Source organism: Diplotaxodon limnothrissa, linkage group LG18 (assembly GCF_057381915.1).
Source record: "Diplotaxodon limnothrissa isolate DT_005_m linkage group LG18, D_limnothrissa_male_GT1.1, whole genome shotgun sequence".
In the NCBI taxonomy this organism is placed as follows: domain Eukaryota; kingdom Metazoa; phylum Chordata; class Actinopteri; order Cichliformes; family Cichlidae; genus Diplotaxodon; species Diplotaxodon limnothrissa.
In genome coordinates, this window is record NC_140613.1 from 8,794,330 (window position 1) to 8,865,390 (window position 71,061).

At 39.4% G+C, this 71,061-nt stretch overlaps 6 protein-coding genes across 6 annotated transcripts in view; 2 read left to right on the top strand and 4 right to left on the bottom strand.

Annotated features, from left to right (window-relative positions):
* Positions 1–783: 783 nt before the first annotated feature.
* LOC146613045 (uncharacterized) lies at positions 784–8,865 on the top strand. The gene is made up of 4 exons (XM_085378944.1): positions 784–832; positions 7,089–7,385; positions 7,473–7,754; positions 8,735–8,865. The coding sequence occupies exons 1-4, from the start codon at positions 784–786 to the stop codon at positions 8,863–8,865; spliced, it is 759 nt and encodes a 252-aa protein (XP_085235070.1).
* A 4,693-nt stretch (positions 8,866–13,558) lies between these two features.
* On the top strand, positions 13,559–15,954 carry LOC146613046 (uncharacterized). Its single transcript, XM_085378945.1, has 4 exons — positions 13,559–13,607; positions 14,772–15,071; positions 15,150–15,434; positions 15,836–15,954. The coding sequence occupies exons 1-4, from the start codon at positions 13,559–13,561 to the stop codon at positions 15,952–15,954; spliced, it is 753 nt and encodes a 250-aa protein (XP_085235071.1).
* A 3,362-nt stretch (positions 15,955–19,316) lies between these two features.
* LOC146613047 (uncharacterized) lies at positions 19,317–27,204 on the bottom strand. Its single transcript, XM_085378220.1, has 6 exons — positions 27,150–27,204; positions 22,949–23,248; positions 22,586–22,864; positions 21,734–21,820; positions 19,766–19,809; positions 19,317–19,550 (listed from the first exon to the last, which is right to left on the bottom strand). Exons 1-6 carry the CDS (start codon positions 27,202–27,204, stop codon positions 19,317–19,319), a joined length of 999 nt encoding a protein of 332 aa, XP_085234346.1.
* A 2,801-nt stretch (positions 27,205–30,005) lies between these two features.
* On the bottom strand, positions 30,006–34,876 carry LOC146613048 (uncharacterized). Its single transcript, XM_085377726.1, has 4 exons — positions 34,819–34,876; positions 33,055–33,354; positions 32,704–32,973; positions 30,006–30,133 (listed from the first exon to the last, which is right to left on the bottom strand). The coding sequence occupies exons 1-4, from the start codon at positions 34,874–34,876 to the stop codon at positions 30,006–30,008; spliced, it is 756 nt and encodes a 251-aa protein (XP_085233852.1).
* A 12,755-nt stretch (positions 34,877–47,631) lies between these two features.
* On the bottom strand, positions 47,632–53,716 carry LOC146613049 (SLAM family member 5-like). The gene is made up of 6 exons (XM_085378995.1): positions 53,659–53,716; positions 49,557–49,856; positions 49,194–49,469; positions 48,845–48,949; positions 48,009–48,052; positions 47,632–47,868 (listed from the first exon to the last, which is right to left on the bottom strand). Exons 1-6 carry the CDS (start codon positions 53,714–53,716, stop codon positions 47,632–47,634), a joined length of 1,020 nt encoding a protein of 339 aa, XP_085235121.1.
* A 12,075-nt stretch (positions 53,717–65,791) lies between these two features.
* LOC146613050 (uncharacterized) overlaps positions 65,792–71,061 on the bottom strand; it is a 7,202-nt gene continuing 1,932 nt past the window's right edge. Inside the window, exons 2-6 of the mRNA XM_085378994.1 lie at positions 70,138–70,437; positions 69,772–70,056; positions 69,321–69,407; positions 66,415–66,464; positions 65,792–66,013 (exon numbers count right to left, since the gene is read on the bottom strand). Coding sequence (XP_085235120.1) covers positions 65,792–66,013; positions 66,415–66,464; positions 69,321–69,407; positions 69,772–70,056; positions 70,138–70,437 — 944 coding nt within the window. The remainder of the gene's footprint in view (positions 66,014–66,414; positions 66,465–69,320; positions 69,408–69,771; positions 70,057–70,137; positions 70,438–71,061) is intronic.

A 71,061-nucleotide genomic window follows, 5' to 3' on the forward strand; every position in this document is an offset into this window, starting at 1 on the left:
TGTTATCATATTGTAGAGTCTTTTTAAAGATATATTTATGTTATCTGCATATTGAACAGTCATTAAGATATTTAGAAGGTTACTCCATCAAACAAGGAAACATGTCAAAGTTGATCTTCATGGTATTTCCTGTTATCAGTGTCGACCTCATAGTGAGGTCGACCTCATACCAAGCAAAGAAAAACAGTTTGTTGTCAAACAATTTTTCAAGTAACTCACAATTTATGTAGAAAAAGATCAAGTTAAAATGGGCTGGTTTTTTTTCTTGTGTGTTGATTTGTTTTGACCACTTGCAGCACATTTGCTTTCTGTAACCTGAAAGCAGTTTGAATGTGTAACCACATCTGTTTTGACAACTGCCGACAAATGCTTTCAGCAAATGTTTCTGTAGCAAGACTGTGCAGCTGTGAAACTGTGGTCAGCTCAGAGCTAAACTATAACGCCTTCATTTTCCAACTTTATGTAGCATTTATGTAACACAACCACCAGAAAATGGGACATAGACATATGAGAATTATTGTGGCTAACACTGGAAATTTAGCGAGCTACATATGTAAGTTCAAGTGCTTAAATCCAAAAGTAACCAAATTTAATAAAATACATTAACATTTTTAACATGACAGATTTTAAGTTGTGAAACATTGCTTTGAAAGGAAATTGGACTTGAAAAGTTTATGTGTTTACTTTTACACTGCTGTGAAAAGGGGCTGCCCGTGTAGGTCTGTCATAGGTATAAACCACTTCCCTGGTGTTGCATGTGTTTAGAAGGCTCAAGAGTCTGCAATGATTTTCTTTGTGATACTTGCACTGCTGTCCTGCACCGAGACAAGAGGTAAGAGAATAATAGCCAGTTAAGTGTAATTGAAAATACCAAGGTCAACTGCTTTATTTTCATCAAACAGATCATAACAGGCCAAAGGTACAAAACGCTAGTTTTTGATATTACTTTTTATTCTTTATTCTTTAAATAGACACAATCTTAATATATGTGTTATTTTGTTAGAACAAAATGCAGCGCGTCTACTTGCATGAATTTCCACTGATGTTTGTGTTAGTTGTAGTAAAGCAGGAAAACTAATGAAAACACTGCCCATCCTGTTTGATTACATATTAAAGTAGCACTTTAAAATAATGTCACATTAGTAACCATTAGTAAGGTGTTAGCAATTAGGTAATCATATATCATTACTAAGCCATTTATAAATACAGATATTATTATGACTGTGATTATAACTATGGTTATGATTGTTACTGGCAGTGATGTAGTAGCAGTCATAGCTGAGTATACATTGTCTGTATTTCTGTATCTATATTTGTATGGAATAATGATATACAATATAAAGGATGAATTAAGCACTTACTAATAACTTACTAGTACCTCACTAATGCTTAATGCAGTGGCATTATTATAAAGTGTTACAAAACACGTATAATAAACTAAAGTTTGCAGACGTTGGCAGCTATCAGCTATTTTGAAACAAAAAAAAAGACACTTTTTATCCATAACAGCAAATGAACTATACAACAGAAATGCACATGCTATTTATGGTCTCCTCACAACAATGATAAGAAAAATAAACTGAGCCAATATGCCATGTTTGTTAATACAGGGGTAGGGGAGACCGGGGATAGTTGTAACATTTTTGACATTTTTGTCTGTAATTTGGAGCTCGTTTAAGGTAGTGGATTCAAAATGTAATCCAAAGTATTTACATGTCTCGGCTATTAAATAGTGCAGCTATTTTCTTTGCAGCACAATTACCCATTGCATGGTATGGCCTCAAACACAAAGAGTGAAATGTTACAATTAACCCCATAGTCTGGGTTAGTTGTAACATATCCTGGGGTGAAATGTAACACAATGAAATAAGGGTACTGACAAAATATTAACATGTAATCTTTGTTTATTCAACACATGAATGCACTTAGAGCCATTTATGTAGCTATGTGTGTGTGTGACAGAATGCAGAAATCTAGCTTTTGAACATATACCAACCCCCCAAAAAAGACAAATTATGGAATTTTCTGCAACTGAATATTTCATTAATTTTCATTGGTCTTCCTTGAGTTTGGCCTCATTGGCTCAGTGGGCATTATAACCTACAGCTCTTGCACCAATTTTGAACATAACAATGAAGCTGAAAAAATGTAGTTGTTCACCAGCATCGCAATTCCATTACTTTTTATCATGGCTTACCTTGGTGTGGTTTGCAAAGTGCTTCAGAAAGATGAGGAAATCTGTTTCTTGCACCCATCCTGATTTATTTCCACCAATACTTCCTACTGGTCCATCTCTGACACAGTGGTCTGCATAATGTATGTGTGGGAACACAAACAGTGAAGTAATTGTGTTGCCAATGGCATTAACCGCATATACAAAAGCGACTAGTGAACCTCTCTCTGCTGATGTCGTTGCCCCAACTTGTTTAATATAAGTTAAAGTAATAGTGTGGCAAGTTGTAACATCTGCATTATTGTTACAACTAACCCAGACTGTTGCTGTTACAACTGACCCAGACTCCTATAGCCATGAACTAGCTAACATTACAGCCAACGGCTAAAACACTAGCACTAAAGACCTACACAGAATATATCCCCATAGGCATACAAATAACATAATTTAAGTTTGATGAGTTTAACTGCAAAGCAGATAATGCTATTAAACATTGAAATAAAGTAGAAAAACTTACTTTTTGGCATACAAATTACTTTTTTTCATGTTAAATTGTCTGTGTTTGACAAAATGTGCTGATTTTTCACATGTGATAGCAGAACTGAGTTGGGCATGCACAGGATGAGTCACATCATTTGAAACTTAGCCCTGATTGGAGAAATTGGAAGTGTTACAACTGACCCATGTTACAACTATCCCCGGTCTCCCCTGCACATGTTCAAGGTTCAAGGTTCAAGGTTCTTTATTTGTCACATGCATAGTTATACAAGTATAACACACAGTGAAATGTGGCCTGACACGCTCCTCGACATGTGCAAAAATTTGGGGGGGGGGGGGGGGTGGTGTAGAGGAAGAACATTATATATATATATATATGGTATATACACTGGGTGAATGTGCAGTAGTAGCAGCAAGCAGGTGAATTCTGTACATTAATATGAATAGACATCTGACTATTTTACAGGATAGACAATATAAACATATTTAAAATTAAAGGAATTTGGAATGTACATTGTGCCTTGGTTTAGTGTCTGGAAGAGTCCTGTCTCAGTCAATTATAGATGATGTGAGCGGGCGGGTGTGTGTGTTTAGGGCACGGATGGCTTGGGGATAGAAGCTCCTCTTGAGTCTCTCTGTCCTTGCCCGGAAGATGCGGAACCTTCTACCAGATTGCAGAAGTTGGAACAGTTTGTTGCCAGGATGGGACGGGTCCTTCAGTATCTGCGCTGCTCTAGTCCGGCATCTCCTGGTGTAGGTGTCCTGAAGCGGGGGGAGAGCAATCCTGCAGCAGCGTTCTGCTGTACGGATCACTCTCTGGAGAGCTTTTTGGTCCTTCACACAGCTGTTCCCAAACCACGATGTCATGTTCTGTGTGAGGATGCTCTCCACAGCGCCTGTATAGAAAATCCTGAGGATCTTTGGAGAGACCCTGAACTTCCTCAGTTGTCGAAGGTGATACAGGCGCTGCCTAGCCTTTTTGGTCTGGACCTGAATGTGGGCAGCCCATGTCAGGTCTGAGGAGATGTGGACACCAAGATACTTGAAGGACTGCACCCTCTCCACTGGAGCTCCATTGATGATAATGGGCTTGTAATGTTAATGTGATCTCTGGTCTCTCAGAGACACAGGTCTCCGAGTGTCCAGCATTCAGACAGCTACCCGAGGACACTCTTCGTGTGAGAGAAAATCTGCTCACACAGATATGTAGAGCCAAGTACAGTCAATAAGGCCTCTGCAATGTTCTGAAGACAGTTAAACTTGTCAGGTATGTCCAGCAGGTGAACATGCAAGCTCCATGAACACGCACAGCTGTGGATTCCAGCTGCTTCGATGTTGCATTAACTGGCATTAACTCAGCCAGTTAATGCGAGACAAATCTAGCTGCTCATTAAAGCTTTCTGGTTTGTTCAGAAAATAAAACATTGGTCCATACGCCTGAAAGTCCCAAAAACGCATTGTGTCTCGAGTCTACGGCTGTATCCATGTATTTCCGTGGTGCTGATGCTGTGCTGAGTGGAAAGCTCCTGAAGCTTTTGAAGTGTCGAAATGTGGAAAGCTAACTGTTAGAGTTTGTATTGTTGATTGTCATTTATGCTTAGAAATATTTACTTATATATGCTTAGAGTTTTGTAATTAGTTGTAGATTGGTAGAGGTTTTGATCCTTAATAGTCTGCAAACTTTGTGTGTATTAGAGAGCACACTGAGGGCACGAGAGAGCCCTCAGTGTGCTCAACCAGTTGATCTGATATCCTCGTGTTGGTGTTGTTCCCAGATCATCATACTAAATGTTGTTCCAGGATCAACATTGCAAGTGACCAATCAGAATGTTGTGACGTCATACTTTTGCGACTTCGGGAAAAACCGGCGTAAAACAAAAAACTGTACTTAAGCTGCGAGAAACCGCCTCTGTCCGCCGATCAACGGACCCTGACCCTAACCCTAACCGTAACCCTTTAATTAACAGTAAGCAGAATTGATATTGTCCTTGCAACATTGGAATTTCATAAATGCACGAATGGCTTGGCGCGCAAAAGAATAACGTCACAACATTCTGATTGGTCACTTGCAATGTTGAACCTGGAACAACATTTTCATGATGGTCTGGGAACAACACCAACACGAGGATATCAGATCATCCGGCACAACCAATGTGTCTATGCGAGCTAATATGCAATGTGCACCGCTGGCGCAGCCATTTATTTTTTAATGCACCTTCTCAGATTAATTCACTGCGTGTGGTGCCCAGGGCTGGACTGGGACAAAAAAATCGGCCCGGGCATTTTGACTAGAGACCGGCCCACCAGGTATTATATATGACTGTAAAAAGTCAGCACAACAAAAATAAACTCCACCTAAACTTGGTTTATATCTGACCCAGATAGACTGCAGGTAATAACTTCTTACTTGAAGTTCAGTTCACCTGACACTCGGACCGGCGGCCGCCTCGGGTCTCTCCTCCTGCCTCCCCTTTCCCTCATCCACCTGCCAGCCTCCACCACTTGCTAATGTTACTGAATCTGTGGAAGCTCCGCCATAGCCAATCCACCACCTTTCATTGTTTATACCGTTACAAAAAAAAAAAAAAAAGAATTAAAAAAAAGCATGTGCCCGGTATGCCTGATGGCCAGTCCATCTATGGTCGTGCCATCAGTTAACCCTGAGCCCAGGGTTGCCGACCCCTGTTCTAGATATTTTAATAACAGAAGTACTTGGAGAAAAATTGTTCCAACATGTCTCCAAGCACAGTGTGGAAAATATGTTAAAGAAATCTTAAATAACAGTACAGGTCAGCTGAGAGTGAACTCTTTTTCTGACAGCTGAGGCTGTGACCCGCAGTATGGTGAACTGGAAGCAGTACTATTGGATCTTAGTTTAGCATTTGGCAATATTTTTATGTAAGCATGGGCACGTTTTTTTTTTTATTTGTTTGTTTATCAAAGACAAAGCAAATGGAAGATCGTGAAGGACCTCAGCCATCCCAACAACAGACTGTTCTCTCTGTTGAGGTCAGGAAAGCGATTCCGCTCCCTGAAGACCAACACAGAGAGACTGAGGAGGAGCTTCTTCCCGCAGGCGATACGGTCTCTCAATCACAATCACACCACCACACAGTACTGACCCACACATATGGTTCTTACACACACACTGGACTTTCTGGACTTTGGTTTTGCACAACACTGGTCACTATATTCTTCATTTCCGGTTAATACTTGTACAGCTGCTGTTATTGTGTATATATTTATTTATATTTAGATTTCTTCATACATTCTTATATAGTTCTATATTGTGTATTGTGTATTTTGTTGTACAGTTATTTTATTTTCAACTTTAATTTATATATTTTATCTTATTCTTCCCAGTTAAATTTACCCTTCATTCTAATTTGTGTTGTACAGTTATTTCATTTTTAACCTTAATTTATATTTTATTCCTTCCTAGTTAAATTTACCCTTTTTAATTTTTCATATTTATTTCCTATCTTATTCATAGCCTTTTCCTTTTTTTTGTTCTCTTTAGGTCACGAGCAGTTGTCCAAGCATTTCACTACATATCGTACTGTGTATGACTGTGTACGTGACAAATAAAATTTGAATTTGATTTGAATTTGAATTTGGTATTAACTAAGTGATATTCCACCAAAGATGTCCAAAATGCTTTTAATTGGTTAGATGTTTCTGTCAAATTATAATTGATTCAATTCTGTAAATTTCTAGTTTGTTATAAAAACTGTTTGAATTAATAATTAACTTACTGTCTGTGAAGGTTCTTAGTCATCCAGGTCATGATAGTATAAGGAGCTCGGAAAGAAAAGTGTCCTGACTTCTTTAAGTTGCTTGAAGATGTTTCACGTCTCATCCGAGAAGTTTCTTAAGTTCACACGAGCCAAGGTGTGAAAACGGATGTAGGTCACAATCAGGCAAGGTTTCGGGTAAGCTCATTGTAAAACCTAGCCTCACCTATCATGCGATTTCCTGAGCTGAAATGACCCATGTACACTGTACAGCATACACTACATTGTTAAGTTTGTCTGAGGAATGCCCAGACCTCTCCACCATTTGACCCTAGAACTCAAGAAGATGAACTGATGTCCAGACACTTTTCTTTCCAAGCTCCTTAGACAATTAGCTTACTGCTAAAAAAAATAATTGCTGATCAATTCCCAACAAGCTGATTCTGTTCTTCTGCGTTTTGAGTGAAAGATGTTCAGAATTGACTTTCTGGGATGTTTTTAAAGGGTGATTGATTGATTGATTGATTGATTGATTGATTGATTGATTGATTGATTGATTTATCATGACATTTTTTTTTCAATCAACTTGTGATCATAACAAAAACACATGCAACCAACAGAAACAATAAACATGGATGTACTTGATTATGATATTATTATAATTATTATTTGTCTTTATTTAGGGCCTGAACATGTGTTCGTGGAGCATGGAAAAGACTTACTTCTGGATATAAAAGGCTCTGTTGCACTCACCGAAGGGGCAGATTTTTTCTGGAGATTTAATATCATTCACATAGTAGCTAAAAGTAATTATCTTAATTCAGTAGTGTTTAGCACATATAAAGGCAGGGCTAAGATTTTTGTACAAAATAATTCTTTGCTGTTGAAGAATGTGCAACACAGTGACAGCGGAGATTATATTGCAATAGTAAGTGGGGAACAAAACCAGAGGGTAGCTGAATACAAGGTCATAGTCCAAGGTAGGTTTCTATTTTTATTATAACTGTTAAATACTCATGCAGCATAGACCAGCTGTAACTCTCTTTGTGCCTGTTGTTGCTCCTCAGATCCAGTTTCTCCAGTTAACCTGACAGTGGACTCTGTGGACAGCGGTTCAAACTCCTGTAACCTCACTGTGACCTGCAGCACAGTGGATTCTCACATCAGCAGCAGGTTTAGATGTGACACCGAAAACTGCTCTCATGTAGAAAATAGAAAAAAAGCCAAGCCCTGTTCTTCCACTCTCATTATTTATTTGCAGCAAGACTTCATCATCTGTAATCACAGCAACCAAGTGAGCTGGAAACACAAGACAGAAAAGATAACATCTGACTACAAGACACTTTCAGGTAAGAATAAAAGACAATCTCACAAAGGGTAGCTGAATACAAGGTCATAGTCCAAGGTGCATGTTGAGTATTATATAAGCACAGAACCACAACAAGCATTGCAAAATTAATCATATGAAATCATTTGTCTGCTTCTATTTATCTGAAATAGAATTTAATAGCAAACTGATGTTAAAGACCTGGGTAGATAATGTTGATAATTAATTACTGTTCATTCATAAATTTCTTCCCATTAGTGCTGCTTTTTCAAATGGAATATACCCATTCATTTTTGGGAGAAGTATTTGCATAATATTTTTATCATGCATTGTATTTGATGTAGTGTTTTGTTTTATGTTCTCCACCACAGATATACCACCAAATTTGTCAGTAGCTTCCTAGTGATAAAAAAAAAGAAAGAAACTGAGAGACTAAACCCACATTAGCAGCACTTTTGAATGTGACACTGACTCTCAGACCTGCTGAGAATCAGCCAAGAAAGTCACAGCCTTTGGTGCTTGATTTCAATTTATAGGTTGGAATTAAACTTAAAGAGTGGGAGCAATTCTTTTTTTAAAATAAAAATTTAGTGTTTCCAATTAAATATGTTCACAAACTTAGAAAAATACAAATAAGTACATGTGGAACATTGGCTCATAAAAATAATAACATAAATCTTGAACCTTTTTGTTAGGCTTACAAGTAGTTTGTTGTTATGTTTGACATGACAAAAAGCAGAAAGAGTGAAAAATAATTGATTAAATATTTAAAATTTAAAACTTAAAACGTGGTATTGCATAAGGTCTTTCTTTGGAGCCTTTTATGCATGTACTTGCATGTATTTTGAATTAGAGTTCACTAAGTTACAAAGTAAAAAAAATTGCTATTAAATCTATTTAAATTCAAATTTAGACCTTAGTAGTTTTCTTTTGACCATCTTGTGCTTAATGTCACATTCTGGATCTGAGTTTGTGGTGAAGTCATGGTTTTCTGTGTTGCAGGTTCAGAGACTCCCTCTGATGGCATCTCCATCTGTCTGCTGAAGGCAGTCCTGCTCTCCGTCAGTCTGATCATCATGGTGTTGGCTGTAATCAGTGTCTACCTCATAGCAAAGCATAAGAAGAAAAGATAAAAATGGACCAAACTACAAACGTACATAAATACTTCACAAGAAAATTTCACAGGGCATGTATTAATAATTTTTAAAAAATCTTTTCACTTTGGAAAAATAATGCTTTACTCAATGTTGATTTTTTTTTTTTGAGGATTTGTTCTTTAAAAAAAACATCAGCAAAAACTGTATTTATGGGTCCGATTTCGCCTAACTGTGTGTGTTTCCAGAACACGACCAGAAGAGGGCAGTGGGTTACTGTTGTGTAACGTGGAGTAAGGAGAGATTCATGTCCTCTTGGCTGCACCGTGCCATCACAGCTGATACCCAGCCTTCAGTTCAGTTCAATTTTATTTATATAGCGCCAAGCCCACCAAAACAACTCCCTGATAACGACTGTGTGATGACTATTCTTCCCGCCCCATGAAGGACACCTGGATTGGCTGGAGGACTGTTTACTTAGCCTGATAGGCCGAAGGACACTGTCTCAGCTAAACTATGGACACGCACACACACACACTTACACTGATAAGCACTCACTCATCCCCCTCCCTTTCCAACGCCTTCGATGCTTGTGCCCTACCGGGGATGATAGCAGTCAACTGGACCAGCACAGATGCTGCAGGACCGGATGCGCTGTCTACGCCGGCTCTCTCTTACCCTTTACCCGCCCCTGTTGCTTGTCTCGTGTTTCTATGGTGTATTGATAGTCATGTGCTTTTGTGCTGAGGTGTTTTTTCTTTTATCAAACTGTTCTCCCACTAGGAGCTCAGTCTGAGTGGAGTTTTTTTTTTCTCCTCCTCTTACCTCATGTAGTGTATTTTCGTTGTTTTTTTCCTATCAGCCTACCTTCTGACATGCCTGCCCAATGTGATGTTTGTGTAAAGTTGGTCAGAAGGTTCCTTTGTGAGTGCGCATGCGCCATTAGCGTGCTGCCTGCTGTAACCCCTAATTTCCCTCGGGATGAATAAAGTATTCTGATTCTGATTCTGATTCTGAAATCACAACAGCAGTCGCCTCAAGGCGCTTCATATTGTAAGGTACACCCAACAATAATACATACAGAAAACCCCCCAACAATTATGACCCCCTACGAGCAAGCACTTTGGCAACAGAGGGAAGGAAAAACTCCCTTTTAACAGGATGAAACCTCCAGCAGAACCAGGCTCAGGGAGGGGCAGCCATCTGCCACGACCGTTTGGGGTGAGAGAAGGAAGACAGGATGCTGTGGAAGAGAGCCATATGAGGCTTATGTGTTGAAATGGTCACAATGCTAGAAAGACCTTTTCCCATTCTGATAGTAAGTAGATCATCTATAAGGTTTAAGATCAAAGATTGAAGTTTGATCTAAATGTTAACAGAGAGATGCAGTCTGAGTAGTGAAAATGCAAATTCTAATGTTTGTGTGTGTAAACGCGAATCCATCATCGACCTGTTTATTCATGTCGGAGTTTAAGAGGATAAGAACTATGTCACCAACCCATCATTATACTTTTGAACAAGAAAAATAGAGTTAAATGTTGTAAAGGTTAAACACAGAATTATTATTCATATGTGATTTTGCTGATAGTTAATTATGTGCAATACTGGTCAGAACATAATCTGTAAATTTAAAGATGTTTGAGGCTAAAATGATGAATAAGGAAAAGTAAGAAAAGAGAATAATGATTTTAGAGACAGGCCTAACTCAGGCCTAGCTGTAGAAACAGCCTTGAGAGATATGAGTGTGAGTGTGTGAATGAGAGCATGCTAAGAACACTGAATGTCTGACTTTTAAAGTGTATGATTTAGTGAAAAGGGGGATTGCATTGAATATATTGTATTTAATGAATATGAATGACAAACGCAAAAGTTTTAAAGAAACAAGTATCTGTATTAAAAGGAATTATGTGAAGTGAATGTGCTAATGAAATCTCAACTGAATGAAGTCATGAAATGAAATGGCCTTCGCCTTAGTTAAAGTGGGTGAAAGGTCATAAATGGAAAGAATATTGAGGTCTGGCTGAAGATCAGTGAAACTTGTGTAAACATCTGATTGGTTGGCTAGATATTAGAGAGAGATAGGTGGGGCGATTGGGCACTTGATAAAGCATAAATTGCCTGGAGGTCCACTGGGTCAGTCTGCAGCAGTTCAACTCTTTGAACTGCTCATCTCGCAGTTCAAAGGGATTCCAGAAGTTCACCGCTGAAAATTCTAGCAGAGGTCCCAGGGGGAGATTGGCCAGTGGACTGAAATTGCAGACTTGGGTTTGGCTCTATTTCTGCTCATCATCATCATCGTTCACATGTTGAATTATAATTCTGAGAAGGTTTGGACTTCCGTCATTTACCAGGTGGATCGCAGAGTCTCAAGACCAGGGTTTGCCCTGTGAATTATAACTTTGAGAAATCCTGCTTTCCTAAACATTTCCATTAACACAGAGCACTGAGGTGGAACACATCTATGGTGCTGGAACTGTCTCACCACCAACCTCTCTCACCCCAAAGATAAGAAAAAATCAACATTAGCTTAGAGTGGGTTAATTAAATGAGTAGAATTGATGTGATTTGATTATACTTCTCTTATTTATTTTGGCTTTTGCTTAGCTCCTGCCAAGCTGCTGTAATAAAATCTGCAATTCAAGTCTAAAATGTGGATATTCTGTTTTTAACCCCTTGTGAAACAATAAAGGCGTATATATGAGTATTAATCAATATTAGTCCAAATAGCATTCGGGACCTTTAGAGGCAAGTGCTGCAGAACAAATAAACGTTAATGGGTAAAGCAACCTTTATGTTTATGTTTTTCTTATCAAGTTGAAATCAGGGTAATTTATGCCTGAGGGACAGCTTCCTAAGTAAATAAGTGAGACCCCCCACATCTAGCTCATCTAAGGGAACACCTTGGTATTCCCAGGGCTACTAGACAGAGGGAATCTCTCTACTGCAACTAATGATTATTTTCATTTTCAACTAATCTGCCTGATTTTTCTTTAATTAGTCAATGATTATTTTAATAATTATTATCTCTGCTTCCTGTGGGCAAACCTCCTGTTCTAGGCTAAAGTACCTCACCTGTGAATCACCCTGTTGTCTCATCCCACAGCAAGTTAAAATTATGACCCAGGAAACATGAATTTGAAAATAATCAAATGTAATTTTAACATTACCATCAGGCTAAAAAATGAAATTAATCAAAATATTAGGTAATATAAATTAAAATGCTAGTAGTATTTAAACAAAAAAAAAATAATGTGAAAATAGGAAACTAAAAATGTGTGTGAATGTGTGTGTGAATGGGTGGATGACTGGATATGTAAAGCGCTTTGGGGTCCTTAGGGACTAGTAAAGCGCTATATAAATACAGACCATTTACCATTTAAAAATGGCTAAAATAAATAAAAATAAAGTGCTTAATGCCAATTAAACTGACGTCACAGCTCAAGGGTGTCGGTGCATTTTAGTTCTCGTGCACTGGAGTAATGCTCCGCTTTGCACAGTCTGCTTTTAATTTTGTGCGTTTTCTGTGAAATGCTTTTACATATTTTAAATTCCCCGCCTCCATTTTTTTCCCTCCTCCTGTTTTGCCGTTTGACTACGTTCTTCCTCGAGTGCAGTTTTGGCAGACGTTATTAGGCGGTACTGCTGCCCCCATAGCTTCCTGTAATGTATTGCAGTTAGAAAAGCGCATTTATTACGTGGTTTTACAATATGACGCATCTTTATAGTTGATGTCATTCATTATGGAGACGAATCTTTGCAGCCCTGCTCTCTTCCCCTGGGCCTGAGCATCCCCAGAACACGTGGCACAGGAGTTGCACACAGGGCTTTCTAGTCAGATGATTGAACTACTCAGTTGGCTCCCTAGGTGTGGAGGAGTAGGAGCTATACACTGAGTACCTCCCAAACTATCAAACCCCTCACCCAGTCTCTAAGGAAGAAGCCAACCACCTCTGCTTCCTCAGCGGGATCCTCCTAGTAATCCTTCCACCGCTCGATGTTGGCAGCACACCATCCACACTATGCACCACCAAAGTGCCACTTTCCCCTCTGGCAGTTTCCAGAATCACTTTGACGCTGATGAAAATCCTTTTTTTTCCATTTCCTCGCCAACTCAACTACAACATCAGGTGTTTAAAATAGTAATTCTGGGTAGTCTACAGGTCAATAGTACATCTGCTGCAAAATATTAAGTACTCAGTACAGTTTTTTCTTTAACCTATTCTCAAGTTTATACAGTTCATACACTAAATTCTTCGATAGTATAGGATACACTTTACTACTACACTTCTTTTTAAATGTTTTTTTAAGACAATCTGTTTGAATTCTTATTCAAAGTAAGGCCAACACGTTAAAACTGACAACAGAAGATATCACTTCTGCATGAACTTTTCCTGCTCTTTTGTGTGTTAGCGAGGCGAGACTCAGCTTTTCCTGTGAAAAAACATGCCCTTTTAGATGCATATTGAAGTACTAGTACTTTTTTGTGCACTTACATTTAAAACTGTTTCCTTAACAATTATTTCAGTTCTTTCCAACAATTATTAACTGGTGCCAAAGGGCTCTGAGAGGAAATTATAGAGGAGATGTTTTTGTGTTTGTTTTTGCGCTGACAGTCTGTGACAAGGAAACAAAGTTGTGAAAAGAGGTGGGCTTTGTGGGTTCCATCATTGCTGTAAACAGAAGTAACACACTGATGGCTTTGATGGTGTTGCATTAAGCTTAAGACTATACAATGTTTTTCTTGGTGGTACTGGCGCTGCTGTTCTGCACTGAGGCACAAGGTATGAAAAGATATCTGCCTGATCATTTACACACAAAGCAATGAGACATGTTTTGTTGCTGGTGTGTTATTTCCTGTTACGTTTTGTTTTATTGTGATCAGCAAACTGAACACCAGGAACAACAGTGGCAAACAGGAAAAGAGCAAACCTTTTATTTTATAGTAGTTGTTATTTTTTGATTAGTAATGAATATGTGTCATCTGTAATCGTGTACCATTCTATTAGAGCAGTATGGAAGAGGAGGTTAGTAGCACGAGTGGCTTTGTTTAATATTAAAGTCTTAAAGTACATCGTGATTGCATTCGATGTGCTTCTTTCGGAGTCTGAAGACGATTTGTCAAAGTAGTTAATGGAAGTAAAGGTTCTTACCTGTTACTGCCAACAATAATGCCAAAGTAGTGTGCTATGAAGCAAGATTAATAGGTCAGTGAGGTGACCCAGAATTTTCAGTTTTAAAAGGTGGTTGTATTTGTTCCTGGATATGTTCACTATGGTCACCTGCTCTCGAGCTCCTTATGTTCTAAGTTTTAGTTTGAAATCCTGGTGAAATGCCGTGTTTTCACTCATTCTAAAAATGTAATTTTCCGTATTCTCTTGGTGTGACGCAATATAGATTACAGATTCTCTACTGGAGTATGTTTTATTCGTGAAACCTCGAGAAACGTATCCTGTTAACGCCACAAAAACAAGCCCTACTATAGTTACCATAGCACAAACAAAAATAATTTATATTAATTTGGTCATAATGAAAATATACTGTATGCCTCTGTCATTTTACACTGTTGGAGCTGGAACCAATATAGCACAGATTATACAAAAGTGATTTAAACACCTCTCATTAGGCTATTGGACAGCTCAATGGATCAAAGTTTCAGAACTCATTGAAGATAAATGGTGCGGTAGAATATATAATATTACTAATAATAACTAATGAATTCTCAAGACTCTCAAATCACAAAGCAGCACTTTTAACAGACAATGTAGAAAAAGATCTTTATATTCTGAGACATCTCATTAAAAATTTTTGTGTATTCTCAATTCATTGTGCATGTATTATTTCAAGCCTTTGTTTTCATTTTCATTATTGTATCTGATAAAAGTAAGGAATCACAGGTGAACATGACATGATTCTGACAACACATTTTTGTTTTTCTGTTCTTTTAGGCCTCCAAAACGTGTTTCTCCTTCATGGAAGTGATTTACACCTAGATGTAAAGAAATCTGTTGTACTTGACAAAAAGACTGACTTTTTCTGGAAGTATAATATTACTAATTATGTTGGTAAAATTAGTTATAATAAAGAAGCAATATTGTTTGACAGTTATGAAGGAAGAGCTGAGGTCTTTGGACGGAATTTCTCTTTGGTATTAAAGAATGTAAAACACAGCGACAGTGGAGATTATACTGCAGTTGTGGTTGGAGGACAAGAGCAAAGTATAGCTGAATACAAGGTCATAGTCCAAGGTACGTTTCTCTTGCCAGTACAGTTTTTAAATGTTGATACATCAGAAACATCCATTCACAGTTTTTTTTATTCCCCAGATCCAGTATCTCGTGCTGAGCTGACAGTGGACCATCTTTCCAGCAGTTCAGACTCCTGTAACCTCACTGTGACCTGCAGCACAGTGGAGTTTAACATCAGCAGCATTTTTAGATGTGATGCCCAAAACTGCCTGCAAGTGGAAGAAAAGAGCTTAAACGTCTCAAAATATTTTTATTCTCTGATTGTTTACTTGCAGCAAGATACCATCTTTTGTAATCATAGCAACAAAGTGAGCTGGAAAGCGAACAAGAAGGTGATCAAGCCGTACTGTGAAAGAAAATCAGGTAAGACCATCAGTAAATTGTCCGCACCCGCAGATATGTCACCAAATGTGTTGGACTAACAACTTACTTTTGATGAACAAAAAGATATTTCTTCTGGTGAGATTATTATTGAAGTCAAAACAAAAATGTAACATCTCACAATAATTGTTGTTGGTCTGAGTAACTTATCTGTTTTCAAATCTGCTATTGCACAAGCTCAGTCACTGAAACTTTGCTATACATTTCCTGTATTTGGAAATAAAAAGTTTGGTCAGTTACAAAGTTCACAAACTGCTATTCACATTTTTTAGAGAAATTAGTGGTTTAGAACTTGGGCTCTGTTGTTGTTCAACGTTTGGATTAGCTGTTTGGATATGCTGTTTTCATTTTGTGAGAAATCTGTCTGTTTTCCTGTGTTGCAGGTTCAGATGGGATCTCCGTCTGTGTGGTGAAGACAGTCGTGTTCTCTGTCGGTCTGATTATCATGGTGATTGCTGTCATCAGTGTGCATCTCATGGAGAAGAAAAAGAAGCAAAAATAAACCTTTCTAATGTATATAAAGCTCAGTCTTATGTAGAAAACTTCTGTGCTTGTTTGTTTTTTCACTTGTAGCAGCTTTGGTTAAAAAATAAATCCCTGTTTCTTTATCTTATACAATGGAAACACAAAATTGTGCATAAGAAATGCAACAATGCACTCAAGCCAACATCATACGGTACATCTAAAGACAAGAAAACAGTCATGATTATTTATTAGTTAAACCCATCATGAAAATGTTTGAGGATTTGCTCCTGAGGCAAATGTGTTTCTTAAACCTCACCAGAAGAGGGCAGTGTGTTACTTTTGAGCTGGTCTGCCCACCTGTCCAACACGATTACCAAGTGATTGAATTCCTCTGTGCAATTTCACAATGCAAGAAATGAAGGCCATCACCTCCCCGTGCAAAGACCAAAACATTAACATATTACCAGCTGACGAAGGGAGGTGCACTGTTGTATTCAGCTCAGCTGATTATCTTCCCACGATTACTACACTCCTCAGTGACAATACCTATGAGACCCCACAAGCATTAACTTGCATAAGAAAGCCATTGACTGCTCTAAGTATAACCATCTGTACCCAGGGGATGCTATAGCCTGTGTATACGGACTTATAAAGATCCAGAAAGAAGGAGTCCTACTCAGACTCATCATTAGCAGTATAAACTCAGCCACCAACAACATTTCCTAGCACCGCGCCACTATCAGAGCTAGGATGTTTTCCCTCCAATCAGATTTGCTGTTAGAACTCTGCCTTTACACCACTTATTTTAAATACAACAAGGGTTTTCACTGACAAAAGTGCCACTCATTGTAAGTAGCCTTGACACGGAGGAAGTGAAAGTAAATCTTTGGGCTCTTTCACAGTGACAGCACCTAGCCACCGGTACAGATGTGGAGGAAACCTGGGTTAAAACCAAAACCCAAGAAGTAGAAGCCTTCGCTGTTCACATCAACTCAGTGGATAGAAACATGAAATTCACCAGGGAAAATAGAAGGGACAACTGTTTGCCTTTTGATCAGTATGTTAAATGAGTAGTAAAAGAGACTGTTCTAATGTCTGAACTTTGTGTGTCTCTGTGTACATGATCAGGAAAGGACTGAGGCAGCAAACTGAACCACAACTTCTTTGGGGTATACTGTAGTTCTTAACAGCCACAAACTAAACCTTGCGTGAAATGTGATAAATGTGATATATGCATTTAATATTTACTTTCTGAACTATAGTAATAATCTTTTATTCATCTCCTTCAGTTGTAAGGAGTTAACATGTAGATGTAACAACCAATGTTATGATATACTGCATATACTGTTTCATACAGCATGCAGGGTGTGTTGCATTTACGTTTTACAATCTGTCTTTAAAGGAAGTTCAGTCAAGCAGAGACTTCCTGTCTGCATAAAGTTGGGTTCAAATACACCTACACATCTCTCTGTTTGACGTTTCACTTTGTGCTTGCTGTTGTGCCTGTGTGTAGAGTGCAGTACAAATACTTGTTACTCCCGTAACAGTCATTATTGCACATGATTCTGCTTGAAGTCACTACTATGATTTTACAACAATATATCTGTGATAATTTATTGGGTCAAGGTTGCCCTCTCTCACAACGAGTCGATAAATACCAGCCGCAGTGCTAACTTTGTCAATTAATCAGAGAGTGCCAGAGGAGGGTTGCTGAGTAGAGTGCTTTTTGTTCTTGAGGAGGCGGAGGAAACAGACATAAAGAGAGTGAACGAAACTTAGTAGAAGGAATCAGCAACAGATACTGTGTTTGCAGAAAACAACGGTTCCATTTTTAGATCTGATTCTTGAAAATCAAAAAGCCAATCAGGTAAAAAGACTTGAAATGTTTATGAAAATATGAAGTTCTAACTTCACAACAGACAATGACAGAAATCCTTTAAATAAGATGAGTTTTTCTTGACTTTTTTTTTGGTACAAGTATATTCTTGTACAAGAGAAATAAAGAGAAACTCAGACTTCATGAAACAACTGACATCAGTATTGTAATATATCTCAGTTTGGCTGGTAAAAGGCCAAACATGTAATTCCAATATATTTGACAATAAAAACATTATCTTTAAATGATGAACATGGTATTTTTCACCACTAATCAGTTTCAAAATATTCTTCCGGATAAATTAATTGAAACATTTCTCATAATTTGTTCTTGTAAAACCTCTTCAAAAGCAAAACATGTTTTTTGTTAATGTCTACTTTACATTTGACTTTTACGAAAACAATTTAGTTCCCTGGTACAACAGCTAAATTAAAAAAACAAAAACATGAAGGCAATGAAAATCTTTTTTCTGTCTTATGTACTTTTAGCTTTGGGTGTATGTGTGTAATTCACTATGACCTTTGAGGACAAAGGCATTCAGTCTGAGTCGTAAAAAAGGAAGAGATCTGATCTTTTGGACATGTCATCTTTATCAAGAAACTAAATGTACCGACTGGCAGTAGCATGTACTCATGAGGGTAAATATGGGGAAACTCCATTAGACATGTGACATTTGGTCAGAACAACCAGACAGATTCTTATTATATACACTTATTTAGAATTTAATTTTGAAAATTCCAGTAGAAAAATGTTTAAGATTTCTTTGTATACCTCCAGACTTTATTCTTGTTTTGCTGACTTCCCATGCCTTTCTTTCTGTAATAAATATAAATTACAAAGAAAGTTTTTCTGTTGCAGCTGTTCCACAACAAACCTAAGGTGGCTGTTAACTAACAAAGTCTTCCTAATGAGGAATTGATTTAATACATTTCTCCATAAAGTTTAGATCAGGGATTTTGAACAGATCTTACAGTGTTGGCCACATCCAGCCCACTTTGATAAGTGTGCCAAACCAATTCATTTTAGTTCATATAACGCCAAGGCAAAACAACTGAAATATATTCGACAGTCCAAAATTTATGCCCTCCTTCACATTTTTAAAAGCTCCCAGTGGGCTGGATTGGAGTCTTATATTTCACACCCCTGGTTTAGATCTATAAAAAGAAAACTTGAAATGTATTAACTTTAAGTATTATTTATAGTCTGCAACACATAAAAAATAACAATAATTATTGATAAAGATTATATGCACTACATTATTCAGGAAAACTTCAAAAAACAAGAAAAAGAAAAAGAGATTCAAGCATATAGCTCTAAAAACAAAATATTGTACTTCACAGTAAGCCATCACCATCTAAAACACAAAAATATTACTACAAAAAAGGATAATGTTTGAAAACATTAAGAAAATATTCAGTTCATTTGTGTTTTAAACAGGTGATAAATGTGATCCAACATGTCCTCTGTGCCAACATTTTAGAAAAAAGAAAAGCAGAGTTCAAGTGTTCATAGTTCATATGTGTTTAGCCTTGTGAATTTATACTGCTGATGTTCTCCAGCTCTGTTTGTTGGGCAGTGACTCTGGGCCTGGTGGGTCTGGTAACCTGAGCATACACCGTCTCTGGCTGTGGAATTTTTTTGGACTTTGTGGATTCTGTTTTAGGGTGAAACTCCACGAGGGCATAAGTAGATGTTGGGGAAAGACTCGAGGCATCTCCTGGAACATTCTCATTTCGAGTTTGGCCTGGAGGATGCTCCTAGAAACAAATCCAAAGTGTTTTGTTAAAAAACAAACAAACTGGGTGGAGCAGTGAAGAAAGAAGATGGAGGTTGATTTTGGGCAGGCGCATAAAACTAGTGTGTTAGCTCATACGTAGACTCATTAAACTATTCTGAATTTGAAGTGAATTTAAAATAAAGCTGAATCACACATTTTCTTTCTTTTTTCTCTTAAGAAAAAGTGTTCACTTACTTGAGCAGCCTCATACAGTTGATTTTCCTGGTTCCTTCGTTTACCTGCAAGCCAGTCACAGTAAATACAGATTTACTTACAGCACATATCTTCCACCGGAACGTCTAAATTCCTCGCTGGAAATAACATTGACTCCAGATCAGTTCATGTTAGCTACAGAGAACTAATACACCACTGTCCTGTTATCATACAGTGAACTGATCAGTCTGTAAATAAATAAATAAAATCATCGATCTTTATTGGTCAAAATGAATTTCCATTTTTTTTTAAATAACTTTCATCCTTAGAAAATATATTTACTGTTAATGCTTGGTGCTATTCTAGATGCAACAGTCTTAATGTCATGTATCTCTCCTATAATATTGGTGAAGAGATGAGGTTTAGTGGGTTTTCATGTATTATAATATTACTCATTACTGTAGTCACGAACAACAAACTGGTTAAGGGCCTGTAGTAACTGTGGTCCCTTCTTTTTCCACAGTTATGTCTCGGACATGTTAATAGAAGGCAGCAATTAACAACCAACAATTAATTATTTAAAAATATTTAAACTATTTAATGCTATTTAACCAGGTGGGATTAGCACTTCACATTTAAAGAAGAAAGGGATGGGCAAACTCTGACTCTGTTTGCTATCAGCCAAGCTACTCTCAGCATCAAAAGAATATTAATGAAGGCTGCATTACAACCTGCTAGCTGCAAAAAAAGTGAAAAAGTGAAAAAAGTGCAGCCTTACCTAATGTCCACCCTAGTGTTACTCATTTTATATTAAGGTTTAAAAATCTAGTTGGCATTGCTTTCAGAACTGCACATGGTTATTTGCAGCTAGCAGGTTGTTAATGCTATCCATCAAACCTAACAGTCTGCGGTCTATGAACTAACCTCAGCTAACGCCAGCTAACAATGTTAGCTCGGTGGTGATTAACCTTCAGCGATAGTAATAAATCACACAGCTATAGTACATTCATGTAGTTGTAAAAAGCATGATAATATATCAAGTAATCCAAAGTATTCCGAATACGTTACTCTCATTGAGTAACTTAACAGAATACGTTACAAAATACATTTTTGGCCATGTATTCTGTAATCTATAGTGGAATACATTTTAAAAGTAATCTCCCCAGCACTGCCTGTGAATGTGCATTACTTACCTAACATTTTAAAGCAGTTGTATGTTTTAGTTCAAATGTAGCAGCAACTCGGTGCTTTATTTCTAATTTTATCTCCTCCAGCCTATATTGCCTTACTGAGGGACACCATTTTTTTAGACTCATTTTTGCTGTGAGGATCCACGAAGCTTTGAAGACAATTCATTCATGAAAGTAATCTAGACAGGATAATTTGGATACATAGATTTTAAACCTTACAGCTGATTTGATTGCTAATCTTTGCTCATTTGTTCATAAGTGTGAAATTGGGGGAAATTTGAGAACCAATGTGTCACCTAATTGAACACTTTTTGAAGAGGTGAGGTTAACTTAAACAGACATTCTGAATGAAAATTACATTCACATTTAAAACGCCTTACAAAGCAGATCCATACTATTGTACCAAATTTGGGCTTGACTTTCTTTGTTTTCATGGAGTATTTTTATGTATATTAAAATGGTAAATGGCCTGTACTTGTATAGCACCCTAAGGACCCTAAAGGCGCTTTACACAGCCAGTCATCCACCCATTCACACACTGGTGATGGGAGGCTACATTGTAGCCACAGCCACCCTGGGGCACACTGGCAGAGGCAAGGCTGCCGAGCACTGGCGCTGGTGAAGTGTCTTGCCCAAGGACACAACAACCGAGACCGGGGCTCAAACCGGCAACCTTCCGGTTACAAGGCGAACTCCCAACTCTTGAGCCACGATCGCCCCATTAAGTGCATACTTACATATTATATTAGATTTCAGTGTACTTAAAGTAACAACAATTCTTATTTGACTGTTTTTGCTGAAAAAACAAATTGCGACTCACGTTTTGCGACAATGCAAATGATGACAATGATGAAAATGAAACCACAGAGGCCACCAGCAGCTGCGATTATTATGTTTGCGCTTGAAACTGTAAAGAAAACAAAATATTACATCACAAACAATCTGACGAGAATCTGTCATTTTAAATTTGCAGTTATTTCAGTAATGGCAGAATCATCACACCAGAAGCACAAACACTTTGTGTTAAATCTCAAAAGGTTTTGGACTACCAATCAAAATTCACCAACCAAAGGTGATTAGATTTAGAAATTTTCATACACTTCTATGACTGTTAATGGAAAGCTGCAAATCCTTTTTAGATCTTCACCTTGGTTAACGGCATGTCTGTGGTGAGAATGACTGGACAGAAACCAGGAATTTACGAACTAGAATGGAACACAGGACACACGGTGAGTGAGAGAGACTGAAACAAGGAACAGAGGGACACTCAGCTGACATAATCACAGATGAATGAGACAAGGGGAGCAAAACTGAACATTTAGCACACAGGAAACAGGACACAGGCTATAAAACAGCAAATGACCAACACTGAGACATGGATTAAGATATACAATACAAAGAAAGGTAAACAAACACAGATTTGGCTGAACTAGACAAAAAAAATACATGGGAAGGAAGACAAATCAGGGATAAAGAAACCAGACTGGTGTTTTCTAGTGTTTTGAGAGTTTAATACCTTCTATTTCAACAGAAAAACATGAATAGATCAATATAAAGCGATGAAGTCTTTAAAGATCAAAAATTAGTTTTATTTCTTTGTTCTGCTGCATAAACTCTTTAAATTGGTATGATTTAAATCAGTCATTCATGTCTTTACGGCATTTAAACTTACCTGTCCTTGTATCACAGTAATGTTTAGTCTTACTGTCTGTCCAGCTGACTTTATTGCTGTGATTACAGATGATGAAGTCTCCATGCAGGTAAACAATTAAAGACGAATAATAATCTGGGGTTTTCAAACTGTTTTCTTCCACCTGAGAGCAGTTTTGGGCATCACATGTGAAAATGCTGCTGATTTGAGAATCCACTGTGCTGCAGTTCACAATGAGGCTACAGGAGTCTGAACTGCCAGACACAGAGTCCACTGTCAGGTTAACTGGAGAAACTGCATCTGAAGAGTAACAGGCATAAAGAGATTTAAAACAGGTCTATGTTGTATCACCATTTCAAAAAGATAATGAAAACAGAAACCTACCTTGGACTATGACCTTGTATTCAGCTACCTTTTGGTCTTCATTTCTAACCATGAATGCAGTATAATCTCCACTGTCATTGTGTTGCACATTCTTTAATAACAAAGAGTAATTTTGCCTGAAGAGCTCAGCCCTTCCTTCATATTTGTCAAACACAACTGGATCATTATTCAAACCACATTTAGCTATATTGTTAGTTTCATTAACTTTCCAGATCAAATCAGTTTTTTTGTCTAGTACAACAGATCTCTCTACATCCAGGTGTAAGTCCTTTCCACGGAGGAGAAACACATGTCGGAGCCCTAAAAGAAAAACAACAAACCTGATGTCAGAATCATCTTATTAACATGCAACTGGAACTCCTTAAATTAAATACAGTAGATATTTTTTCAGAATTTTTTTCTTAACTATTTTTATTATTGTTTAGTCAACATAGTTACATCATCTGTTTATATTTATATGTTTATAATTAAAATTGTATTCAGCTGTAATAAAACACCCTTACATCAAAGATCTCTCATATTAATATAGATTTGTGTGTAACTGCCAAAATGTTTGATTGTGGTTTTTCCTACTCCCTTCCCCAACCTGACTTGCGATCACATGCAGCACATGCTATGCCAAACATCGTCCTTCAGTCACTGGTTGTCTAGGTTTCAAAACATTTACAACAATAAAATGTGGGCTTTCTCGTGAAAATCCTATTGGAAATTATGGCTTCCACCCAACTTTAGATGGTGCACCTCTAATATCTAGAGTTGTCAACATTTATGAAACTAACCAAACTAACCAGATACTTTTTTGTTTCAGGAAGCTTCTCTGCTTCCCTCCATGAGAGGAAAAGGGAAGCTGCAACCCTCAAACCTGTACAGAATATGTCCAGCCAAATCAAAAATCACCAATGAAGGAATCAACCATTAAAAATGAAATGAAGACTGAGATAAAGTTATAAAACATTTTAAATCCTTACTCTTAGCCTTTCAGACCCTAAGTGTCTGCTTGAACATCAAACAGTATTTCTTGAAACGCTCTTATCTTTTTAAAAAATTATTATTTATCATTTGCATTTACAAAAATGAACTAGCGAGCACCAGGGACTTTTTTTCATTAAACTGGAAGTTTATCTGACAGTGCTGTGACTAAATTTAAAGAGGTGATTCAACTGTTATTTCCTTCAATAGACAAAAGCCCCACAGCTACTGAGCTGCTGATTTTCTTACATTTATCATTTGCTTATTTTTGTTTCAGTTCTTGCTGACATCCACAAATGTGTGCATTTTGGGCTTTTTTTTTGTAAGATACAACAAATACCTTTAATAGATTAAATAAAGATTAATGAAACTGAAATATTAGTAGAATTGCAAAATCTATCAATCATGTTCCTTAAGAAAAACAAAAAAGGCTGTGTTCATTCAGTTCACTCTTCTTTCACACTTTGATTCCAAACTTTGATCAAATTGTTCTCCCTTTTTTGTCATTTTGTCAACATATGTACTCAAACTGATCTAAATGAATAACAGATAATGATAACTAAACTAGTGATGACTTCACAACATGTTTGAAATGGAAACTGCTGTCAAACTTAAAACTGTTCCTGTAGGTATTCATCATTTTATGTTTACAGTTTTATACAGTTTTATACTGTATTACTGTAATATTGTTCACATTTTCTCATTTAGGATCTAAAATTGCAGACCATCCACTGCTTGCATATGTCTGCAGTGATATATATATATATATATAGTGTCCATCAATTGTTTGTGTGTGTTCTTCTAACTCTGTTTTTTTAAGTTGAATGTTCATCTAAAACATACTTCACTCTCAAAGCAAAAATGTTTGTACTCAGAAAGAGGAGGTAATAAAAATATTTTTCTCGGTAGAATAATTTTAGCATCCATGTAGTTCGTGACTGCTGACAGAATTAAATTAGAAAGTGAACACACTGGTGTTTATTTTTAGTTGGAGCTGAAGACATTGGAGTTTATCTCACAGCTATCAGAGTCTCATATGTGCTTCTTCATCTACTTGCAGTCTCACAGCTGTGACCACACACTTAACCACTTCTCAGTTGTAATATCAGCATTATATATTATTATGCAGCATTTCACATTTAACTTTGATCAGTAATCATGCTGTTTCTGTTGATTTTACTTTGTTGTAAGGAGTCATTCAGCATATGTGATCACTCATTTTATGACATACTGCTATATACTGTTGCTTCATACAGAAATAGTATTTTATCTGTTAGTTTTTGTCACAGTAAAACTAACTATAAGAGGAAGTTCAGTCAAGCTTGTACACAGATGACCAAAGAGAAACCCACAGTCTGTCTGCCTGATGTTTGCATTTGTGCTTGTAGCAGTTTGTAAAGCATTGTTGCAGGAGTGCAGTACAAAAACGTGGTACTCATGTAGCCGAGTTAATATTGTAGATGATTCTACTTGCTATGATTACCATAATTTCACAGCAATGAAGCTGCAGAAATGCATTGGTCTAATGTTTCCTTTTTTCAGAGGAAGTAAATAAATACAACTATCAATGTGAAGTTAAGTTCATCAGAGCATATCTGAGAGTACATGACCACTGGAAATTATAGAAACATTAAAGAGAAGACTTGCAAATGGTTTTAAAGCTCTGGGCCACCCCTGCTCCTGTCCTGCCTTTCTCTCTCTTGTCCTGCTCTTCCTGGGTCCCCTCTGCTGTCAGTTCTCACAGTTCTGGTGCTCCAGTTTCCTGCTAACTGTCCTCTTTTTGGCTTCCAGTTAAAAAAAAGAAAAAGCTTTGTGCCATGATGTCAGATTGTGGTAATCATGACACAGAATTGTATTGTCTTTTAACTTCTGGCTTTGAAATATATATTAAAAATATATATGTTTAATGAAATGTATAATTTGAATCATTTAAAAATATATACATTTGGTAGATTACGACACAGAGGTCTCTACACTGGCCCCTTTCTCCCTGCTCTCAAGCCAAGTAATTTCTTCTGAACTCAGCTGGGTATGGAGACTACAGTAGTTCCAAAGAAGTGGAACAAGCAGGCATTAGCCAGTTATAATGGGGAAGTATAAACAGAAAAGAGTGACGTGACCCTGACCTGGCACTCATGGAAATTTCCCTCTTACAGTCTTTTGTTCTTCAAAATCGTAATGAAAACATTGCATTTAAAAATAAACCTGTTGATCAGGGGTTCTGCCAAATGATGTCCAAATTATTCTAAAATGATTATATAATAAGTGGCTTATTCTAGTTCTAGCTCACAATTGCATATGGATAACACAAAGTTACGGGTGGAAACACAGACAGAGGGAGAGAAGTGATACTGACAAGAGGAAAGAAGAGGAAACCAAATTAAATAGATAGATGTCAGCAACTGACATCTGTGTGTGTGTGTGTGTGTGTGTGTGTGTGTGTGTGTGTGTGCGTGCGTGCGTGCGTGTGTGTGTGTTTGTGTGTGTGCGCATTCCTCTGTGTGTGTGTGTGTGTATGCCTATGTGACAGAGAGACACATTATCTTTTTACAACATGTGAACATGGCTGCTTCAGTTTTCGGTTTAATATCAGACACTTTTTGTGAATTTGTGTTCTACTGGTTTTGAGTGGAGTACAGTACTTCAGCGTTTATCAAAAAAAACATTAAGGGAATTTTGTTTATTTGCACTACATGGTTTGTTGAGTTACTGAAGAAGAAGTGGACTGATCCCTACCAAGACTAGCCTGGGACATGGAACGTCACCTCTCTGGTGAAAAAGGGGCCGGATAAAACTACATTTTAATTCAACTTCAGCCAAATTGATTTGGGAAAAGAATGTAAAAATAACACAAAGAAATCGAGCAGATAGTCAGCACTTACCAGCCCCATGTTACCATTATTCATAGTTCAGAAACATCGATGTTGAAAATCAGTCTGATTTTTCATTTGTTAATATGTCAAAAGCATACTTATTGCAATGTAATTATTGTAATTTCAATACCGATTTTCTTGCCTGGTATTCATTTTTCACTGTATTTATTTGACTTTCTTCCTCCCTGACAATTATTTATTATATGTCATTTGTTGTTTGCCTTTTACAAACAATTTAGTGCTATAGTACAAAACCAGATTCCAAAAAGCAAAGGAGACGAATCACTTTGACATATTAGTGTACAAAATAATACTAATAAAAATATAATAATAATCAGAGTGTAAAAATAAGTGTTTACCTTGTATTTCAAATGAAAGCAGCAAAAGAACTCCCCAAAATAAAATACGTGCCATCTTCACACCTTCTGTGAATATCAGGAAGTACAAACTTCCTCATTCAAGATTTTCAGCAGTGATGCACACAGCCTGTGTGGGTTGTCCCAAGACTAAAACCTCTATGTGACGACAGTGACATAAATACAAAGAATGACTCTCCTCTCTTCTGAGCTTTCTCTTTCATTGTCACTTTTTTGTTTTTTACATTGTATTCCTACTGTATAAATCTTTTACAGTAAAAGATTATAAATAAATGAAATGTTTCTACGTACCAAAATGTTCAACCTAATATTGGAAATGTTGAGTTTGATTCGGATCAACAGTAGTCTGCTTCACTTACACAGTTTCATATTTGTTAAATTAAGATATAGACTAAGCTGAAATTTGCTCCAGAAAGACTCAATCCCCATAGGTATGGTAAGAAATTTTAACAGTATTAGGATCACTTAAAGCAAAAACTTGAAATTGTGTGGATTATGGGGGGGAAGGAAAAAACATGATAAATTTCCAAGACAAAAATGTGCCAGACAGGCTGGTCTGAGCACTTCATAAACTGATGATCTACTAAGATTTTTCTACACACTTTGAGAAGTTTGATTAGACTGGTTAGTTAAATAGCCATCCTTTACGACCAAGATATGCAAAAGCACATGTCTGAACACACAACACATCAAAACTTGAAGCAGATGGCTTACAGCTGCAGACCACACTGTTTGCCCTTCCTGTCAGCTAAGAACAGGAAACAGAGGCTATAGTTTGCATGTGTTCACCAAAAAAAGATTAAAAATCATTCTAAGAACTGAGACAAAAGGGTCCAACACAGAAATGTCCAAGGTGTATTTAATAAATCGTGTGGTAAACTTGTGGTGACAGGATAATTTCTTTAGTGCATGTAACCATGTAAGTTTTAAAATGTTTTTTTTTTCACAGACTGTACATGAAATTCACCTTAGTCCACTGACATTACCTGATAAATGATACAAGAGTGTACTTACAGTACTTTTACTTTGAAGTTAAAATATACTGTTGTTGATTTGAGTATAAATAATAATACATTTGTTAGAACTGTAACCTTTTCAATAACAGTTGTTAGTGATAACGTAAAAAGTATTATTAGGTTTACACATGTCATTTCAATGCTACTACATAGGCTGCATTTTCCTGTCCTCCTCCTTTCTTGCTATCTAATGTGTATTCTTGTCCATCAACATCCCAGTGTTTATGACAAATCTATAAATATTTTATAGATATTGAACAAAGAATGTACAGTTTAAAAAAAACAAAGACCTCCCCCCCCCCCCCAAAGAACAAAACAAGGCAAACAAAACCCAAATAAATAAAAAAAACCCAATACATTTTGTTTTGTTTGAACTCATCCATCATCCTTCAGGGCACTCCTGAGAGAATCTGATTACAATATTTGTCCGGTGTGATTTTCTAGAAAAAAATCCAAAATATCATGTTAGATAAATATTATTGTCAAAATAATTTTATCATATATTGTACAATTATGCAAGAATTTTGTGGGCTCCTTTAGGTGGAATAGAATAAATACGAATTCTTGTAGTGGAAGTTACATAAAGTACAAATCAGCAGATGCTTCCGGGTAAGTGAGAAACTTAGTGAGTTACTGAGTGGCTGTATCTTATTATTAATATAGTTTACTTTATAAATAAAATCCATTGTGAACTACACATTACTGACTAAGAAGCCTACAGACACAACACTGTTGTGTCTGTAGGCTTCCGTCAGTCTTATATTTTAATTCACAGTTCTTTTCTAGCTGAACACCCTTCTTATCTGTGAACTGTCATATGACTTACAAACACTTAGTTTGTCTGTCACTCCTCTAGCTTGCTCCTCTACAAATAGTTTTTTCAGAATTTCGTAGAACACAGTTCTCCTATTTTGTGCATTGGTCCTTGAATAACCTTCAAAATGTAACAAAGATTTCTGCAATGGAATAATACAGTTACTTCTCTTAAAGTGGAGATGAAAAACTACATTTATAGAGTCTGTATAAAATGAATAAAGTGTTTAAAGTTTATAGAACATATTTAACGCCATCTTCTGTCAGTACAGAACATTACAGTACAGCATCAGGTTGGTTGGTTGTTTGCGGTCAATAGACTTACATTATTATATGTTACCTTACTAATAACACAACCAATAACTCAGGGCAACATAACGAGACTAAAAATAGAAATCAGTTTAAGGAGGTCATTTCTGTACTGCCCCGTGCTGCAACTATGACTTCTGTGTTTACAAATCAAGGATATATTGCTTCTTGATGCATGCTCAATCATCCAGGTAAGGAAAGTCTGAAATAAGTGGGCAGTCTCGTGAGAAACTGCAGATGTTACTTGGATGAATGACAAAACATTTCTCCCACATCCAGTTGAACAGAATCACCTTTTTGGGAAGGATATACTGCCCATTTTCACTCTTTGTCTCTTTACCGGGAAAACTTGGTGTAAACTAGCATTTATACATGTAGTCTTTCATGCCCACTTAAAGATGATCTTTGCATTATTTTCCTTGTTATTTTAATTCTTTTTTGATTTTTTTCGCAGAATTTTTCTATTTGCTTGTGTTTACTGAAGTTGCACTGCATTTGACTTTTCTGGGCCACCACTGTTTCAAGTGACAATTGAATCTGTAAAACCTTATACCAAACAAATTTATACTGCTTTACCAAAACATAATTTCAGCTGCACTATAATCATTCTTATGGCATTGCAGAATCATACAAGGAATGCTTTTGTGCATGAAGTGTATGCTTTAATACAATGCTAGATTTCTGTGTATTTAGTGTAGATTCACTGTTGTTGCTGCTTAAAAACAGACTGGGACTTACATTTTGTGACAATGCAAAGGGCAATGAAGACAGACAAGAGAAAGAGACCAACTGAAGTTGAAATCTGAATTAGGGTGGCTCTACTGTGAACTGTAAAGAAACCAAAACATTGGGTTAGAAACGGTTAGAAACATTGCAATAACTGTACAATTATTTGTTAGGGTAGACTTGCTCTAAAAGCCCAAGCACTCAACTTTTGCAAATGTTGGTTTAAAACCTTTTGAGCTCTGTTAGAGTTTTTCAGTGGCTATTTCAGTGATTGTGATTTTTTTCTAATAACAACTATTAAACAACATATCTACTGCTGTGCCAATTTACTACAACAAATTAGTGTCACAAACATTTGCATACACAAAATGGTATGTTTGCTTCTTCAGAGTGAGGGTAGACCATAATGGTAAATGCATGGTATTCAGGATCAGAACAGAATGTGAAAACTTTTTCAAATTCTTGAAAAATCGGTGGGTTATGGCTCGTGTAAAGGAAACACTATTTTAACTACACTACAGGGAGTGCAGAATTATTAGGCAAGTTGTATTTTTGAGGAATAATTTTATTATTGAACAACAACCATGTTCTCAATGAACCCAAAAAACTCATTAATATCAAAGCTGAATGTTTTTGGAAGTAGTTTTTAGTTTGTTGTTAGTTTTAGCTATTTTAGGGGGATATCTGTGTGTGCAGGTGACTATTACTGTACATAATTATTAGGCGACTTAACAAAAAACAAATATATACCCATTTCAATTATTTATTTTCACCAGTGAAACCAATATAACATCTCCACATTCACAAATATACATTTCTGACATTCAAAAACAAAACAAAAACAAATCAGCGACCAATATAGCCACCTTTCTTTGCAAGGACACTCAAAAGCCTGCCATCCATGGATTCTGTCAGTGTTTTGATCTGTTCACCATCAACATTGCGTGCAGCAGCAACCACAGCCTCCCAGACACTGTTCAGAGAGGTGTACTGTTTTCCCTCCTTGTAAATCTCACATTTGATGATGGACCACAGGTTCTCAATGGGGTTCAGATCAGGTGAACAAGGTGGTCATGTCATTAGTTTTTCTTCTTTTATACCCTTTCTTGCCAGCCACGCTGTGGAGTACTTGGACGCGTGTGATGGAGCATTGTCCTGCATGAAAATCATGTTTTTCTTGAAGGATGCAGACTTCTTCCTGTACCACTGCTTGAAGAAGGTGTCTTCCAGAAACTGGCAGTAGGACTGGGAGTTGAGCTTGACTCCATCCTCAACCCGAAAAGGCCCCACAAGCTCATCTTTGATGATACCAGCCCAAACCAGTACTCCACCTCCACCTTGCTGGCGTCTGAGTCGGACTGGAGCTCTCTGCCCTTTACCAATCCAGCCACGGGCCCATCCATCTGGCCCATCAAGACTCACTCTCATTTCATCAGTCCATAAAACCTTAGAAAAACCAGTCTCGAGATATTTCTTGGCCCAGTCTTGACGTTTCAGCTTGTGTGTCTTGTTCAGTGGTGGTCGTCTTTCAGCCTTTCTTACCTTGGCCATGTCTCTGAGTATTGCACACCTTGTGCTTTTGGGCACTCCAGTGATGTTGCAGCTCTGAAATATGGCCAAACTGGTGGCAAGTGGCATCTTGGCAGCTGCACGCTTGACTTTTCTCAGTTCCATCCATCCATTCGCTTCTGCTTATCCTTTTCAGGGTCGCGGGGGGCGCTGGAGCCCATCCCAGCTGTCATAGGGCGAGAGGCAGGGTACACCCTGGACAGGTCGCCAGTCTGTCGCAGGGCCAACACACAGGGACAGACAACCAATTCGCACTCACATTCATTCGCACATTCACACCTAGTGACAATTTGGATTATCCAATTAACCTATCCCCACAAGCTGCATGTCTTTGGACGGTGGGAGGAAGCCGGAGTACCCGGAGGGAATCCACGCAAACACGGGGAGAACATGCAAACTCCACACAGAAAGACCCCGGCCTGATGTTGGAATTGAACTCAGGACCTTCTTGCTGTGCGGCAACAGTGCTAACCACCGTGCCACCGTGCTGCCCTTTTCTCAGTTCATGGGCAGTTATTTTGCGCCTTGGTTTTTCCACACGCTTCTTGCGACCCTGCTGACTATTTTGAATGAAACGCTTGATTGTTCGATGATCACGCTTCAGAAGCTTTGCAATTTTGAGACTGCTGCATCCCTCTGCAAGATATCTCACTATTTTTGACTTTTATGAGCCTGTCAAGTCCTTCTTTTGACCCATTTTGCCAAAGGAAAGGACGTTGCCTAATAATTATCCACACCTGATATAGGGTGTTGATGTCATTAGACCACACCCCTTCTCATTACAGAGATGCACATCACCTAATATGCTTAATTGGTAGTAGGCTTTCGAGCCTATACAGCTTGGAGTAGGACAACATGCATGAAGAGGATGATGTGGACAAAATACTCATTTGCCTAATAATTCTGCACTCCCTGTAGAATTCTTCACCAAACCAAACATGGGAGGTTTTGAGAATTTAACAGAAACCTTTTGTTTCACCTGGAAACAGATAAAATCCTTAGGATAAAAAAAATGCTTTTAGGTTTACAATTCTTTGTTCACTGAGCTGAATAATATATTAAAGTGGATTTATCATTCATATCATCATTGCTCTTATACTTACCTGTAATTGCCTTGCAGTCAAACTTGATCTTATTGTATTCCCAGCTAACTTGGTTGCTGTGATTACACAGGATAAAGTCTTGGTGGCGGTAGACAATGAAAGAGGATGAATAGTTTGTGGGTTTTTCTTTGACCTGAGAGCAGTTTTTGTCATCACATCTAAAAGAATGGTGGATGGATGAATCCACTGTGCTGCAGGTCACAGCAAGGACACAGGACTCTGAGCTGCCAGACACAGAGTCCACTGTCAGGTGTACTGGAGAAACTGGATCTGAAGAGGAACAGACATGAAGAGATTTAAAACAGGTCTATGCCTGACCAATATTTCAAAAAGATTAAAAAAGAAACCTACCTTGGACTATGACCTTGTATTCAGCTACCTTTTGGTCTACATTGCTAACCATGAGTGCAGTATAATCTCCACTGTCACTGTGTTGTACATTCTTTAATAGCAAAGAGTAATTTTGCCTGAAGAGCTCAGCCCTTCCTTCATATTTGTCAAACACAACTGGATCATTATTAAAAGCACATTTAGCTACATTGTTAGTTTTATTAAATTTCCAGATCAAATCTGTTTTTTTGTCTAGTACAACAGATCTCCCTATATCCAGATGTAAGTCCTTTCCATGCCGCACAAACACATATTGGAACTCTAAAAGAACAGAAATATAAAAAAAAAAAACAGAATTAAAAAAAGAACAACAACACAAATATCAGAATTATGTGCATAAAGCTACATATGGTCAAATGTAATTTAATGACAGAAGGTGATGTCAACTTAATATCACTAAAATAATGTGAAATAGCATTTAATTCACCTAAAACTATATCAGATTCACTTCTCTATATTCTCCTGCCCAATCTGAGAAGTGAAACGTGGCAAATGCCTCCAGTCAGTTGAGGTGGTGCCAAGCAAATTATATGGGCTTCATAGATAGAAAACCTGCTCCCACTAAAAGGGATGGTTTCACTTTCACACTATTATACAGAGATGTGCTTAAATGTATTAAACTTCACAAAACATGACTATCCAGAGTTCTGAGCAGCAGGTAAGGATTTAATCTGTTTGCTATTAGTTATTTAATGTTACTTCCACAACTGTTCTGTCACATTGTCTCTCCAAAACCTTCAGTTGTGTTTTTGGGGAACTTCCTCATTATTTTAAATCAAACTTGTCCTGACATTTGGGATAGAAACAAAATATTTAAAATATTCCCAATTTTTATCTGATCACTTTTAAATAGTATTTAAATGTATAATAATGAACTATACAACACTGTGAGGAAAACAAATCTGTACGCGTCCATCTAAAAATACTGAAACTAAATTTAAGGAAGTGATCCCTCTTCTTTTATTTTCGTCTGCGTCATGTACCAACATAATACAGAGCAACTACCTAAACGTCACTCTCTGTCATTTATCTCACTAACAGCACAACAACCTCACTGCATATGATGGTGTGTACTGCAGATCCTCTGAAATGAGGATGAGACAAGGAAAATACAACTAAATTGAAGGCAAGCAAGTAACTTAATACTGGAACATCACAGGAACACTGACTTAACATACACACGGAACACAGAAAAGCAGGAAAACTGGGAATTAACTATAAGCAATAAGTGTTCTTGGGGAGACATGAACAAATTATGTCTTTTATGATTAAAACATTATGAAAGAAAAAAACACAACCTAAACAGAAATTAGCTTTATAATGCTGGGAAACAAAACATAAAATACATCTAGAAAACAAAACTCTTGACATATAATACTAAATTAAATTAAAATGTTGAACTTAAAACAAACGCACCCAGGACTGTGACAAAACCACTTTTGTAACGGTTAGCCCAAACTTCCTAGTAGCTTACAGCGCTCTGGAATTTTTTTTCAGAAATGCTCTCTCTCCATTTGATGTATTATGATGTGCCTGTCAGCTTATATAAAACATGTCAATACCTGTTTATTATTTATTTATATTACATTTACTTGACTTTCTTCCTCTCATTCCCTAATGACTTTATTTGCTGTACAAATTTTACAATATTCATTAGTGCTGAGGTAACACCTAGGTTTAAAGATAAATTGAGTTCATCCAGTTAGTATAAAAGTTGGTTCTTACCATTTACTTCACATGAACACAGCCATAAAAAAGCGCTAAAAAACACAATCCGCTCCATCTTGACACAGCTTCACAGCTTTGGTTTGAGAAAGCAGAAACACTCCCTGCACACGTGACAGTTTGATTCCAGTCAACTGAGTCATTTGCCAGAATGTACTTGTTAAGTTCCTTTTCTAATACCCTATTCCCACATCCTTCGCTCGCATCTCTGGTAAAAGGGACTGAGAGGAATCAAGTACGTGCAATTTCGGAAATTACAAAGCAGGTTTGTGTGTTGATGTGGAGAACGGTCGGATCGAGAGAGACTGAAGTTCGGTTCACCTCTCATTACATCTGAGAGAGGGTGAAAAGGCTTAAAGTGCTAAATCACTCTTTTCTTTGTGCGTTTTTGGTAATTGTAACTTTATTCTTTATAATATATAATTGGACATAAAATTGGAAATCAGCTCACAGTTGGAAATTCCAGCAGAGACACCAGAGGGATTGATGGCTGCCCAGAAGGTGGACTTACAGTGGGGCAAAAAAGTATTTAGTCAGCCACCGATTGTGCAAGTTCCCCCACTTAAAATGATGACAGAGGTCAGTAATTTGCACCAGAGGTACACGTCAACTGTGAGAGACAGAATGTGAAAAAATAATCCATGAATTCACATGGTAGGATTTGTAAAGAATTTATCCGTAAATCAGGGTGGCAAATAAGTATTTGGTCACCTCAAACATGGAAAATCTCTGGCTCTCACAGACCTGTAACGTCTTCTGTAAGACACTTTTCTGTCCCCCACTCGTTACCTGTATGAATGGCACCTGTTTGAACTCATCATCTGTATAAAAGACACCTGTCCACAGCCTCAAACAGTCAGACTCCAAACTCTGCCATGGCCAAGACCAAAGAGCTTTCGAAGGACACCAGGAAAAGTATTGTAGACCTGCACCAGACTGGGAAGAATGAATCTACAATAGGCAAGCAGCTTGGTGTGAAGAAATCAGCTGTGGGAGCAATCATCAGAAAATGGAAGACATACAAGACCACTGATAATCTCCCACGATCTGGGGCTCCACGCAAGATCTCATCCCGTGGGGTCAAAATGATCATGAGAACGGTGAGCAAAGATCCCAGAACCACACGGGGGGACCTGGTGAATGACCTGCAGAGAGCTGGGACCAAAGTAACAAAGGTCACCATCAGTAACACACTACAACGGCAGGGAATCAAATCCCGCAGTGCCAGACGTGTTCCGCTGCTGAAGCCAGTGCATGTCCAGGCCCGTCTGAAGTTTGCCAGAGAGCACATGGATGATACAGCAGAGGATTGGGAGAATGTCATGTGGTCAGATGAAACCAAAGTAGAACTTTTTGGTATAAACTCAACTCGTCGTGTTTGGAGGAAGAAGAATACTGAGTTGCATCCCAAGAACACCATACCTACTGTGAAGCATGGGGGTGGAAACCAGGGGCGGAGCGTGGGGGTGGCTTACTGGGCTTAAGCCCGGGTTGTTTTGTCAGAAGCCCGGGGTCTTTTGGAGTGTAATTTTTTCATAGTTAGATGCCTGGCTGACAACTGTATAAAACAAAAAGTACACACAATATTCGAAGCACATAGTGCACACTGTGGGAATTTACGACTGTGCGTGAATCCCCCCTGATATTGGTATGATCCGAGCTCAGGCACTAAGCGACTGAGTGAGGGGGCGGGGCAGCTGCTGCCTGTGAGTGCGCTGTTGGAGAAACAGAGCCAGCCATACTAAGGAGAGCTTAAGTTTGACCAGGTACCAAAGACAATCATTCATACCATACAAATAATGTAAATATGACGGTGCATCACGAAAGATTGATATCAAACTGATCACTTGACCAATAATACGTTACTTGCTCTTCAAGTGAATCAACAAATGGCGAAATGAAAAGCCGAACAAATGCTATTTTTTTTAGAGAGTCTTAGCTTACGTGTGTTTATTTCATATTTTCAGTTCTTACCCTCCCCGACTAAATCGGTTTCAGTTATGTACTGAAATATAAGAATGGACATTAGAGGGTTCTTTCAAAGAAAAAACTCAGGTAAATGTTGTTTTATATATTATGCTTTGTATGTTGTTCAGTATATTTCTATGCAAAACAAGAGGGATTTCAGTACACAGCAGGATATTCACATTTGTAACCAGATATTTACATACACTTTAGGGAGAAAACATAAAACATTTTTACTGTACAACATCAATTTAGAGTAAACTTTTGTTTTAGATAAATATTGAAATATATTTTGAATTAGTTAAATGTCAGAATAAAGAGAGACAGAGCTGTCTATTTTTTATCACTTTCATTAAATTTAGGAGTACATATACACTAAGTTTATTATTAATTAATAAGAAAACTCCAGAGGATTCCATTCTGAGCTGAAGAAGCTTCTGATAGGTTAGTAGAGTCCATGTGAGTAAATTGGTGGCACAGCTGTGGATGCATATAAGGCAAAACACAGAGCCTGTTTCTTTGACATGGGAAAATCAAGAGATGTCAACCAAAACACCAGGAAAAGAACTGTGGAGCTCCATAAATGTGGCTCAATTTTGAATACAATTTGGTGCCATTTGCAATTAAGAAATACAGATAGTTTCTCTCTTTACTCTTAAAGTTAACAAATATGTTTTTTATATTTATCAATCTAAAAAAATAAACATTTAGTCTGATTTGATCTTACAATTAAAAAAGTGTTTGTGTTTTGATCTGAAGAGTACATAAATATGTGGTTTCAACTGTATATTTGATGATTGTCAGCACAAAGAGGGAGAGAGAGGAACAGAGAGGGAGATGGAGAATGAGGACAGAACAGAGATGGAACAAGAGCAGGTGAGACACACATGTTAGTCAAATGGTTGTTTACCAAAAGTATCACCGTATCATAAGTACTCATGTATCTAGTACCTAGTGTTTCTTTTTAGGTTTGCTATTTTTCAAATTCTATATTTATTAAGTTATGCAGGCTTGTTTGCACAACAAGGCTAAACAATTATATTAACTTTTCTCAATCTAAATAGTGGACTTTGGTAGAATTTAAAAAATAAGTGTAGTGCAGGTCTATGATGATTTTTAGTGCTACTATCATCTAGTTCTGATTCTGGTTCTGTCTTGGTTAAGTCCTCAGTAGTCCTGAATTTGAACTCTTGTAGTCCTGTTTTAATTCCGGATCAGTTCTGGGTCTGGTTGAATCGGGGTTTAGTCCCTGTGTCTTGATACAGCCCCGATTTTGTTCTGCCTTGCTGCTTAATTAAAAAACTAGTTTAAGGTGTCCTGCATGTGATATATATTTTTCCCTATATGAAGTCATTCTTTTTTGAACAAAAGTCAAAACAGAGCCTATTAATCTTTCAGTCATTTCTACCCCCCCCCCCCCCCCCCCCCCCCCCCAAAAAAAAAAAAAAAAAATCCCACATGCATACTACCCTTTAGGGCTAAGCCCCGGGTGTTTCAAATGTCTGGCTCCGCCTCTGGTGGAAACATCATGCTATGGGACTGTTTTTCTGCCAAGGGGACAGGACGACTGATCCGTGTTAAGGACAGAATGAATGGGGCCATGTATCGTGAGATTTTGAGCCAAAACCTCCTTCCATCAGTGAGAACTTTGAAGATGAAACGCGGCTGGGTCTTCCAACATGACAATGATCCAAAACACACCGCCCGGGCAACAAAGGAGTGGCTCCGTAAGAAGCATTTGAAAGTCCTGGAGTGGCCTAGCCAGTCTCCAGACCTCAACCCCATAGAAAATCTGTGGCGGGAGTTGAAAGTCCGTGTTGCTCGGCGACAGCCCCAAAACATCACTGCTCTCGAGAAGATCTGCATGGAGGAATGGGCCAAAATACCAGCTACTGTGTGTGCAAACCTGGTAAAGACCTATAGTAAACGTTTGACCTCTGTTATTGCCAACAAAGGTTATGTTACAAAGTACTGAGTTGTATTTTTGTTATTGACCAAATACTTATTTTCCACCCTGATTTACAAATAAATTCTTTACAAATCCTACCATGTGAATTCATGGATTTTTTTTTCACATTCTGTCTCTCACAGTTGACGTGTACCTCTGGTGCAAATTACTGACCTCTGTCATCATTTTAGGTGGGGGAACTTGCACAATCGGTGGCTGACTAAATACTTTTTTGCCCCACTGTACAAAGTGGACTTGGATTCAGCTCCATCTCTGCTCATCATCAGCATTGCCATATTGTCTTATAATTCTGAGAAGGATTTGGACTTCCATGGTTTTCTTTAGTGGATTGCAGCTCACTTTGAGAAGATTTGGGGTCCCTTTGTATTTCAGGAGGACAAGAGTTGGCTACTAAACATAAAAGTGATGTTAAATCACCAACATATGCTCCTCTTCACAAAGCAGGAGTAAGCAGCCACAATGCACAGCTCACTAATTGCAGAGAAGAGTCAGCTACACAAAAAAAGGCCGCACCTACTGTAAGGCAGGAAGCAGACATACAGGGTCAAAATCACAGGAACACAGTCATATATGGGATAATGAAGACAGAATCATATTTACACCCAAAAAAATGTATCATTTTAACATCAACATTGCTCTATACTCGACTCAAAACCACCCAGTTACCCTCTGACATGTGTTTTTAGGTTTTACATATAGGTGTTGGCAGTAAAACTGGTGTATATTATTATAAATCATAAGCTCTCCCCAATGACAATAAACTCATTAGCTGAAATAGTGAAGCAGTGCTATCAGACTCTGTTACCTGTTACCTGTAACAAAGTAGTTTGTTCTTACATTGGCAGTAATAACACGGTGTCAAGCATGGCTCCGCTTTCCTGATCTAATTAACTCAGAACATAAAATATGAAACAGAGTTTTCACAAAACAAATGTACTTTCTATGAATGCAACATTAGTCCGCTTATAGTCCCTCAGATTTATGTTCTGCAACTACATCATCAGACTGAGCTCTTGATTATAGAGGCAGGGGGGACTGCTAAGCATTCTGATTGGCTAGTGGTTAATCGGAACTATTGGTCCCAGTGTAAATAATGATCAACCCATGCAGGTAATACAAGAGATGATAAGATGGAGTTTTTAAGAACTATGAATGCATAAAGGCATAATAGACATGCTGGTCCAGTGTATCCATTTCACACTTTGTCTCTCCAAAGAATGACATGACATGGACACACATGCAGAACTTCCTGAGCGAACAGGAAAGGGAAATGGATTTTGAAATGAGGAGTGGAATCGCCATTTTAAAAAGCATTTAGAAAATCACTTTATTAAATTGGAATTCAAAAAAAGTTTTTGAAATGAAGTTTTTAAAAAGCATTTTGAAAATCAGTTTATTAAACTGGAATTCAAAAAATGAATTTACAAATGCAGAATTCATTCCACAATTCATTATTTAAGCACAGAATTCTTTATTTCGATGCGTGTGACTCTTGTGGTTCTCCATAGAAACGTAAGGTCTGTAATCAGAAACACCCCACAATCTTATATATCCACTCCAAGCAGAGGGAAAGTGTTTCGGTGCAAACTAAAGGAGAAGAAGAACCACCAGATGAAGGTCCTTCGTGTGCTGTTCAAAGCAGTGGTGTTACTGGGGTCGGTGAGCAAAATAGTGCTCTGTTCATAATACCAGTTAGAATGAAGTCCGAGAATGGCAATCAGTCACTGATAACCTATGCTTTTCTGGATCCTGGGAGTTCAGCTTCATTTTGTACTGAAGGGCTCATGAATAAGCTGAATCTTTCAAGAAGGAAAACTGGGATTCTTTTGCATATAATGGGTCAGGAGAAAATGGTCAGCAGTTATGTTGTTTCAGATTTGGAAGTAGCTGGCTTGGATTTGGATCACTACTGTGAGTTGCCTGACTTATTTACACAGAAAAGCATGCTCCAGCACCCCCTGCGACCCTGAAAAGGATAAGCAGATGGATGTTTCAAATTTTACAATGACCCTGATGAAGGCCGCAAGCCGAAACGTATTGGTAACTGCTTTATTTGTCACTGCAATGTTACACGTACATGTTACATGCAGGTCCTTTGCCACATGACTTCCCCTCTCTCTGTATAGAGAGGACAAATGTATGGTTGGGATGAGCAGAGTAGTTTTTATATTAAATTTAAGGAAAGATTGTTGAAGTTTGATCCTGTAGCCTGAATCAAATCTACTGAGCTATAACTTCTGTGTTTATGCCTGTCTAGTCTGTACTATTATGAATATGAGTGAGACTTTCTGCTCCCAAGCACCAAAGCTGCTGTGAAACTGTGGTCAGCTCAGACCTAAACTATAACACCTTAATTTAGTAAGACCTGTCAAACATTCAGACTGAGCTGTTGATGCAAGAGGTGTTAAAACTTTAGATCTATGAAAAAGGAAGTGGTTATCAATGCATGAACAGGGAACTACTCAAAGGGTGTAGCCAGTTTTTTGTTTGTTTTTTGTTAAACTACGTAACACTGATTTGTGAATAATTCAAGGATAGAAAAGGCACCTAATTTGAGGGATGAATCATATCAGACAACATACACAGCAGAAACAGTCATTTGTGCATGTGAAGGCATCTGCTCAAATACATGTTTAAAGCAACCTTCAATCTTCATTAAAGAGGTGGAGGAGTAAGGATGTGGATGTGCAAGTAGAAGACAACAGATAAGGAAGATTTAGAGCAGTGCAGAGGGTAGAGGGTATGCAAAGAGTACAAACCAATTCTTCTCCCATTGCAATACAAAGTTGGTTACTATATGTACCAACAGAATTAGTGATTTCCAACATTATATTGCTCCTTTAGTATACTATCAAGTACACGCCAATGCTATTGTTTGGCCTGTTGATGCAAACTGATGTACTTAATTGTATTACTAGTCAACATGACAACTTTATGTATAACTGTGGCCAGAAGTACATACACACACACAGGGGCATGAATGTTACGGTAATTTGGGGTAACCAAAAGATGTGCATCCAATTCTGTCACTAAAGATTTATGCTATATATTCATTCAAAGAAAATGTTAATTACAATCCAACTTTGGTGGATATAATTTGACATGAAATTGAAATGACAGGTATCGGGATATGGTGTATGAGGACACAAGATGCAGAGGCTGTTGGAGGTTTAACAAAAGGCATGCTCTATATTGAGCTGATATATAAGAAAAAAATAACACATGAGGTAAAACTAGACAGAAAAACAAATCCTATACAAAAACTTTAAAACTCACTAAGGAACACATAGGGGGCGAAGACCAGGAGACAAGAATAACACTGGGGAACTGAACGGTACACTCTGATGTAGGACAAAAGGAGGCCTGAGACAAGACATACACAGGAGGGTGATGAGGGGAAGTGGAGTATAGAGGAGGAATCATGAGACAAGGAAGTAAACCTGACACAAAACACACAACACAATAGACTGTCACAATAAACAGGACATGTAACAAACAGACACAGAGACCCAGACTAAAGAAAATGAGCCTCCTTACAGCTTGATAGCTTTATTTTAGATCAGTCTTGCATTTATAGACAATCACAGCTGTTATACGTTGGCACAAAGTCTGAGGACTTCTTTATTATCAGCTTATAACTGCTGTTTACAGTTCTTTACTGGTCAGTTAAGGCATAAGGAAAATGACGGTCTGAGGAAAAAGGACCCAAATGCAGGAAAAATGTACTGACAGAAAAGCTTTTGTGTCTGAAAGGAGCTTGAGGTAGTCAACCCATGACACATACTGCATTTCATACATTGTTAACAGAATGATTACAATCATAACACATCTATTTAATACCAGCTTTGGACAATGAGATTGGTTCACATAATATTAGTACCACCTTTTCAAATTTAAAACATTCTAAAACAGTTACAGTTCAGTTACTTTGTTTGTGTTGAGCAACTGCTGCCAAAGAGAAAAAAATAACTCAAGTCTTCAAAAACATTTATAAATAAGTATTAGGCAATACTAACTTTACTTTAAGCTCTGCTCCTTACAACACATTCATCAAAAATGTAAAAAAAACAAAAAAACAAAAAAAAACACCCAGCACGCCCCTGCGGGCGGTTTATCCTTCAAGCTCGGGTCCTCTACCAGAGGCCTGGGAGCTTGAGGGTCCTGCGCAGTATCTTAGCTGTTCCCAGGAGTGCACTCTTCTGGACAGAGATCTCCGATGTTGTTCCCGGGATCTGCTGGAGCCACTCGCCTAGCTTGGGAGTCAACGCACCTAGTGCTCCGATTACCACGGGGACCACTTTTACCTTCACCCTCCACATCCTCTCGAGCTCTTCTCTGAGCCCTTGGTATTTCTCCAGCTTCTCGTGTTCCTTCTTTCTGATGTTGCTGTCATTCGGAAGCGCTACATCGATCACTACGGCCATCTTCTTCTGTTTGTCTACCACCACTATGTCCGGTTGGTTAGCCACCACCATTTTGTCCGTCTGTATCTGGAAGTCCCACAGGATCTTAGCTCGGTCATTCTCCACCACCCTTGGGGGCATCTCCCATTTTGACCTTGGAACTTCCAGGCCATATTCGGCACAGATGTTTCTGTATACTATAACGGCCACTTGGTTATGGCGTTCCATGTATGTCTTGCCTGCTAGCATCTTGCACCCTGCTGTTATGTGCTGGATTGTCTCAGGGGCATCTTTACACAGCCTGCACCTGGGGTCTTGCCTGGTGTGATAGACCCCAGCGTCTATGGATCTTGTACTCAGAGCTTGTTCTTGTGCTGCCATGATTAGTGCCTCTGTGCTGTCTTTCAGTCCAGCTTTGTCCAGCCACTGGTAGGATTTCTGGATATCAGCCACCTCCTCTATCTGCCGGTGGTACATACCGTGCAGGGGCCTGTCCTTCCATGATGGTTCCTCGTCTCCCTCCTCTTTCTTGGGTTTCTGCTGCCTGAAGTATTCACTGAGCACTCGGTCAGTTGGGGCCATCTTCCCAATGTATTCTTGGATATTCGTTGTCTCATCCTGGACTGTGGTGCTGACACTCACCAGTTCCCGGCCCCCTTCCTTCCGCTTAGCGTACAGCCTCAGGGTGCTGGATTTGGGGTGAAACCCTCCATGCATGGTAAGGAGCTTTCTTGTCTTTATGTCAGTGGCTTCTATCTCCTCCTTTGGCCAACTTATTATACCAGCTGGGTACCTGATCACGGGCAGGGCGTAGGTGTTGATAGCCCAGATCTTGTTCTTACCATTCAGCTGACTCCTCAGGACTTGCCTGACCCTCTGCAGGTACTTGGTGGTTGCAGCTTCCCTAGCTGCCTCTTCATGGTTCCCATTCGCCTGCGGGATCCCCAGGTACTTCTAACTGTCCTCTATGTCTGCAATGTTGCCTTCTGGTAGCTCGATCCCCTCAGTTCTGACTACCCTGAGTCAGAACACTGAGCATTGCCGTTATGGGTTGCGTTGTTCTCCCATATGCTCTTCCAGTATTGCTCCGTCTCCAGCCTTGGTGGTGCTGTTCTCTTATTGTTCCCTTGCCACTGAGAGTACACCTTTGCCGGTTCTGTGGAGAACAGCTGGTTTATTCTCCTGCATTCTATCTCTCTGGTGTACCTCCTCAAGCGGCTGGCCAAGGCTGTAACAGCTTGCTGTATTTTTTATGCACCTTCTTTGTTGCACCTTTCTGCAACTCCGTTAGTTGGCTAACCTCCCTCCGTGCTACTTTGATCTTGCCCTCTAGCCTCCTTCTCCATGGAGGGTACTGCTCTTTCTGGCTGTTCAACTTATAGCCAAGCATCTAACTGATCACTGCTGCCGTATTGTAGATCAGCTTGTTAGTGTCGGTAATCGTGGCTGTAGGTATCATCCGTAGTGCTGCATTAACATCATCGAGTAGACCTTCTGAGGGTTCTTCACGTAATCTTGGTAACCGGCTACGGGGGATCCAGGTTTCAAGCTTGGCCATGATCCTATCTTTCAGGTCAGTTCCTCTCGCACTCAACGATCCTTCTCCTATCGCACTTAGGGCTTTGTACCCAATCTCGGGTGGGGGTGATGATATCTCCCCCCTGACCTGGTGTCCTGGCTCCCCCTTGCCGTAGTATTTATGTTGTACCTCGTCAATCTCTAGCTGTGAGAGCAGTCCCTTCTTTCGAATGTTGGGACACTGAGCTACTAGTTGTTTCGCCGTCATTGTGGATGTTGGATATCGAAGACCATCAAGTCCAGCAAAAGCACACCTTACAGAAGCCTCAGTTAGTCCTCAACATAAAATCTTTCTCTACATGTGTGATATACTTTCTCTTCTTCCCTTTTTTTCTCCAAGAGGACTTTGACGATTGTATTGCCTTTGGGAGGCAGTTACTTTTTAAACTTTGAATTAGAATTTCTGAAGAAATTTTAGGATCTGGGATGAATTTCTACCTGGGCATACAAGCTCTCGGGCAAAGCTTTGCTTCTGGCCTCAGTGGATCTGTTGGGTCCAGAGTGAGGTCTCACAAAGCTATAGGTGGATGTTGGAGAAGTATCACTGATTGGACTCTGTTCCATGGGTGGTGTTGTTCGGATAACCTGGAAAATAAATTATAGATAGCTTCAGACTTAATAGAAAGACTTTATTTGTAAATAGTGCCATTAAACTGCATTAACATAAGCAGGAATTTTACTGTGATTAACAAAAGATCACCTGTATCCATGACTGCAAAAGACAATTACAATGATTTTTTTTATCCAAATACATTTTATTCAAATGTGTTCAACACATACTTTTAAGATATTCTTAATCAACAGTGCAATGACCTGCAAGTGCACTTCAGAGGCTAAGAATAATTTACAAGAATTAGGGAGAGTCTTCAACTCAGCACTAGACTTAGCCAGACCTACACTAGCAATTTGTGGCTGAGGTAATTTGGCTCTAAAGCTAAACTCCACCACTGTGTCTTTTTCTCCCACTGTCTGTCTTCCACATAAAGGAATTACTATATCTTAGACCATGCACTATTAGCTGGGAAGATAGCTCTGGAGGACTGGAGGCACTGGATGAAGGGGGCAAGCATCAGACTGGCCACAGGAGTATATCATTCTTGCAAAATCTAATGATTAAACTCCAGGCAGGCTAGATAGTCACTGTTTTGGGGTCATTTTAATTTCGCTAACACTCTGGTTCATGAAACATTCAATCAGATGCTGTCTCAGCAGTTCTCCACCGAATCTAGTTAACCAGCTAAAGAGACCACTTTGTCACTATCTTGTGCGTTGGGAGGTATAAAGTTTGTTTAACCAGATGTTTAATCTATTGAGCCAGATTCCAGCTCAAGCCCATCCTAGCAAACTCTATAGGTCATTCTCAATACACTCATGGATTATCCATTGGGCCCACACTGCCAAGTTCACCTGCCACTTGGTGGACCACTCTAGATAAGGACACCCACAAATATTTTTGCTAGAAATAAAACTGTTTCCTAATCCACCTCAGGTTAGTTACAGCCCTTGCTGACTCACATAACTTCAGACCTTGTCTCCTGCTCACTTTGATCACAAGGCAACAGCGTTATCTTCACTGTAGATTTGTATTCAGAAAAAGATCATTTCAAATCAGGTCCAAACTGAAAGACTAAATTAAGGGTTTGAAGCTGTTTTACACATGGATAGAATATGCACACAATGCTCTAACTTCTGGTGTAGCTGGTCTCTCTTCCTTTCATTCTTTACTTCCATACCAACCTTCTGTTGAAGTAACAGTTGTCTCTGTTTTCAGAAGATTTTCGTCACTCATTTTTTGTGTCACTAAGAACTTTCACCCAGGTATACTGGACCCTTCGGAACGAAGAAAATCATCAATGCAAAAGCTTTTCTTTTAAAACTACCTGCTGCCAAAATTAATACTACATTTCATGTTCTTCCACTGAAAAACTGTCTACAGCTGCCTGGAGGCGAAGGGAAGATGTTGTAATGGTACTGCTGGGTTGGATTTGTGGCCTGTGGGGGGGTTTTTTGTTGTTGTTGTTTTTTGTTTTTTTGGCTGTCCTCCCTGTTTAACTTTTAAGTTTCAGATGAAATTGTTAGTTTTGCTTTGTGCTGGTGATTCACCAGTGAGGGGAGTCTTTTTTATTTTTTCCATGTTTTTCCATGCTTCCGACAGCTGAATAGAACAATCAAGTGTGGGTTATTCTAAGGCTGGAGGGTGCCACAGCCTTTTTTTTTTGGCTGTTTGTTTCAGTTAATAGTTAATAGCCTTTCTGTCCTTCCTCTAGTTGTCCAGTTAGTAACCAAACTATGACATTTGCTTGTGTCACTTGTTCTTATAACTGGATATTTGTCAATGCAATTGGCACTCTATTTTCGACGAGAAGCCTGGGTTCGGGAGAGCCCAAGTGTCCTGGAGGGACGTTCCCTGCTGGATAATCGATGGACGAGTGGCAGAAGTGGCACGTCGTGTGCCTGGTTGGACTGTCTATTGAGGACATTGAAGACATCTACCTGTTCGGAACCGTGATAACGGGGTTCTTGCTGATCGGAGCTGGCTTGGCCCTGGCTTATCGGAAATTGAAGAAAGCGGTGAATGCCTTTCAAAACCCCACAAGGCTGGCCGCTATTATCGAAAATGTGGGAAGAGCTGTGAGTACTCAGACTGTTCTTACTGAACGCAATATGGGAAAGATCTTGGAGGAGCTCACGGTTCTAAAACAGATGATACAACAGGAGACCAGTGATGGACATTAAGAACAACTGTAAAATTGATACAGTTTGTTCATCCCAAAACAACATTTACAACACCCCCACCCCGACGGCGCCAGCTGGACAATGCTTGAAGGTTGATGCCGAGGAGAACAACAACAATTCTTCCCAGAGATACAATACCAAGAACGAACTGACTCTCTTGCCCTATTCCACAAGGCCACCTGCGTAGGCTGCGGACTGTTGATTTTCACCTAATAGTCGAAAGGACACTCTCTCAGGCTGAACACAGGATACACATCCCCACACAGACGCACACACGTACACTGATACTGATACGCCCTCACCCAACGCCTCCCATGCTTTCCTCCCATCCGATGTGGACATCGGCTCAGCCGGAGGCGCAATCGCGAGATTGCAGCATCCCAGATGCAACTGTTCACACTGGAACATCAAAAGATTCAGCAGAGCGACTGAGTTCAAAGCACCTGAGCAAAAACACGTAGTGTGACCAGTAACACAAATATGTGTCAGTTAGAGGCTGCTTGCTTCTACCTAAGTCAAATCTCATTTACCACACTTACCTCAGGAACTGCATACACTGTGTTTTCAATGGTTTCCCTGGTATCTGGTGGTCAGACATGAATAAATAAATATGTAGTGATTTTCTTTAACTTATATTTTTCTTTGCAGGCTTTAACTGACGATTTCTATTATTCTGCATTCCTAAGTCATTTCAGCTGATATTACATTAAATCCAAATTTTATCAAAATAATTGAATTCTCACACATAAACTAGACCTGGCATGGCACTCCAACCTGATATCACGGCAGAGCATGTAATAGACACACCAGTCCACTGCGTCCATTTCAAGCTTCGCCTTTCCAAAGTGTAAAAAAGACACACATGCAGAAGTTTCATTACTGTATGCGAACGCTGCAGTACCAGCAGAATAAGATAAAATATTTAAAGCAACAAAGTCAGTAGTGAGGAAAAAGGTATGATGAAGTACATTCCAGGGTTCTTAATATATGTATACACGTGTAAATGTATTAATAATGTCCATTTAAATGCTTTCAGATAATTATTTTCATGTTGGCTTGAAATAAAATATCTCCCTCTGCTGTTGTTGCAATTTCTACATGCATGTAGATTTCACATTTCAGCAAGGCAAAGCGTGGAATGGAAACAGTGGTCACTCATAGTTGGGATTAGTAAAGTACGTTGGCAAAAGTTTCAGTTTCAATTTTATTTCTATAGCACATTTAAAAGTCTCTGGTACATCAAAGTGCTTCACAGAAAAGCCACATTTGCGGGGTTAATAATAACAAGCAATGTATTTTGCAACAACAAGTATTTTGACGATTTTTTTATTTATTTACTTTTGCAATATCTTGATAAATACTTGCTTGGACTTACTTTTATGTTTCGTTCGATGATGAATATAACCTATAACGAGGATTATGATGATGGCAGCAACAACAACACACACAGTCACGGTGGTATTGTTGGCATCTATGTGGCCTGTAAAGGAAAAACAAAACTGATTACAAAGGCACTGTACAATTCTAAGTTGATATTATTAATACAAAAAATAATAATAATAGATATTTAAGGCAGTTTTTGTTTTTTTTGCTAGAGTAGAAAACTCAATCTTCAAATATTTTTATTTTTAGAGTTTGTATTTCACTAAAGTTCTGTTGCATGACATCTTTAAAAGGATATCTTTTAAATTTTCATTCATTATTTCTTTGGCATCTAATCTTACCTGACTTCGTGTCACATTGAGATTTTAGCACCATCGTGCTATTTTTCCAGCTTACTTCATTGCTATGATTACAAAAGACAGTGTCTTGCTGCAGGTAAACAATCAGAGAGGAAAGCATGTCTGTGGTGCTGGGATTTTCTTCCAAAAGAGAGCAGTTGTGAGCATCACATCTAAAAGTACGGCTGATGTTCAGGTCCACTATAGTGCAGGTTACAGTCAGGTTACAGGAGTCTGAGCTGCTGGAGGTCAATGTCAGATTAACTGGAGACACTGGATCTGGGAATTAAAAGCAGGTGTGAATAGAATTAACACAGATATATGCTGTGTCAATATTTGAAATGAAAATGACAAAAATAAACCTACCTTGGACTATGACCTTGATTTCACCTACCCTTTGCTCTTTTCCCCCAGTCACTACTGCAGTATAATCTCCACTGTCATTGTGTTTTACATTTTTCAATACCAAAGAGTAATTTTGGCCAAAAAAATCAGCTCTTACTTCATAGCTGCCAAACAATACTGACTCTTTATTATAACTGATTTTACCAACATAATTACTGGTATTAAACTTCCAGAAAAAGTCAGTCTTTTTCTCAAGTTTAACAGGTTTCTCTACATCCAAGTGTAAGTCCTTTCCGTGCAGTACAAACACATGTTGGAGCCCTAAAAGAAAAGAAACCAAAAAGTATCAGAATCATGAACATTCAGCTCCAATTCTGTTAAACCAAACACAACAGTAATACAAAAAAGACCTGACACAAATATTGTTGCAGTGTTGTGGATATTTATTTTGTAGTACTTTTTTCACCAGAGCTTTTCTGTTCTTTGCACACCTCACAAAGCACTTTGGTCAGGTCTTGGTAATCTACTCACACAGGGGCAGGCATGATTGAACGATGGAGACCAGCTGTGTTGGTCAACCTCTCCTGACACCACCCACTGCTCCACCCTATCATTTGATTATTTTCATTATTGTCTAGTCACATGGGCATAGAAAAAAAGTGCTGGTGTGAATGGGTAAATGAGGCAAGTTGTGTAAAGCACTTTGAGTTCTCAGAGTAGAAAAGGGCTATATAAGAACCAGTCCATTTACATCTAACTGCTTGCTGTCTGTGGCACCCACCAAACATTATGGGTTTCACACATCAGATAATCAGTATCAGAATCAGAATACTTTAATCATCCCTAAGGAAATTATGTTTGTGGAAAACCCAAACTTTTATGAGATACAGCTTCAATCTCACTTCAGACAGTGCAACTCTCATGTCTCGAGATATGACCAAATATATTAAACCAATCAAAACATGACCAGGGTTTGGACCAGTAAGCAGAGTCTCACACATCTCTCTGCAGCTTATCTCCTACTGTTATACACTTAAAATTCCCATCACCACAGAGACTCTGTGTGTTGGGATTTTAAGGGTATATTTTAGTGGTGGGTTTTGATAATCGATTTATCGATTAAAATCGATTCTGGCTTGGATAACGTGATATCGATTCATTAAAATCCTGAATGGATTTTTTTAATATTAATTTATTTTGCCCAAAACGCCAGAATCTCAGGTTAAACCTCACAAAATTTCAAGAACCACCAAACAGCTAAAACAGTAAATGAGAGCAGGTACACAGATTCTGCACAAAGATGTAAACACAAAGCTCGGACCTGCCGACGGAACAGAATCAGTGAGATGTCGCCTTTCTCACCCGACGGCACTGACACGGTCGGGGCTGAAAGCCGACAGCTCGCTGATTCCGATGTTTCGGCGGGTCCGAGCTTTGTGTTTATGCCCTTTTTGCGCTGATTCTAAAACTGTTAGTTTTATCTCTCTCCAAACATTATTGACCGAACCAGCAGCAAAAGAAGATCCAAACTACGCTTCACATAAACATCGTCATGGACTCCCTCTTACTTTGCTGTTTTGCTTCCACCACACTTCATGCACAGCTCTCTCTGTATACTTCAAGAACAGTTTCCCGTCTAAAAATCTGTTTTCTGCATTATTCGCTTGCTTGTTACGCACAAGTCTACCGTTGTTACCGCTGTTTTTTTCCCTTTTACTTCCGAAAAGAAAGCCTAATTTCTGCTGTTCAATAGGTTACTGAACAAATGTAAACTTTTTAAAATTATGTAAAATGCAAAACGCTTAGCTGTGTCTGTAATAAAACCACTGTAACTTCAGAGGTAATGTTCATATGTTGATTAATGGTTTTCTTTCGTTTTTGATGTACTGCAGAATATTTTTATAAAATCCCAGGCCAGGAAAACCTTCATGTTTTTCTGTGTTTTATCTTCAGCTACTTTGACACAAAGGCCTCTGCTGTGATGCTTACACCTTTGATAAAGCCTTGCGAGTGTCAGCTTCCTTTTTATAGATACAAAAATATGTAAATGTACTGATCTGAATTATAATATTTCTGACTGTCTGAGGCAAAATTTCCCAGATTTAAATCGAATCGAATCTAATTGAATCGAATCGTGGATCGAATCGATTCGGGACCTTGTGAATCGGAATCGGAATCGAATCGATTCTAGAAATCAGTGACGATACCCAGCCCTAGTATATTTCTCGGTGATTCCAGATCAGAAATAAGGCAAATAATAAAAAAGTTACCCTTAAAATTAAAAAAAATATATAGTTTATTTGTTTAAACTGCACCAAAAAATGGCCTGTGTTTGTATAGCGTTTTACTAGTCCCTAAGGACCCCAAAGCGCTTTACACAACCAGTCATCCACCCATTCACACACTGGTGATGCCAAGCTACATTGTAGCCACAGCTGCCCTGGGGCGCACTGACAGAGGTGAGGCTGCCGGACACTGGCGCCACCGGCCCTCTGACCACCACCAGTAGGCAACGGGTGAATGACAGAGACTGCTCGAACCCCCAACCTTCCGATTACAAGGCGAACTCCCAACTCTTGAGCCACGATCGCCCCGTTATATATGGGCTAATGGGCTCTTCAATGTCTTCTTAGTAAATAACAGCAGCAAAGGAGTTCCAACAATCTTTCACTCTACTTTATATATCAACCAAAGACCAGGTCAGTTAGGGTTACTTTGAAAGTTGCACTCTTGGCCTCCCACGCACTAAAAAAAAATTGTTATATTTTTTTTTTTAGTGCAGGATACTGTGGCTCCTATGAAGATTAAATCAACATCCTAGGGAGGATTCACTCCTCAGCAGGGCTCTAGAGTGCGACGCAACCTAAATTCTCAATGGTGCAACTAAAAAAGTCTGACGTCGCATCGGTGCTACCAGCTGTTCAAGTAAAAAACTAAAGTCTTCATAACTCTGAAAGTCTCCATGTGGTCAACAACAGATACACAACATGCCCATATCATGGTCAAACCAATCAGAGATAGTCAAGGGCAGGACCTCTCTGATTGGCCATGGTACAGATATTCCTTTATTCCTTTAGGCCTACGTGTGTGTACTTTCAAAAGTGCTGACGGACAGAGTAGCCTAGTATCCAGAAAACACACTATATACCAGGATAAATACATTGCCCAAATGTCCCCAAGTCTGAAATAATTCTTCACAAGAAAAATGGCTTAAACGTAAACCCCACATACATTTATTGGTGTCATCACAGACACATTGGGAAAAAAAAGGTGTGTGTGTGGAGGGGGGGGTTGGCCATCTGAGGGGCATGTGACTGCAATGGAGGATCGTCCATAAAATATCCAACTGTTCAGATATTAAGATGTTCAGTTTTAAGCCTTTGAGACACTTTGAGGTCCTTTTAATTTAGATTTACTTTTTATTTAATATATCTTGAGATGTTTTAAGTTTAAATTTCAGCTCGGTGAAACACTTGAAGCACAAGCACTTTTTCAGTAACTTATCTTTCTTGTAGAACTGTGCTCCAAATAAAGAACTTTGTGTTGACAAGATTGATAGTTAACCATTTATAAATCAATATTGTCTGTATGGACAGCAATTTTCAAAAAAAAAAAAAAGGTGAACATGTAAAACTGTGGTGTTCTGCAATGCGTTTGAAATATTTGGGCGCACCTAAGAAAAAAAGTTAAGTGCACTAATGCAACCGAGGCAAAATGTTAGTCTAGAGCCCTGCTCAATGAAATTTACAAACGAGCACCTAAAAAGCAGACCTCTGAAATTACAAAGTACAAATACTTTGTTACATTGTTAGTTCGTACTAGAAAGAAAGTACAAATACTTTGTTACCGTGTTAAGTAGACTTCTTAGGTATCTTTACTTTATTTCAGTATTTACTTTCATGATAGCTTTTTGCTTTTGCTCCATACATTTTAAGAGAAATAGCTTATATTTTAAAAACAGGCTATTACTTTTTTTTACTTTAGGTTTAAAGCACCCGAGGGAGGTTTTTATTTACCAGCATACATGCCTTTAAAAATTAAACTGATTGGAGCATGAATGATGGGCACATAAATTGTAGGATATTAACAAGTTTAAATATTAGTATAAAAACTAGCTATTTACCTTTTGTTTCAGATGAATACATCCACAAAATTGCGCCCCAAAATAAAATGCAACGCATCTTGATATGTGCCTTCAAAATTCTGGTAAAGCTTTCAAAGTTCTTGTAAAGCTTGACTCAGGAAGTTTGAACATCCTGTTTTGTTTTACACTTTCTGTGTAGGTTTTTTCTCTGACTCGTTCACGCTTCTCAACTGATCTATCGCCACTGATGGTCCCATTTACCCTCCATCTTCGAAAAAGACAGTTTTAAAGTTCCATAATTTATATAAATTTACTATAAATTTCTGAGCTTTGCTGAGAAATTGACAGTTTCTGTCAACAGAAATTAGAAAACTGAAAACACAAACATTACATTTTTAGTAAGAGCTTAATGCAGTGACTGAAACTGAAAACTTTATCATTAAATGTCTGTGAAGGTTCTCAGTCATCCAGGTCATCGTAGTCAAAGGAGCTTGCAAAGAAAAGCGTCTGGACTTCTTTAAGTTACTTGAAGACGTTTCACCTCTCATCCGAGAAGCTTCTTCATTAAACGTTAAATGTTTATCATTAAACATCATCACATCTAAAAGTACCAGAGTATTCAAATGTACAAATTTGCTCTGTATTGTAAATTGACTTGCGTGGTGGTGATGTGCATGCTTTAGTGTGTGTGTTATTTATGGGTTTGAGAAACACTGATGCGTGAGTTTGAGTGGGAGGTGTCTGTGTTCAGCAGTGATGCCTTGAGGAGAAAAAAACAGTTCCTGAGAGTGTTGGTGCTGATTTGGATAGACTGCAGTGCCTCCTAGAGGGCAGTAGGTCAAACAGGTGAGATGTAGAATGGCTGAAGTCTTTTGTAACAACAGTCAATGATCTGCTGCATTTTGTTGACCACTTTTTGGAGCCTCTTATGCAGTATGTAAGTATCCTCTCAATGGCTGAGCAGTGGAGGTTCACCAGTACAGTTGGGAACTGAAGAAAATGTAATGATTTGGATTCCATTTATGATATCACTGAGTGATTGAATTCCTTATCAGTTCTCACTGGCTCTGCTTTGAGAGTCACCGCCATCGCTAAACAGCATATCAAAGACATTACAGTAGTGCTTATGAATTGCATCCTCCGTGGTAAAATGGTTGTGCATGTTGGAGGTATGTCTCCTCTTTCCCGTCATCAGTTTGGGGTTGTTACTCAAGAAATGTCATTATTACACATATTACAAAGATGACTTTTCATAAAAGTAATATAGTACACTACTTATTTCTCTCAGGAGAAAATTTTCTACATAAAATGACCAGAAATTAAACATGTCCCATTTAACCATACACACTTCAGGCTACAGTCCCACTCGCCAATTTAAATCCCTATCCTGAGGTTCTCATCATCCTCTATGTGCACAGCCTAGATACAGCAAACTATGATCTCTTGTATCCTCCCTGCTGAACTTTATGTTTTTAGTCACTGAGTTGATGTGAACAGTAAAGGCTTCTAGATCTTGGGTTTTGATTTTGATCCATGTGTAATCCAAGTATCTGTACCTGTGGCTGGGTGCTTTCCCTTTGAAAGTGCCAAGAGCTTTACTTTCCACTTCCTCCATGTAGAGGTTGGCTGCAATGGGTGACACTGATGAGCCCATGACACATTCATGTTTTTGTCTATAGAAACCCGCGTTGTATAGAGTTGGTTCTGTTTTGCAAGTACCTAAAGGGACAAGCCCCACTAGGGTTTAACTACCTGGGACTTTTTATCTGGTTTTGAAGCTGAAGAAGATAAGAGGTGAAACACCTTCATGAAACTGAAAGAAATCCAGTTGGTTTCTTTCCTTAGTTTAAGTTAGGGCTGTGGCTACCTTTACTGTGTGATGTGCAAACCATGTATGTGCGGTCAGTGCCTTTTAAATCATTTTTCATTAAATTATCTGACAAATAATATGGTTTTATTTATACTCAGAGGTTGTGCTTTAGTTTTGGTGAGTGAAATTCTAGTATTTCTTAGTCTATTGACACTGATCTAAGCAGCTACTGAATGTATGTCAGCACTTTGCAACCACAGATTGTGATTGCAGGTTTCTAGCCAAGCTTGTTTTTAGAGCAAAGGTGGGCAATTAATTTTCTCAGGGGACCACATGAGAAACTGGGACTGCTGTGGAAACCTTTAGCAAAAAGCTGGACTCACTTTGGCTCTGTATTAATTTTCTCTTTTTCAGCTGCTACTGATGAGAGTAGATATGACAATTAGAAAATGAAAATGCAAAATGTGTATGTGGCGTGAATAAGACACGGCGGGACCACGGAGCAACGTTCAGAGTCATCTTTATTTACATCTCACCACACCACAACACCCCCAAACCCCTGAGTCCCCGTGTTTTTAACTAGGCGGGCGTGATTAAGGATGCCGTGCAGGTGCGTCCGCCCTCCCTGCACGGCACCGCAGACCACGCCCCACCACATACCCCCATCGCCCGATTGAGGCCGGGGAGCCATCCGGCCGAACCTACTCCCCCACCGCTAGTGGGAGAGGGAATCAGCCCGGACAGCTGGCACCCCCAGGCCCCGGCCAAGCGACGGGGAGGTGCGAGTTCAGGCGGCCGCCCGCGAATCCAGCGGCGCAGGCAAAGCTGGTTCGGAAGTCGGACACGTGACAGGTGCACCCGGCGCGGCCGGCACAAGCGTGAGCCCCAGCTCACAGGTGGCTGGGCAGAGGTGTGGCGTGTACAGGCCTCTGGTGGTGGTGAGGCCGGTCTGGCGAGCACGGCGATCTCAAGCGTGGCGCCCGCCTCGCTCGCCAGTTCCACTCGAGCAAGCTCCCCTGGCACTGGGACCTCCAGCTCCTTGCGCGGCCCCTCCGTCACCGCTGTCGCTCCCTGCTGGAGCAGCCCATAGCGCGACTCCTCCGTCACTACTGCTCCCTCCGCCGCCACTCCCGGCTCGAGCAGCCCCTCGTGCAGCTCCTCTTTCTCCAACCGGCGCAGACCCTCGCGCACCTCGTCTGCCGCGGCTCATCCACCACTCCCGGCAGGAGCAGCCCTTCACCTGGCTGTTCCCCCTCCTCCGGCAGGCGCAGATCCCCGCGCGCCTCGTCTGCCACCTCCGGCTGCTGAGGTGCCTCACGCGGCTCCTCCACCGCTTCACTGTCCTCGGGACACACCTGTGGGGGTGGCGCCCAGGCCCAGAGCAGCGCCGCCAGCTCCCCAATCCTTTCCAGGTGCCGCTCGGACTGGTCCTGCAGCTCTTCCTGCTGGCGACGCACCTCCGCCGCCTGCTCCCGCTGGGCGGCCGCCATTTCGGCCACCCTCTGGGCCAGCTCCTCCATTCCCTGGCTTCGATATGGACCCGCCGTGCTGCCTCCTGGGTTTCGGCACCAATGTGGCGTGAATAAGACACGGCGGGACCACGGAGCAACGTTCAGAGTCATCTTTATTTACATCTCACCACACCACCCCCAAACCCCTGAGTCCCCGTGTTTTTAACTAGGCGGGCGTGATTAAGGATGCCGTGCAGGTGCGTCCGCCCTCCCTGCACGGCACCGCAGACCACGCCCCACCACAGTGTACAATGAAAACACCAATACTTTATCACTTAAGTGTGACGAAGTGGTCAAAGGGGTTATAAAAATAAATAAATGTAGCCCTGTCTGAAATTATTCAGGCTTACAGGGTAAAGGAAAAAAAGTCTACTGTTATAAAAAATGGTTAAAATATAAATAGTTGATAAAAGGTTTAAAATCATATGCTTTGGTACAAATGTATTTCATTTACAGTTAAGAGTCCAATAAATAAAAGGGTTTCATGATTTAGAGTTCATTTTCTATGCAGAATCAATATGTTGGGGTGTAACCTAAGTTTATTTACCCATCTAATGTCAGTTATCTCAATGTTGTATTGTCATTGGTTGTTGTGCTGACGAGCCAGTCAATGTCATTCTTCTCTGCTATGGGGGCGGGACGAGTGGTAAGGTTTGTGTGAATCTGTGGGAGCGGACACAGAAGCTAAGTCCGAAGAGAGAGATGTTGTAAGGCAAACGTGGTGTGGATTTTGCATCTAAGTGTATCATTGAGGTCGACTACCCGTGGTCCTGATATTACTTATTTGTGATCTGCAAGAGGTAAATGAGACTGTGTGCCTTGACATTTGTACTGTAACTATTCGTTATAGTGGTAAAATGGTGTGATATGTGATGCTAACTAGCGGCTTGCTAATTAGCGCAGCTTACCGCGTTATGTGCTGTGATGCCATGCTGTATGTTTAGCTCTGTTATTTTCAGTCAAAGCATGCTAATGCTAAATCGTTATGTGATAGCATTTGGTATTGTAGCTCAAGTGTTTTAATATGTTTAGAAGCCGATGGACGCTCTGAAAGGAGAGGGAGAGAGAGGTTTCTGCCCGGATGGACCCTGCTGTTTTCTCACCCCTGACTGTTTTCTTACCCCTGACTGTCTTCACTACTGGTGAACTAACTGCCCGTTTCTGATTGCCCCACTAACAAACTCATTGGACTCGTGAGTACTAACTGGAACTAAAGTGCACGTATTTTGTTTATTGCTCAGTTTGAGTGAAGCGGCCATCAGTTTTAGGCCTCACCGCACCCGAACTTCGAATCAGGCCTGCAACAAGCACCGTGCTACAGGTGTAGTGTGGACAGGTTAAAGTGTGTGTGTGTGTGGGCCCACTGTTACAAATTCGGTTTAAATTGAGTAAGTGTGTAGTTTTAATCAAAGTTATTATCAAAGGTTGAAATTCATCCATTTTAAAGGTGTGAGCTGTTGTAACTGAAATAACAGTTGGCACCTAAGAAAGAGGTATTTTGTTTTGATAATCTTTTATTGAAAACCCATGTAGTCACTTTTACAGTAATTTTGTTTGTTTATTTTAATTCAATTCATTTTATAAAAGTAACTGTTTATTTTATTTCTTTTTGTCTAAATAAATACCCGGTGAGGGATAAATTTGTGTAAAATACAGTTGTGGTGGTCCTTATTATAGCAATTAGAGGGTATCAGGTATCATTATTAGTAGCACTATGAACCCAGGCCCAGTCTCATTGTACTATATACTCTAGCTTTACCATAGCTACGTGGGACCTGGGTTACATAAATAAATAAATAAGACAACGACACCTAGGGGAAAATTCACCCCTAAAGAAATCCTAAAGTCTTTTTAGAAACCAGAAAAGCTCACACAGGTTCAAAGATGCACAACTGAGTAGGGCTGGGTATCGTCACTGATTTCCTTCAATTCCAATTCACAAGGTCCCGAATCGATTCGATCCACGATTCGATATGATTCGATTTGAATCTGTTTTGCCTAGGACAGTCAGAAATATTATAATTCTGATCATGTATCAGTTCATATCCATATTTATATATCTATAAAAAGAAAGCTGACAATTATGAGACTTTATCAGAGATGTAAGCATCACAGCAGATGCCTTTATGTCAAAGTAACTGAGGATAAAACACAGAAAAACATGAAGGCGATTTTCCTTGCCTGGGATTTTATAGCAGAGGACCTTAAAAATATTCTGCAGTAGATCAAAAATGAAAGAAAACCATTAATCAACATATGAACATTACCTGATGCTGCTGAAGTGAAGCAGAGCAAAGTTACAGAGGTGAGTGGTGCAGCTACCTTTCTTCACAATGGCTGGAATCAAAATAAATCGGCCATTCTACAAACAGGATGAAAAACTTGTCTCTAATAATCAGCTATTTACTATAGGCCTTCAAGCTGGCAGTAGTTACACCATTACTTAAAAAATCATCACTTGAGGTATGTTTTCTCCAATCTTCAAACTTTCTTTTATCTCAAAAATCTTAAGAGTGTAGCTGTAAAAAAAAAAAAAAAGCTAGCAGATCATCTGCAGAGGAATGGCTTATTTGAAGAGTTTCAGTCAGGTTTCAGAGCTCATCACAGCACAGAAACAGCTTTAGTGAAGGTTACAAATGATCTTCTTATAGCCTCTGACAGTGGACTCATCTCTGTGCTTGTCCTGCTAGACCTCAGTGCAGCGTTCGATACTGGTGACCATAACATTTGATTACAGTGATTAGAGCATGCTGTAGATTTTAAGAAATGCAGTTTCTAGTCAGATGCTTACTATGGATGGCATTACATTGGCCTCCAGTAACACTGTGAAGAGCCTTGGACTCATTTTTGACCAGGATATGTCGTTCAATGTGCATATTAAACAAATATGTAGAACTGCTTTGTTCCATTTTTGCAATATCTCCAACATTAGAAATGCCCGGTCTCAGAGTGATGATGAAAAACTATTTCATGCATTTATTACTTCAAGGCTGGACTACTGTAATTCATTATTACCAGGATGCCTTAAAAACTCCCTGAAAAGCCTTCAGTTAATCAAGCAGAAAGAAAGAGCATATTTCTCCTATATTAGCTTCTCTTCATTGGCTCCCTGATAAATCCTGCTCCTTACATGCAAGGTCTTGAATAATCAGGTCTAGGGCTGCCACGATTAGTCGACTAGTCACGATTACGTCGACTATCAAAATCGTCGATGACTGATTTAATAGTCGACGCGTCGTTTGAAGCTTTGTAAGATCACAAAAGAAGCAGGAATGAGTAGTAGGATTTAAGAGTGTAATAACGGACTGAAACAGAAGATGGCAGCACTGCATGTACAAGGATGCCAGCTGCCGTTAAACCCCGAAGAAGTAGTAGCTCTGTCCCAGAATTCATAGCGCGGCCCTGCTCAGTTTCCAACAATGGCAGTAGCTAGTTAGTTTTAATATTACTCTTTTTAGTCTTTCTGGGTCACAAAATAAACGTTTAACATATTTTCAGGCGAGAATGTAGCTGTGTAAACCTCAAATATCTGCTCAGTTTATCAAGACACCACATATTTTCAAAAGCACTCCAACATTTTCGGAGACGTCTGTTACCCACTAGCTCGATAGCTAGCCGGGGGCTAGGCTCACTAGAGCCGTGAGAACACCGGACTCCCGGCAAATCGTTTTCAAACCCACTGCCGTCTTTCACTACTCAGGTTAAACATGATATATGAGTCACTTGGATAACTTTAAAATGTTATTGTTTGGCTTTTTTCAGTATTTTATTTGTTCCTGAGTAAATCGGTTTGGCTGAGATTAAAGTTATAGTTTTTACACAGCTGAATAAACGTCAAGCAGACAGCTGATCATCAGAAGTGTGAGATGCTCGAGAATTTACTCCGGTGTCCTGTTATATTTTAGATAGCAAGGAGTTTATTAAACTTCACCAAAACAATCTGAAAATTTCATTAAAATTTAATAAACTATCATCTTGCCTTTATTTTTAGTTAGCACCTTAAACACTTAAAGCTGTAAGCTAATGATAGTTATATAAGAGCAGATGCTGCTGGTGCAATAAGCTGTACGCTGTACGTCCAATGGATGATGATCTGATTAGTCGACTAATCGCAAAAATAATCGGTGACTAGTCGACTATCAAAATAATCGTTTGTGGCAGCCCTAATCAGGTCACATCTTAACCTAATAATTTTGTAGTAGCCATTACAGCTCTTCACTCTCAGATTCAAGGCTTACTTGTTGTTCCTAGAGTATTTAAAAATAGACGGGAAGGCAGAGCCTTCAGCTCTCAGGCCCCTCTTCTGTATAAACAGCTTCCAGTTATATTAAGGAGACAGAGACCGTCTTTTCTTTTAAGATTAGGCTTAAAACGTTACTTTTTTGATAAAGCATATAATTAGGGTTCAATCAGATGACCCTGAATCCTCCCTTAGTTACGCTGCAATAGATCTAGGCTGATGGGAGATTTCCATGATGAATTGAGTTTCTTCACACAACGTTTTCACTTACCATGTTATAGACTTCTCTGTCATCATTATTAATCTCTGGCTTTCTTCCACAGCATGTCTTGATTTGGTCTTCCTCCCTCACCCCCATGGCCGCCCCTTCCTGAGCCTGATTCTGCTGGAGGTTTCATCCTATTAAAAGGAGTTTTTCCTTTTCACTGTCACTGTGTGGTTTGTGTGACATATGCATCCATGTGCATTTACAGATATCCAAAGTTAAGTGGGAAGCATGTGACCAGTAACTTTTAGAAGATATGTGTTATCATACAGGTCCCAGGATCACTGGAATATGTAGGGACAAGGAGACCTCCTTATAGAAGCTGGCACCTGTGGGAGCATGGACACTATATATACTGGTCTATATATACACAACATCATAAAATGGTTGTGTTGTTTTTCCTTTTTACATGCAAGATGTGTGTGGGTTTTGTACATGTATTAAAGTCTGTCTATTTTACATGAACACAAGCATAAAACAGCTCCAAAAAACACTATGCGATCCATGACTTCAGATCCATGAAATTACTTCAGTTTGGAAAAATGAGCCACTCCCTGTAAATCAGGATGAGGAATTATTGCAACTTCGTCCTCCATTCCCTGCTTTCTTCGGTGGGACAGACCATACAGGCATTGGGACGGAGTAAGAGGAGCCAAAAAGAGTAATCCAGGATGTGCATCCACGGTTATTTCCCGATGTCTCCATCAAATGTCATGGTGGGGCTAATAATTTTGTCGGTAAACAGAGAAAACGTTTGAGGGAAAGGGGAGTTTCTGTGGGTCGTGAAATAGAAGCTTCAATAAGGAAGCTCCGTAATCATTCATCCGCCTGTCATCTGTCATCATTACTGTAATGCAATCACATTCACAAAATGTGAGAGTTTATAGAATAAAACAATAAAATGTGGGAATAACCATTCGTATCACAAAAGTTATCTTCTAATTCTCAGTTAAATTACAATGAAAGACAATAACAGCAATAAACTCGTTTTGTAAACCAAATCTTTTAATGCATGTAAGAGAATGTTTTTGTAAGTGTATATCATTTTAAATTGTTTTAAGGATTTCATCTAAAAACAAATAACAAAAAAGAGTTTTTTCTATAGAATGCAGGTTTAAGAGACTGAAATTGGTATTATTTTGTATTATTACATATGTTGGAAACAAAAGATAAAGCCTCTACTGTATCATCTTTTTTTTCAGATAGTGGCACTGTTGTTTTGTTCTGAGGGAAAAAGTTTGAAAATAACATAATTAAATTGTAGGACAACTTAGGATGGAAGGTTGTAGTATAATAATTTGACACTGGTTTGTTGTTCATTTTCAGCCTAGTCCTTGTACCTGAACATTTTCAGAGGATATCCTTTATTTTCTTTTTGTTTTAAATTTAGGTAAACTACTTAATACTGACTTATGAATCATTCAAGGATATAAAGGGCATCTAATTCGAGGGATGGACAAGTATTGTGTTGACACATAACTGAAAAACAGCAACAAAACATATTTTTCATATCTCTTTAGTCTCTATGGAAAATATCAGTAATAATACAGAATGATGACCATCAATTTGTATTTTTGAATCAATATGGGGATTACCTGAGAATTGATAGCCAGAAACCTGAGATATTTCAGCATGGTGTGGAGTTTCACCTAAAAAGATCTGAAGGACAAAAGAAGTGTCAGGCCTAAAAACTATCTACAGCAGATGCACAGTATCTGAAAGCAATATCCTTAAAAAATGGGTACAGTAAAGACCTGACACAGGACCTGAGAGATGCAACTGGCCTTTCAGATAATCCATCTACTGTTCTCTGAAGCTTCAACTGAAGTGGTGTCAGTAGAAAAGATGTTATAAAGAAGCCATTCATAGGGTAAGGGAAACAACAATGTGATCAGTGACCTTTAGGGGATATGGGTTATCATACAGGTGCCAATATGTAGGGACAAAAAGGCCTCTTTCTAGAGGCCGGCCCCTGAGAGGACAGATCTGTCGGACATGGACACTATATATACCGTAGTTAGAGTCTTTTTGTTTTTCCTTTTTGCATGTAAGAGGAATCCACATACATGTATTAAAGTCTCTCAAACTGACTTAGTGTTCATCTCTTTATTGTTTCAACCTCTACAAAGAAAACACATCATTACTGCAGTCAGTCTGACTAGACACAAAGAAAAGCAGAAAACTTTCCTTTTCTGTTTTCTCCATCACTGCCACAACTGCACACAAGCCCATACTGACTATACACTTATGGCTACTGTTTTTTTACAACCATGTGACATTTTTTCACAAGTCTGGAAAAATGGCCATTGGTAATTTATTAGAACAGTCTATTTATCTGTATGATTAGGTGTGCTGCACAGTGTGATAAAAGTGATGTTACCTTATCTGCCTTTGAACGGTTTCAAGTTTAATGCATCCAAATAAATTGGCATTTCTTTTTTTTTTAAGACTTACATGTACTGTGTTAGTTCATGTATTCTCCTCCTGTTTGAGACATCTGCCCTTTTTACCTAGCTATAAATAGTTTCACATTTTCAAGACTGTATCATCTTACAATATTATATTTTTATTATATTACAAAGTTAAAGAGTACTGCACTGGATTTGTGTATAATAAAAACAGTGCAGTTAGAGTACAATTACTATTGCAACAATCATTATCTATGACAAATTAATAAAGAGATTAAAGAGAAAACATATTGTGGTGGGGCGTGGTCTGCGGGGCCGTGCGGACGCACCTGCACGGCATCCGCAAACACGCCCGCCGTGTTAAAACACGGGGACTCAGGGGTTGGTGGTGGTGTGGTGTGACGTGAATCGAATAAAGTTGGCTCTGAACGTCGCTCCGTGGTCCCGCCGTGCCTTATTCATGCCACATTGGTGCCGAAACCCAGGAGGCGGCATGGCGGGTACCTACCAGAGCCAGGAAAGGAAAGAGCTGGCCGAGATGGTGGCCGAAATAGCGGCCACCCAGCGGAAGCAGGCGGCGGAGGTGCGTCGCCAACAGGAGGAGCTGCGGCAGGAGAGCGAACGCCACCTGGGGAAGATGGCAGAGCTGGCAGCGCTGCTCTGGGCCTGGGCGCCACCCCCACAAGTGTGTCTCGAGGACAGTGAAGCGGTGGAGGAGCCGTGTGGGTCACCTCGGCAGCCGGAGGTGGTGGACGAGCCACGCGGGGGTCCGAGCCTGCCGGAGGAGGAGGAGCAGCCGGGTGAAGGGCTGCTCCTGCCGGGAGCGGTGGAGGAGCCGCTCCAATCGGAGGCCGAGGACGAGGCGGGCGAGGGTCTACACCTGCCGGAGGCAGAGGAGTCGCTCCACCCGGAGGGGGGCGAGGGGCGGTGCCTGCTGGGGGCGGAGGCGCAGTGCGGGGAGCCGCTCCAAACGGGAGTGGCGGAGGCGGTGGCGGAGCAGCTGTGCGAGGAGACGGAGGTCCCTGCTCCAGGGCAGCCTGTGCAGCCGGAGTTGGAGGCAGAGGAGCGGGACAGCCCCGCTAGGCCGGGGATCGGCGGGCTGGCTAGTCCAGCCTCGCTGCCACCAGTCGATTCTGCGCGCCGGACGTCTGCCCAGCCGCCGGTGTGCAGGAGCACACGGCCATGCCTGTGGGGCCGTGTCCGCTTGCTACGCGGCCGACCTCCGGACCAGCTTCGCCGTTGCCGCTGGATGCGCGGGCGGCCACCAGAACGGACGCTTCCCCGTCGCTTGGTCAGGGGCTGGGGCGCCGATGTTTAGGGGCCGAGTCTCGCCCCAGTTCGCGGGGGGGGGGGAGTAGGTTCGGCCAGATTACTCCCCGGCCTCAATCGGGCGATGGGGGTATGTGGTGGGGCGTGGTCTGCGGGGCCGTGCGGACGCACCTGCACGGCATCCGCAATCACGCCCGCCGTGTTAAAACACGGGGACTCAGGGGTTGGTGTGGTGTGACGTGAATCGAATAAAGTTGGCTCTGAACGTCGCTCCGTGGTCCCGCCGTGCCTTATTCATGCCACACATATATTAGTATGATTATTAGTGTAATAACAGAACACACTAAATATTGCAGATATTGCACAATAGTCTGCAGGTACATACACTCATTGGTTCTCAGCTGACCCTTTTTTTTGTTGGTATGTCTGTAAACTCTTTGCCTATTTCATTTTCTCAAAAACAAGGCTTTGAAAGAATAAAAATTGAGCGAAATATCCACCTACAGTACCTTTAAGCTAGACCACAATATCATTCAGCAATCAAACCTTTGTGTCTAAAGTGAGCTACATCTGAGTGAACAGATCCATATGCCTTCTGATTAACATGTTTCCCTCACAGTAACATGAACACCCACATTTTGCACATATGGTACATCATTATAAATACAGTTATTGGTTTTCTTCAGCTCTGGGTGTTTGTTGTTGGACTGTAGAATTGGGATGTGCAGCTCTGTCCACCTGAGCATACACCGTCTCTGGCTGGGGGATGTTTTCAGTCTTAGTGGATTTTTGTCCAGTGTGAAACTCCACCAAAGCATAAGTAGATGTTGGAGAATTACATGATTCATGTCCTGAGGGAGTCTGATTTTGAGTCTGGCCTTGAGTGACCTCCTGGAAATAAATCAAAAGTGCTTTGTTAGGAAAATGTAATATTTATCTTACATGTTTATACAATAATAACCCAGGAAGAAAATATCACAAACAGTGATGTCTAAATGTGGCAAGAAGAAGCATAAGGTTGGATCTGCATCAGCAGACTAGATGGAACAGTTGGTGTAGAAAGGAGATGGGGTTGATTTCAGAAAGTAGTTTGTGAAACAGTGTTTGCTCATGTATATAGCTGGATGACCTGGATTTCAGTCCAGTTTAAAATAAAAAAGGATTTTGTTCAGGAAACAAAAACGTTTCTTAATAATTTAATTACTCAAAATTAAACCATTTGTACCTACAGTTTGACTAGCAGAGTGGGAGAGTTTCTTTTTAAAAAAAAAAAAAAAATCTATTATGCTTACCTCCGGAACGGCATATATAGTATTTTCCTGGTTCCCTCGTTTACTTTTACCTGTAAGTCAGTCATAGAAAATATAGATTGACTTGCTTGACATTTACATTTTACAGGGGAAATTTCTTTCCCTTATTAAAGTGTTACATTTGCATCTTCTACAAGGTGATTTTTTTAGTACATAAAGAAATTATCTTACTGTAGCCAAACAGAAGTGATATAGTGGACTAATAAAATAACATTTATTCCCGATTTTCTTTGTTAACTCATGCTAGTTACATATAACTTTGATACAATCCTGTTTTGTCAGTAGACTGTAAACAGATCAGTCTGCCCAAAAAAGAAGAAAAAAACCTCATCCCTCTTTGCAGTCAAAGTGATTTTTATATTTTTACAGCTTTTTTTCAGTGTAAAAAAAAAATATGCCTATGGAACCTGTCAGAGTCACACATTAAAAAAAACAACAACAGCAACCATACTATTGTAATAACTACACTGTAGCCCCCACATTGTCACAGAAAATACACTACATATCAATTTAACACTGGCATTTTTCATTTTATATAAATTTAAGTAGTTTGAGGTATATTTATGATATATTTACAGACAACGTACATCTTTACATAAATAATACAAATTTCAATTGTCTCTAATGGGTTGTGGAAGTCAAGATTGCCTTTGAATTGCTGCAACCAACATTACACGACCTCTTAAAGCTAATGAAAACAATGTTTTCTGTTCCAGTGTTTTTGCTTTGTTTTTTTCCCCCTCAGACAATGCTGGTGTGCACAAGGAACACAAAATAAAAAAATAATTGTATAAAGCTTTTGTGCCTGCCCTACAAAAACTTTATACAAATTTGTTGTATTTAAACGGTGTTTGAGAAGGAAGAGCCATCTTGTGGAGCCATGAACTGAATGAATGGGCATAATTACAGTAGAAAATAGCTACTCCCCAGTAGAAGCTTCTGGCTAGGGGACACATGTAAGTGACGGAGCCCAAGAGGATGGCCATCATCCTGCAGTTCTACTGCAGGATGATGAGGAGGGTGTGTGCCATCCGGTCTGTTATTTCTCTGCGAAGTTCAAACACCATCAGCTGAACTACTCTACCATAGAGAAGGAAGCCTTAGCTCTGCTTCTAGCTCTGCAGCATTTCGAAGTGTATGTGGGCTCCAGCGCTTCCCCGGTGACAGTCTTCACAGATAACAATCCCCTCGTTTTTCTGAACCGGATGTACAACCACAACCAACGACTGATGCGCTGGGCACTCCTGGCCCAGGATTATAATCTGGTGATCATACACAAGAAAGGTACTGACAATATAGTGGCTGATGCACTCTCACGCAGCTCGCAATAAGGTGTTGTTGTTGTTTTGGTAGAGCTTTAATGTAAGGGGGGGGGGGGGAATGTTACATCCTGTGAGGCTGTGGGAGTGTGTGGGTGGGGTGTTTGCCCGCTCTCCCTGCCTCCTCCTCTCTTGCCACTCCTACCCCCTCTGTCTCTCTCACTCTCCTCTCTCCCCAGGACACAGCTGCTTTTGATTAGCCTCGTTTGCCACCTGACTCCAGTCAGCAATCACCTCTGAGGCTATTTAAACTGGGGATGAGCTGTGAGTAGGGTGGTTTTTCCCCCTCTGTGGCGCGACACGGTTTTGTGTTAGGTTTTGGACAGACAGCCACCTTCTGACTAGTGAGTAGATGGGCTTGTGGGCCCTGAGAGTGGCTCTCTGTGGTGAGGAGTAGGGTAAGAAGTGTGGGAAGTGCCTCCCTTTTTGTTTAGTAGTCTTCTTGTCTTTTGTTGCTGCGAGTGTTTCCTTTGTTTCTTTGGCATTATTGGTAAAATGGCGTTGCCGGCTCATTAAGTTAATGTAATTTGTAATAAACCTATATCATTTGTAATAAAACTATATTAATACAGAACAACTGTCTGTTTTCCTTTTCATTCTGTTTCTGGACACATTTGTTACTGGTCCCCTCACTCGCATGCCTAGACCCCTGCGGGGGGAACGTAGCAGCAGGTCACTGACTTCCTCTGGCGCTAGAACATTACTGTTGTAAATAGCTTTGTGAAGCTGTATTTTTTTGTACCCCTTTCACTGTGAATATATTGTCTGCTGTGGCAGCCTGGTAGGAGGGGAATGCCTTTTTCATTTGACTGAGTCTTACAGTAAAACCTAGATGCACCCCTATAGAAGAGTGTGCCTGGGGGAGAAACGTGACTGTTTATAAGTAACAAAGCCCCAAGATGTTGGCCACAATGGCAGGTCATAACTTCCTCTGTATCATACCCACATTGAAATTAACTGAATGTTGACAAACAGTCTGGGAGCTAATTTTGAAGATGGTCACTGATTTGGTGCTCTTCGCTGAAGTCTGGCAGCAACGCTGAGCTTCAAAAGTCTGGTGTAAAATATCCTATTGAAGCTAAACATGTTAACTAAAACCAGGGAAGTCTATGCTTTAAGATGTACACTGGCACAGCTGAGGACCACCTTCTCCCTTGTCATTCTTCCTTGTGGTCTTTGACTTTTTCTTTTCTTTCTTTTTTTTCTTTTTTTTTCTACAGGGGGTAAAGGAAAATAATTTCCTTCTGGGCAATTCCACCATCTTTGTTTTACCATTTCCATGGATTTATTATTATTGTTGTTGTTATTATTAATAATAATATTATTTACTTAATATTATTATTTATTTATTTATTTTTTAAATCTCCCATTTCAGAGTGAATGAACACAGTTATAAACAGATTCACGCAGAACAGACATAAAGCAGATGTTTACTGTTGCACCAAGTATAATTTAATCTGGACTTCTCTTGTCAATGTGTATGTGTATTTGTATAAAGTGTGTGCTTGAATGCAAAATATAATTTGTGTAGCTTAAGTATAAACAACAACAAAAAACATTGAAACTTACATTTCATGATGACACAAAGTGTAATGGAGAGAGTCAAAAAGAAGAGAACAGAAGTTGAAGCTGCAATTATGGTGGCTCCACTGGAATCTGTAATGAAAGAAAAATATTACACCACAAAAAATCTGAACGGTACAGTACTAGGATATCTATGCACCCCCCCGATTTATTACGGCAACAGATATTTTACTGATCACAGCAGTATTGCATGTGACAGTTTGCTTACACACGTTCTTTAAAAATGAAATACGGGTTTGGGTTTTTTTGACAACTATTCACAATCATTTGAGTCAATGCCACCAAGTACGTTTCATTGGATTGGATTATGGGAGCTACAAAATCCAAAGGTATATAGTCAGACATGGGGAGAACACGCAAACACCACAAAGCAAGGCTTTTAAAAAGTGGTTATTTCAGTGTTTCATTCATTAATAATTTCTCAATATTTTCTCACCTGTCTTTATGTCACAGTAAGATTTGAGCACCTTCATGGTCTGATTCCAGCTCACTTGGTTGCTGTGATTACAGAAAATGGTGTCTTGATGCAGGTAAAATTTTAGAGAGGAGACATTTCCTGTGGTATTCAAATTATTTTTGTCTGCATGAGAGCAGTGTTGGGCATCACACCTAAAACTACTGCTAATGTTATAGTCCACTGTGCTGCAGGTCACAGTCAGGTTACAGGAGTCTGAGCTTTTGGACACAAGGTGCACTGTGAGGTCAGCAGGAGTCACTCGATCTGGGGAACAACAGGTGTGAAAGTATTTAAAACAGGTCTATGATGTGTGAACATTTCAAAATAATGAAAAGACAAACCTACCTTGAACTGTGACCTTGTATTCAGCTACCCTTTGCTCTTTTCCGCTGATTGTTACTGCAGTATAATCTCCACTGTCATTGTGTTGTACATTCTTTAATAGCAAAGAGTAATTTTGTCCAAACAACTCAGCCCTTCCTTCATAATTGTCAAACACGACTGGATCATTATTAAAAACATGTTTAGCTATATTGTTACTGTAATTAAATCTCCAGAGAAAATCAGTCTTTTTGTCAAGTTTAACAAATTTCTCTACATCCAGGTGTAAGTCTTTTCCATGCAGCAGAAACACAGGCTGGAGCCCTAAAAGAACAAAAAAAAAGAGAGGTAAGCTAAAAAGCAGCTTTATTGCTGCAATTAAACAAAATACAAATTGATGCTGGATGGAAAAAACAAGGCAAACTAATGACTAAAGACAGAAACAACACAGCACAAAAGGAGACTGAGACACACTGTATACACACAGGATAATTAAGGAAAAGGCAACAACTGAGAAAACATCTGAAGCTGATCAGTAGTAATTAGACACCGGAAGTTGAACTGAACCAAAACAACATAAGAGACAAGAGGTCACCAAAATAAAGCAGGAAATGACAAACACTGACCTGGACACTGACCTTGACACAGTCAGAAGACAAAACACGGAGACAAGACTGGGATAATTAGCATCATCTAATGTGGAACCGAGGACTAAAGGCAAAGATAAACACCAAAGCAGCAATATCATACTCAGAGGACTACATACAAGAAATAAATCTCACTGCAAAAACTAAAAGAATATTCCAGAAAAACTCAGAACTGACCATGCTGAACATCAGAATAGTAAACATGTAACTGCAGTCTTCCTAAATCAAATGAAACTTTTTATTATTTATTTGTTTGATTATTTTTTATCATTGTTTAGTCACATCCAACTGCTTTTTGTCT

What these genes read in the sequence shown, in the direction of transcription:
- LOC146613049 (XM_085378995.1), bottom strand. Translation starts at nt 53,716, where the DNA reads ATGCGTTGCATTTTATTTTGGGGCGCAATTTTGTGGATGTATTCATCT. An exon ending in GTATTCATCTGAAACAAAAG is followed by an intron (nt 49,857 to 53,658) that starts GTAAATAGCTAG and finishes CTTTTCTTTTAG; the next exon opens with GGCTCCAACATGTGTTTGTA. An exon ending in TCATCGAACGAAACATAAAA is followed by an intron (nt 48,053 to 48,844) that starts GTAAGTCCAAGC and finishes TCTGACCACCAG; the next exon opens with ATACCAGGGAAACCATTGAA.
- LOC146613047 (XM_085378220.1), bottom strand. Translation starts at nt 27,204, where the DNA reads ATGGCACGTATTTTATTTTGGGGAGTTCTTTTGCTGCTTTCATTTGAA. An exon ending in ATACAAGGTCATAGTCCAAG is followed by an intron (nt 22,865 to 22,948) that starts GTAGGTTTCTGT and finishes GTTACTCTTCAG; the next exon opens with ATGCAGTTTCTCCAGTTAAC. An exon ending in CATTTGCATTGTCGCAAAAC is followed by an intron (nt 19,810 to 21,733) that starts GTGAGTCGCAAT and finishes ACTGGCTTGCAG; the next exon opens with GTAAACGAAGGAACCAGGAA.
- LOC146613046 (XM_085378945.1), top strand. Translation starts at nt 13,559, where the DNA reads ATGTTTTTCTTGGTGGTACTGGCGCTGCTGTTCTGCACTGAGGCACAA. An exon ending in ATACAAGGTCATAGTCCAAG is followed by an intron (nt 15,072 to 15,149) that starts GTACGTTTCTCT and finishes TTTATTCCCCAG; the next exon opens with ATCCAGTATCTCGTGCTGAG. An exon ending in GTACTGTGAAAGAAAATCAG is followed by an intron (nt 15,435 to 15,835) that starts GTAAGACCATCA and finishes CCTGTGTTGCAG; the next exon opens with GTTCAGATGGGATCTCCGTC.
- LOC146613045 (XM_085378944.1), top strand. Translation starts at nt 784, where the DNA reads ATGATTTTCTTTGTGATACTTGCACTGCTGTCCTGCACCGAGACAAGA. An exon ending in GTCCTGCACCGAGACAAGAG is followed by an intron (nt 833 to 7,088) that starts GTAAGAGAATAA and finishes GTCTTTATTTAG; the next exon opens with GGCCTGAACATGTGTTCGTG. An exon ending in TGACTACAAGACACTTTCAG is followed by an intron (nt 7,755 to 8,734) that starts GTAAGAATAAAA and finishes TCTGTGTTGCAG; the next exon opens with GTTCAGAGACTCCCTCTGAT.
- LOC146613048 (XM_085377726.1), bottom strand. Translation starts at nt 34,876, where the DNA reads ATGGAGCGGATTGTGTTTTTTAGCGCTTTTTTATGGCTGTGTTCATGT. An exon ending in ATACAAGGTCATAGTCCAAG is followed by an intron (nt 32,974 to 33,054) that starts GTAGGTTTCTTT and finishes GTTCCTCTTCAG; the next exon opens with ATCCAGTTTCTCCAGTACAC. An exon ending in TGACTGCAAGGCAATTACAG is followed by an intron (nt 30,134 to 32,703) that starts GTAAGTATAAGA and finishes GTTTCTTTACAG; the next exon opens with TTCACAGTAGAGCCACCCTA.